General features: G+C 36.9%; 2 protein-coding genes across 3 annotated transcripts in view; one reads left to right on the top strand and one right to left on the bottom strand.

Annotated features, from left to right (window-relative positions):
* CDC7 (cell division cycle 7) overlaps nt 1-15,856 on the bottom strand; it is a 16,813-nt gene extending 957 nt beyond the window's left edge. The window contains exons 1-12 of one of the 2 annotated variants that reach the window (XM_033067613.1): nt 15,805-15,856; nt 14,227-14,378; nt 11,877-11,963; nt 9,835-9,970; nt 9,119-9,212; nt 8,864-9,006; nt 6,986-7,235; nt 6,356-6,451; nt 5,427-5,605; nt 4,177-4,259; nt 1,172-1,321; nt 1-191 (exon numbers count right to left, since the gene is read on the bottom strand). The exon at nt 1-191 is cut by the window's left edge and continues 957 nt beyond it. In XM_033067613.1, coding sequence (XP_032923504.1) covers nt 1-191; nt 1,172-1,321; nt 4,177-4,259; nt 5,427-5,605; nt 6,356-6,451; nt 6,986-7,235; nt 8,864-9,006; nt 9,119-9,212; nt 9,835-9,970; nt 11,877-11,963; nt 14,227-14,320 — 1,503 coding nt within the window. In that variant the 5' untranslated portion in view covers nt 14,321-14,378; nt 15,805-15,856. The remainder of the gene's footprint in view (nt 192-1,171; nt 1,322-4,176; nt 4,260-5,426; nt 5,606-6,355; nt 6,452-6,985; nt 7,236-8,863; nt 9,007-9,118; nt 9,213-9,834; nt 9,971-11,876; nt 11,964-14,226; nt 14,379-15,804) is intronic. The other variant, XM_033067614.1, reaches the window with a different exon arrangement.
* A 24,884-nt stretch (nt 15,857-40,740) lies between these two features.
* Nucleotides 40,741-71,846, top strand: HFM1 (helicase for meiosis 1). Its single transcript, XM_033067641.1, has 38 exons — nt 40,741-40,811; nt 41,175-41,296; nt 42,751-43,051; nt 43,808-44,073; nt 45,587-45,634; nt 47,313-47,383; nt 47,857-47,989; nt 49,563-49,714; nt 50,071-50,148; nt 50,291-50,452; nt 50,877-51,077; nt 51,157-51,245; nt 51,901-51,944; nt 52,036-52,137; nt 53,511-53,656; nt 54,076-54,170; nt 54,894-55,027; nt 55,914-55,961; nt 57,991-58,071; nt 58,687-58,778; nt 59,593-59,699; nt 59,786-59,833; nt 60,052-60,149; nt 60,232-60,363; nt 63,188-63,273; nt 64,180-64,263; nt 65,236-65,393; nt 66,089-66,192; nt 67,605-67,760; nt 68,009-68,104; nt 68,515-68,633; nt 69,462-69,544; nt 69,636-69,745; nt 69,826-69,948; nt 70,386-70,476; nt 70,744-70,849; nt 71,225-71,382; nt 71,643-71,846. Exons 1-38 carry the CDS (start codon nt 40,741-40,743, stop codon nt 71,707-71,709), a joined length of 4,362 nt encoding a protein of 1,453 aa, XP_032923532.1. The 3' UTR covers nt 71,710-71,846.
* Nucleotides 71,847-72,089: the final 243 nt, after the last annotated feature.

The raw sequence follows: 72,089 nt of genomic DNA, 5'->3' as shown, positions 1-72,089 counted from the left end.
TTGAATTTGTTTTCCAAGTGTCTCAGGAGCACAGGGCTTGTCTGCTGCAACTGGCAAAGCTGCATTGTTTTCAGACCTGCTGGGCCCTTCCCCCTGAGATCTCTTACAGCTGCTATTTGTTCCTCTCAGTTTTTCACAGAGGTTTCGTAGGTTTTGAGTTGGGACAACTTGGGTACACACAACTGATTTTCCTAGGAAAAGAAGTTGTACAGGAAGCCACATTTTAATATATTTTCTATGCAACTGGAAATTGTGTTTCAGAGAAACTTCATGTCTCAAAGTATAACCAGCATGAAAGAAAAACGTCCCAAATCTATCAAAGAACCAAATCCATCCCCCCCACACCTCCACACCAGCCCTGCTGTTACAGCAGCAGCCCCTGAAAGTCAGGAGGGGTCATCTCAGTTCTGCTTAGAATAATGAGCATTGGGTTATGTGAAGTTATGTAGTGACAGGTTGTCAGCCACCCTGTACACCAACTTTTTGCATTTCACTGTCATTTTAACAGAACTGAAGACAATTAAATACCCTGGTTTTTACACCTCTGTCTGGAGAATGGAAATTGATGCTGGCAGTTACAGGTCCAGGTAGCAAGTGCTGCAGCATTTGGCCTGCAAGCAATTAGGGGAATGGTTGTTTGGATATTTTCTGTTTTGTGGTTATTGTCTTTTTAAACAGGCCAGCTGTTGGGTATTGGGTTTTTGGGTTTTCAGCTTGTTTGTGTGATTGTTTTACTAGGGCTTTTGGGGGAAGGGGCAGGAGAAATGCAAGGTTTACATCATCTAAATACTAAGTCATACTGACTTAAGCCTCCAGGCCAAATTTTGTAGGAATAGACACACTGTCTCAAGAATTCTAACCAAATGCCAGTAGGAAACATTTCGTTGGCATACTTCACCTCAAGTAGCCCTGACTTAGTGAAAGGCAGTAGACAGGTTAAGAAAACTGACAAAGTACCCCATACACACATTGTGAAAGACAGAAAAACACAAAACTGTCTTAAAATTCTGTCAATACAGACATGCAAAAAGTGTGATTTACTTCCAAAATTACTCACGAACCTAAAAATATATGAAACCTATTTATATACACACACCAAAAAAATAATTGATTGTAAATCACATCATTGAATAACATTTTTCCCCTTCCCCTATAATTAAGGTTTGCATACCAAAAGTTCTAGCAGCCTGAATGGTTTCTCTGGATCCACGAACTGTCATGATTTGTGCCAAAGCAGTTAAATCATCACTTGCTTTGAAAAATGGATACCGTCCACTGAGCAGAGAAAGGAATATGATTCCTGCAGACCACATGTCTATTGCTGCAAAGGAAAGCAAATTTATTAACAACTAAGCTCATGATTTCCTCATAAACAAAATCTCATCTTTCTTTAAAAAGAAATTATGATCTGCAAAGTTTCTATCTGCAAAAGTTATGCTGCAAAGTACTTCTTGACTTTGGTCACACAGATAATACTTCAGATGAGTGGAACTTACTTTCATTAGATTGAAGAGTAATTTCCTACTTTGATGCAGGGGGAGTGTTTTGCATATGAGTAATTCCATGAACTTGCTAAACTTAATATGGACCAAAACAATGTCTGAGGCTGTTTTACCCAGAAAGATGAGAGGGGGGCAAATGAAATGGCTGGTTTGATACATATTTAACTTTACTTCACATGAAGAAAACCTTATACAAGGGTGATGCATAAAAAACAACTCACAAATGTTTGTGAAAATAGTTTTTGGGGATTGAGGCTGGCATAGGTAGGTAGCACTAAGAAATGTATCTTATTATGAACTTTCTCTCTAATATGAACTCACTTGTCAAGATAGGCAGTTTAAAAACTGTAAGAGTTCAAAGTTATTAATCACTTTCATTGTGTTATGAAGAGTACACAGAGTACTCTCTCTGGGGATAGAGGCCAAAGCCTGATGGAAACTTCAGTACTGGAAGTTACAAGAATACCTGTCTGCCATAATTTTTTTGGCTCACTAAGGTGCACATTTTGAGAGATGGCAAAGTGAAGGAGAGAGTTTGAAGGATCTCGAACTCTGAAGAGAAAAATTAGCAGTTGGGAAATAGAGGCATATTCATCTTAATCCTATTCAAAAACTAAGTAGGAAAATAGGCAGTAATTAATTTGGACATTTTAATTAGAAACACTCTTAGCACAGGACTTTGATTTGAAAAAAAAGCATTAAGTTGACTTTAGTTGCAAAGCCAAATTTTATGTCTTTTATTAAGAAATAAAAATCCAAGTTAATAATTTGGCACAATTTAAAGTGGAAAGGTTTTCTGCCTTCTTCACAGTTCCTGTAAAAAAGTTTTAGTATTGTCTTTCCAGCAGTGATACAGTAATGCTATCTGTTTGAGGGGTCATGCATCCCCCTGAGGACGTGGTTGGGAAAGCTGGAGTAATCAAGGTCAAGACCTTTGAAAAGGTTTAATTATGTAACTCTTGCTGAAAATTGAAAGGCATTATACATCTGAGTGGGCAGTAAATCCTGGCCCCACAATTGTGGTAGAGCTGTGATCCTCAGCAGAGGGCAAGATCTTGTGGAATGACATCAGAATCATGACTCCTCCCTATGCTTTTGTCTAGTATTATGCTGCTAGTGAGGAAAGGGGAATAGAGGGGAAAAAAAGGGAAAGTGTAGCTGGACCTGTGTAGCCTCAACTTGGAAGTTTAGGTTGTACTCCCAGCACTGTGAACCTGGGTCAGATGTGCTGTAGTAGCTCTGGGTAGAGTCAGCTGGATTCAGCCAGTAACTTGGTCTCAGCACAGAGGCCAAAACTAGGAGTAAGACTGGCAGGAATACAAGGAGGTGACTCCAGCAGCCTCAAATGAAATTGGACAGTTATACTTGCTAGTTCAAATAAAACATGATAATATAAATATTAGTATTAGTCTACCCAGTTCTAATAGAGGCCTTTGTTGACATACTGCAGGAGCTCAGCACCACTGACTCAGTCCAGGGATGTCTGTGCCACACCCCAAGGTGTCCAGATTTACCCCTGCGTTTTGTAATCCTGCTCTTCCTTACCCTAGAGAACAGAGAACCATCTGAAAGAGTGTTTAACAGCAGCACATGTCCAAGATCTCATAGCTGTGTCTTCTTTCTGCCTCAATTCTGTCTAGACAGATTCAGAGATTGTCTAAACTTGTCCTAAGTTTCTGGATGACTGCTAGCCCATAAAGCTGGCTGTTACAAGCACAGGCACAAGAACTCCAAACAAGCTGCCATACCTTTGAAATCCCAGTCATACCACAGGACAGATGTTGTTTCAAACAGCAGTAGGCTATCTAGGCATAAGCTGATCAAATATATTGTTAACCTATTTTGAGTGTGTATACATACTTAACTGAAAATTGACAACTTTCTCAAAAGTTATTCAGAAAAAAATGGGTAAACCCTTATATTTTAAATCCAGTTTTTGAGGACATTTGTATTTATTTTTAAGTCAGAACACCAAATGTTTAATGGGTAACTTTGCTTCTATTGGTTCTCCATCCTGCAGGTAGGCACAACCTCCCCCATCTTGCTTGCACCAGCTAATGTATTAACCATCCCTCTGCCCTGCCCCAGTATTTACCCAAACCACTGAATCTTATTAATTTAATTTTCACACAGGAAAATTAAAATTTTAATTTAAAAAATTACGTCATTAACACACTAGCTATTTCAACCACTAGCAAAAAGTAAAAATCTGACGAAAAGTCATTAAATAATGCTTTCTAGAACACATCTCCAATTACACCATTAATTATGCCTGCTATGGCAGCACATGTTACAACCTGCCTAGAAAAGGCTAAACAATGTCCTCCCTCCCCAAAATTTATTCAAGATTTTTCTTAAGCAAATAAACCAAGAAACTTCATAAAAAGTTCTTTTTTTCTTTTAAAATGTATTGTACTCAACTCCTGCACCTGGCACTACCTCTCAAATGAATAAAGACACATTCAAGTTTCAAACACAGGAAAAATATTCCTGTCTTCCTCTGAATAATAAACTTTTAATTAAAATCAGGAAATACTTGAAAAGCATTAGAAGGGATGAAAAATTAATTTCACGAGTTAAAAAAATCCTCCCATAAAAAAGACAACTGAATATGCATAAATGAGAGGGATGGGAAGGTGAAAAAAGCCATTTCTTTGAGTCTGTTGGGCAGTACCTGTGGTCTGAGTAGGGCACTTTGTTAATACTTCTGGTGCTCTGAATCCAGGTGTTCCTGCCCTGGGAGCCACTTGCTGACGCCTTGTGATAAGAGAAATAGATTTAAAAAATGAAAGTTGGTAAGTTCCAGATCTAATAATACTTAATATTAATTTTAGAATACTCTTGTGTAAGATGTGTAAACAACCTAACCCTGCTTTATTCACAGAGGTTTAAAGCATCAAGCCTAGCATGAAGTCATAAGATACACATGTAATAGCCTTATTATCTGTTATATTGTATTTTAATTATATTACCTACCATAAGATAATACCAGAGAAATACATATCGCATACTTAATTCACACTGACCTTTTCTTAGTTTCATCTAAGTGTCATTTTTGTTAAAGGCTTGCTTTCATGGGAAACTTTGAAGTTGAGGCTAATTAACCCAAGGCAAAAAGCATGTGGTTCTTGAATGTGGATGCTATGTGTTAGTCCAGAGCAGACTAAAGGTTGCTCTGAGTGTTGCCAAGAATTTACTTTTTGCTGGATTAACTAAAAGGTGTGAAGTTATCATTATTTTAAAAATCATGTGTGGATAAAAGGCAACCGTAGATCATAATCAAAACCACCAGCAGAGGGATGGAATTTAACTGAGCTGCTAAGATTCTCCAACACGAGGCACTGGACCACGTTGCCCGCAGAAGCTGTGGATGCCCATTCCTGGCAGTGTTCAAGGCCAGGTAGGATGGGGCTTGGAGCAACCTGGTCTAGTGGGAGTTGCCCATGGCAGTGGGTTTGGATTAAGATGACCTTTAAGGTTCCTTCCTGTGATTCTATCAGTTTTTTAGATAAACAAATACAAAACAGTCATGCTTCTCTTTTATTCTACATTTCATCATTTCCAGAACCCCAGCTGCTGGTATAATTTAAGCCTATTAGGTAACTGCTAAATCACAGAATTTGGAACACTTTTCTAAGTGTTGTAATTAATTCAAGTGATTTTCTACAACACATATAGGTGAATAAATAAACACAACAACAAGAAGATAATTACCAGTGAATGTTTCTAGCTGCAGATAGCAGTGAACTAATCTATGAATTCTACAAACTATTCTTGTTTAAAAAGAGCATACTCAGTGTTTTAAGGGCTGCAGAGATCAAATGCTATCTTTCACTTACTAAATCAGCAGTCTAGTAAATCTAAGTTTGTGACTTGGCCTGACAGCAGACCAGACAATTTTACAACATTATCAAAGCAAATTACCTTGAAAGGCAAACACTGCAAACTCTATCCGTTGCATAACAGTCACAGAGCAGGTTTAGAGGGCAACCACTGGCAGCTTTCCTGGCTGCCCCATTGCTCACAGTTTTGGTAGAAATAATCTTCTTCTTTGTTACTAACTTCCTAGATGAAACATCTATCACCTTTGATTGTTTTATGAGCTGCAATGGAGATATTTTAGAGAAGGTGACATATGTAAGAAGTTTCACTTTACAAACAGATAGAACAGTTCCTGAAATACTGACTTAACAGGTGCTCATGAACAAGAAGAATTTTAGAACTGACAGCAAACCTCTTTAACAGTATCAAAACTACCATAAAACAGACACTGGAACTTTCTAAGTAGCCTGATTTCCTCCCCTTCCCCTTCAGAAGACATTTTCAGTGTTTACAAAAAAAAAAAATGTATATTAGATATTGTGAAGCTGCAAGACAAGTATTTTTCAAGTCAGTGTACTGTTTCAATATTTTTTTGGCTCAATGTGAGAATAAAAAAAGAATGTGAAATGCCATAGCAACATACAGACACTAACTCTAGTTCTACAGTAAAATACCATAAACCAAACCCTCTAATTTGGACTTGATGATCCTCATGCATCCCTTCCAACTCAGTTTATTTTGTGATTCTATGATTAGTTGCACAGATAGATGTACAGGAAAAAATATTAACTTAGCATCCAAACAAGATCAGCTAGGGAGACAGCTATAGAACTTGTCTGAGAGCTTCAAAAGTGACTGAAACACAAATGATAAATTTGTTGAGCCTTTCAGGAGAGACACATTTAATAGTCTACTCCAAGCCTTTTAGTTCCATAGCATTCTGGAGCAGTGTTCAGTCTTACAGAACAACCAATCCTATAATTTTTCAAATATGCAGCAGATTGATCCTACTGGTGGTCAATACTTCTTACTTTTGTGCTTGAGTTCTCCTGGTATGTGGAGCTGTAGACATTGAAATTCCTCTCTCCAAAGACAGAGCGCTGGACAGAATGGTGCACAGAGTCCTCCTGTGCAAAACAAACAAAAAGGACAATAAGGATCCTGTTTAACAGGCATCTGGACACTGACAGTTCAAAAAAGTGTCATAAAACAAGAACAGTTGCATGTAAGTCATTTTCAGGCATCACTTGACTGTGGATGAAGAAACACGGTCCAGACAGAACAGCAAACAAGTTTACAAAATTTATCACACCTCTGAAGTGCCCCAAGACAATCTCAGTGCAGTCTGTACTGCATTTGTTATGCAACTAGTAACTAAACATAGGTGAATATTGGCTTGGGGAGGGGTTTCACCATCCATGTCTCTAAAAAGGATTTAAGGCTGTCTAAATAGTAACTCACACTAGGGTTTTATACAGTTTTCAGCACTATTACATCTAACAGATAATGATGAAGGTAATAGTTATGTAGAAGCAGCTCTTTAGATATGAACACTGTGACACTGTGCAGGCTCAGCTTCTGTGCAAGTACTGCATCTCCCCCTGTTGGATGAAGGAACACATTAAACATACACAACAGCATTAATGAAAGAGACTGAGAACCTTTCCTCCTCTTCCTTGTTTCATCTGTGCTTTTGAAAGTGAGCTGGACCTTCTGTCAGCTGCTTTTGAGGCTGACTGTTGCTCTATCTGTTTAGGTGCTGTGACACTGACAGAAACCCCATTTCCCAAGGCTACAGCGGGATTAGTTTGCAAGCAACTTCCCTGTTGGTCTTCAGAGTGGGCAGTTTTAAGCAGCTCAATTTTTGTATCAGGGGTTCCTTGTGCCAAGCCAAAATCTACCAAGGCATACCTGAAAAGACACAAATTCAGAATCAGGAGTCACAAAGTAACTATTAACCATTCACTTTACTATTCATTACTTATTTTTCTTTTGCATTTCATTCAGTGTTACTTATCTGCACTGTTGCCAGCATCACAGTTCCATTTTCTTCCTTCTCCTCCTCCTACTCCTTACCTATCCCCTCAATGTTTTTACCCTATACCAGTATTCATTGTTTGTCGTCCCAAATCTTCTCAAGTGCATCCTTCCTCCAAAAAAATATTTCCAGCAGCTCCTTTTTGAAGTTCTTCTAAACCTACCGCCCTGAATCTTCAGCCAGCAGTCATGCATGAGTGACTTGACTCTTGCAGGAATCCCACAGGCAGAGGGACAGACCAGACCAAGAGGGCTTAGAAGTTTTGCCAGGCTCCTGGCAAATACTACTGGAATTCACTTTAGTCTTCAAACAGGTAAGACTATATTAGTTCACACTTCAGATCTGTCTCTAAAAGAATTATTTTTTGCTACAAGCAGTACATAGACAATCCATCTGTCCCTGGGTCTCAAACTCAACTCCACACCTCTAAATGCAAAGTAGAGATTAAGGCTCAAACAAATGGTGGAAGAGCAAAGTGACGGTACATAGTCCTCTTGACAGATTTAAAAAAAAAAATTCAGCATTCCTCAAACTTTTAAGCTTTCCATTTGGCAAAATGCAATCAGATCTCCCCTACAAACTTTCAATGCAAACATTTAGGCTGGAAAAGACCTTTAAAATCAAGTCCAACTGTTAACCCCACTCTGCCAAGTCCCACAAAACCATGTTCCTAAATGCTAGACCTACAGGTTTTTAAAATTCCTCTAAGGGATGGTGACTCAACCACTTCCCTGGGCAGCCCATTCCAGTGCTTGATAAACCTCTTTCTAGTATTAAACCTAAACCTTCCCTGGTGGAACTTGAGATCATTTCCTGTCATCACTTTTTACTTGGGGATGTGCATCCTGCTACAACCTCCTCTCAGAGCTTTGCTTTGGACACACTCCAACAGCTCAGGGTCTCACCTGTACAAGCACAATGCTAACAAACACAGCCACAGGACTGGTAGCACTGGAGCATTCTGTCCATTTCAGCTCTTCACAAAGAAGCAGTACACCATTTACAATCTTTCAGTTTTTTAACTTGCAGGCAAAAGAGCCAACCCTACTAGTTACAAATGTTAATTCAATGTAAGGTGAAAATAGCCCAAGGCCAGCAATCTTATCTAGATCAGTTTTACCCTACCCACTGTTAAAAATGTACAAGGATCATTCTATGCATCACAAGTTACAATTAACTTTCTTATTAAAAAAAAAAAAACATATTTTATTCTTCTCATTCTTATTTGAAAATGTAGTACTTTTACTCAGTAGTAAAATCTTCATTTTATCAGGTATGTCACTCTATGAAGCAGATATTACATTAAGTAAATTTAAAAAAAAAAAAATCCTTCCTTTCTTAAGTCCCTTAACAGTGAAAGAAAAATCTGACAAATAAAATCCCACATTTTTAGCTTTATTATTTAAGCACATGTTATGCAGCTGGAAGGAAAGAAGCCTAATTGACTGTGTTCTGCCAAGGCACACATCCCCAGATGAGATCACAGTATGGCCAGACTCACTTTTTCAGCTGCCTGTTGTAGAGGAAGTTGCTGGGCTTGACGTCACGGTGAACAATACCGAAGTGATGAATGCGCCTCAGTGCTTTGAACAGATTAAACATGTATTCCCTCACTTCTTCAAAGGAAAGGGAATTCAAAATGTCCTGAAAAATTATTTGGATACTGTAATTTATAGAATCATAGAATGATTACAGAATAGTTATTCATCTGCTTTTAATTAAATGTTTTACTACATATCAAAAGTCTGAGACTCACCAAGAAGGATTCATGCTCCAGATATGGCATAACAATAACAACATGATCATTTTTCCTGAAGCAGTATTTAACTCCCATAACATTATCTTGTCCCCTAGAAGAAAAGTAATGTTACTGAACAAAGAGAAGAAGATGGATGCTTATTTTCTTTTATTTCTTAAAAACTTCAGTCAAGCTTTCTTTTATAATCCTAATTTATATTTGAGAGCAGTGTTATCAGCAATCAGTAGTTGTACTCTTGCTGCTCACTGATATGTTCCATTTGAACTCCATTTTATGCTCCATTCTGCAGTTTGGAATGAGAATTCTACGGGTTATCTGTGGGGCTGTGGTCTGTAGTTATCACTGCAATTAATATAGGCCCTAACTTTCATGATCCTACTACTTCAGGAAGGTGCTATTCAGCACACTCTGTCAACAAGTATTCACTCCTAAAACCACATTTTCTGATAAAGTGATTATTTTTTTCTGAGCATTTCAGAACTGGAACTTTGTTACCAGAGATATACAATGGAATTTCTCAGCTGGTAAATAGAGCACCCCCCAAACTGAGACTAACAGCAAAGGGCATCCATTACAGGTAAGACACTCCTTTTGTTATTTGCTCTCAATAGGAAGAATAGAGATGTGTGTGGTTAAAAACCAATTAAATAAATACAGAATGCTGAGAAAATGTTCAGCAGTTTAGTCATGACAATGATTTACTGGTTTTGTACCCTGCCACTGTGAGGCACTGAAGTTCAGCAGCTATTCGCAGAGGGTGGCTGGTTGGAATCAAGTGCTTCAGAGCCATTTTTTCCTCATAACCTGTTTGTAGCTGTGCTGTGGCCAAGTAAACAGAACTAAAAGTACCTGTAAACAAAGGAGAAAAACACTGTCTTCAACGTTTTTAATTAGGTCAATGCAGATTTTTACAGAAGTGATCTAACTCTTCACAATCCTGCAGTACACTTGATACTACATCAAAAGCAGATTCTAGAAGACAAAAATACAGCTCCTTTTTTCTACTACTGAATATACTGATCTTGTATACAAGTTTTTTATGTCAGTAAAAATGCAAATATAACACTGTCTAACTTGCCTGGGACACAGTGCTCTTTGAATGTAAATTTTCTATCTTTGATTTGCTTTCTTGTTTAGGTAGCTTACTTTCATCTGACATCTAACTCCTCTCCCTACAATGTAAGAGGACTATACAATGCTAATATGGAAAGCACTGCCAGTGCTATTCAAAGCACTTCTGAAATTGCTACATTTTCCTTAATTCTGTACCTTATCTATAAGGTAAGATTCCCATATAATGTGTAACTGCACTGTTTACTTGCCCAGAGCATTTTACCACATCCAGCATGACAGACTTGCTTGAGAAAGGGAGTATTGAGACTGTATGATAAGCTTAATCAGCCATTTAATTTTAAAGATATCCTAATAAACCTCTTAGGAATTAAATTTATCCTAATGATCTGAGATATCTGAAGATACAACCTGAAGTGTTGTTCCATATGAACAAAGAATAGAAATTACTTTTGATTATATTTTAAGTAATGTGTTTGCATCATGCTCATTCAAGAGTCTGAGTGCAAACATACATCAAAATGCCAGCAAAACCTAAATACTTCCTGCAAACATTAAAAAAAAATCCCAAACAACCTAGAGACCCATACCTTCAACAGAATTGATTGCAGCAACAAGGATTACCAAATTTGACTTAAGACATTATTTTTGGTGGTGGTAACTCCTAAAATGAAAGTGATTCCGAAGTGGAATCCTAAGTTGAAGCTTGTTTTCTCATAATGCTGTTGAACTGCAAATAGCATTTTTAAAAAACATTGTTTGCTCCCAGGACTCAAAACAGAGTACTATTCATAACCAGAAATTTTTTTTAATTACACTATCTTTTTTATGATAGGTAAAAGTCTATTTTTCATTATTATTTTTGAAATTTTAGATTCCTGTGAGGAATGGAGCTGGGGGTTTTTAAGTAGTTTGTTGAGTTTTGAAATAAGAACTCTAAGGCATCTAACCTGCTGCACATAAATTCCATCACAAAACAGATGCAAAGCAATCCAGCTTCCCATCCCCATCTTTTGTTTTAAAAGTGTGGAGTGTCACAGAGCATTTCAGAGATTAAATGGGTAAAGTTTCAAAAAGTGCTGAAATCCCACTGTCAAAGTACCTGAATCTGTTTATAGTCATGTCTGACACTAACTTGAGGTATTTTCAAAACTGTCTTGTTGCAGGCAAGGTGAAGGCAAGTATTCTAAAATTTGAGACTGAATGTCTTAAAAAATAAAAAAGTTGTTTATTTTTTAAGTAAAGCAGCTCCAATCTTTCAATTTCCTCATCCACTTCTGCCCAAGACATTTTAGTGAAAACAAAGCTAAATTAAGGACCACCAATTAAGTATGTCCAAACACAGCTACATATAGGTAGATTTCTCATATAAAGGAGAAAAAGAATGGATTTTTAAGATTATTTACTTGAATCTACCTCAAAAATTTGTAATTGCCAAAAATGGAATGCTGTTTTTTTAAGAAGGTTTTAATATACCAGATTTTCAAGAAAATATATTGAAAATGTTACTAATTAATAAATCTATGTGCTCAGCAACATATTAGAATTCCTACAGAGACGATGTAGTAAGTCAAAAAAAGGCATTTGGCTTAAATTGTGTATATTGGGAGCTTAGATTTATACTTTTTAAGTTAGAAATGCCAAAAGAAAACTCTAAGCAAGATAAAATGCAACATTTATTTACCTTCTCCAATTTTTTCCTTTATTTTGAACACATTTACAAGCTGTGGCACTGCTTCATAAAGTTTTTCAATATCTTTTTTTACTCCTGCTGTGGAAAGAATTGGGAGAATAAGTTGGGATTTTATTACTTGATTCATTATCTGATCTATTTGGAGATCACAAATTACACTTCACTTCATAGGAGTGTGGATTCACACACAGAGGAAAAAGCAGCACAAAGGCGTCCTATCCTGCTGACATTATCATGTGGATACTTGATATTGTTGTTCTTCATCACACTCCTTTCTAAACTGCAGCATTTAAGCAATCATTTTTTTCTTATCTGACACATAGCAGATTCTGAAAGGGCAAAAGCCTTCTGGTTCGTAGGACACCTACAGCTCATCACTAAATGTTTACACGAGATTTGCAACAGCAATTTGACAAAAGACAAAACTGTTGTTTCTGTAAGCACAGGTGCAAATCCATCAGATGCAAATCATGAATGCAGAAAAATATTTTTTAGATTTTTTTGAGATCAGTAATGCAATCTTTCCCAGTTACTTAAAACAGTTGGCACCACAGCCCATGTTTGCTCCACATTTAGGCTGCTGCACTTCAGGCTGCAATCACTAGATGGCACAGCAAGGATGCTGTTCTGTATTATTTCCAAAAAATCACGTAGTTTTCCATTCAGTTTACAAATCCTTGTTGTTCAAGCCTTTTCTATACTCCACATAAGAACTCACTTTTTTTGAAGCTATTAATTATGTAGAAGCTGTGACTAATTTCTGTGGAGCAGGAGTAAAGAATATTTTAGTATACAGAACTAAGAACAAACTGATATTTGAAAAGTCAATCTAATGAAATAATATGTATACAATTTTCATCCCAAAAATAAGAAATTAAATTTAGCAAAACGAGATAAATATTAATGTATTGTATAAGTAAAAATGGAGAATCTTTCACCAGGGCACTAAGTCATAAGTAATAAGAATTTTTAAAAGAATATCACAGATATGCTAGAATCAAAGTATGGCTTAGCATGCATCCCTAGCCTTCCTACATAGCTTACTTTAAACAATAAAAACTGCCTGAAAAACCCTTTCTTTCTGATAAAAACCCCAATAAATCAGCTAGTAATTCAAGTTATAGTTAACTTTCAATTTTAACTTTTTTTCATTTCAAATTTTTATAAAAAACCAACATACTAAGAATGCTTCTGAGAAGTGAAATCTGCTGCTTCACTATCCCTTTACTTTCCTTGATTTTTTTCCTTTAAGTTGTTCTCTCTGCTTCTTCAAACAGTTTTAATAAATTTTGGAAAATATTTCAGGAATTAAAAAGTACTAAGGTATATACTAACAGTCAGGGAAAACCATTTCAACAACTGCTATAGAATCTGCCAGGTATTCTAACAGTGAATCCAGATTCTTCCCTGGAGAAAGGTAAAGCTCTCAGACCACTTCAAGCAGGGTGGCAGAGGCTGCAGTGCCTACCCAAGGCACTGACAGCATTCTGGAACTCAGTACAGCTGCTTGTGTGAAAGAGAGAAGTGCTGGGAGAAGTCAGTGACTGTCCTTGTTCAAAGACAGCAGTATAAACATCACCTGGTCTGTTCTGGGGGCCTGAATCCTCTGTTGGGTACAGAGAACACATTGTGCCATCAGGATAATACTGATAATATTAGTCAGCATTTTCTGTGAGCAGCTTTTAAAGTGATTTCTTCTCATATTTGCACAGCAACACAAACATTATTCAGCATCAATCTGGGCATGGATGTGCAGGAGCCTGAGAGAGAACTATGTATTTTTTTAAAAATCAGAATCCATTATATCTATAAACTGGCTGACCATCAGGGATTCCTGAGCAAATGCTGCACAGAAAGTACAGACTCGAGTACACAAAGAGACTCAAACAACAAAACCTCTATGAGAACACTTGTTCTTAGTTCAGCTACTACAAAGAAAAACTTTTTATGGACATAAACACACCTAAAGATATTGAAACATAAGGCTGGTGACTATAGGTTAAAAGGCAAAATACTGGGTTTGTGCACTTGTCTAGTCAGTTTTGTTCTCAAGGGCTGGCTTTTTTTCATTCTGATATCCTTACAATAACATCTTATATAATATATAAATAATAGCTTTAGCAAATTGTGACAAACTGCTGTTGGGGAAGTTTTGTAATGCACAAGCAGCAGGAATAAACTTAAAATCAAAAGCCATCTCAAATGTTTTCATTTCATTGATTATTTATACACAAGGATCACCTACAGATAAGCTTATAATGGATACTGACATTTCTCTAAGTGATGAAATAGCATGTCCATAACAAAATGTAATGCTCACAATCCCTATTTCAGCACATACCTGAAAGCTTGCTGTTCTGCTCAAGATTCCCGTGCAAGTCTTCAGCCTGCTGAGGGTGCTGTTCATCACAGGGAGACTTCAACACCGTCTCCATCACAAAACAAGTCTCAAGTGAAAGAGAATCCAAGACTTCGAGGGCCACTTCTGGACACCTGGGGGAGCAAGCATACCTGGTAAGACATTTCTTAGCACTCAGTTCCTGAGATGAGATTTAGGGAGGCTGAGGAGTTTCTTTGTGCTACCTAAAACAAAGTGTCACCCACCATCCCAGTGAAACAGTAAACCAGTAAAGCCACGAGCATAGAGGGGGGAACGGAAAGAAGACTGCAGGATAATGTTAAATACAACTGATTTTCATCTCTCATGTTTCCCCATTCACATTAAAGCATTGTCTTTTCCCGGAGGTTTGCTTTGAAAGGCAAGGAACTGCACTGTACACTGCAAAAGCTATAGAAAGCCAGACTGAAAGAAATTGTAAGAGAAAAAAATACCTTCTCAATACGAGAGATCTCTCCCTCCTAGGTGAATTTAACAAAAGGCTTAATTATTCATTGCCCTCCCACCACAACATAAAAAAGTATGTTTATGTTGAAATGCTCCTTCCCAAATCTTGGAACAACTACATAAAACCATAAAGTCCACTAATATTGTACAATCAAAAAAAAGCCCTTATCATCTCATTTCAGGAGCAATAGAGTGGCATCCCAGGGCAGAACAACCAGTCGTAAGTGAGCTTGGAAGCAACGCCTAGTTACTAAAAACTGGTTCCATTCAAAAACCTTCCTTCCTTGTTACTTTGCCAAACATTCAAAGATCTGGGTGAACTTTTCCACACGGGGGAAACATTCTGAAAAACTCGTGATGAAAGGATTCATCTCCTTCAGCTATGGAGCTAGAAATACATCTTGTCCCCAGGGATTTTGAGCTACCTTTACTCTGTCATCCTAGTGTAACAGGGACAAGAGGCAGGGGCCGTCTCTTTGGAGACGTTTTTTGCGGGAGCTTTGGTGGAGAGGGGCTTGGAATCTACTGAAACACAACTGGAGATGGTTCTAGTCTCGTACAGGTAGGCACTCCCTCTGCTAGTGTTGAGTAGGCAGATTGGCCTGTGCCAAACGTGCACCAGCGCGGCCTCAGCAGCAGCACGGGCTGCAAGCTCACACACACCGACACGGAACATCCATCTGCTCCAGCAGGAGCTGTCACACACCCGGACCCCCGTGCGCGCCGGCCATGTCCCCAGCGCCACACAAAGCGGCGACAGCCGCAGCCCGGCACTGCTTTACGGGACAGTTCCCGCCACCGCGGCCCCGGGCCCGGCGCACACCGCGGGTTCCCCCATCGGCCCCGGGGCTCACGGGCGGCCGCAGCGGGGTCAGACAGGCCCAGCCATCGCTCGGCGGCACTCCGGCCGGGCAGGGGAGCGGCGCCCCGGGGATCGCGGGCGCTGAAGGGCGGAGGGTGCGCGGAGCGGCGCCCCCCAGGCGAGCGGGTCGGGTGGGCCCGGGGCACGAGCGGGGTGAGGGAGGGGGAAGGAGCGGGCGGGGGGGGGCAGTGGGCGCGCGGACGGGCACTCACGCGGACACCGGCGCGCGCCGGGGTTTTGCTGCTGCCGCCTTTCGCCGCCCGCGCGCCGCCGCCAATCCCGGCCCTCGGCGGAAGCCGCGGCCCCGGCCAATGGCGGCGGCGGGCGGGGAAGGGCGCGCTGCCATTGGCCGGCGGGAGGGGCGGGGCCCGGCCGGAGCGGCGCGCGCGGGGCGGGGCGGGGCCCGGCGCGGGGAGCGGCCTGTGCCCTCAGAGCCCGGCCCGGGTCGGGTTGGACGGGAGCTGCCCGCCGTGAGCGGGGGCTCCGCAACGGTATTTGTCCCTTAGAGTTCCTTTTGTGCGTGTGGTTGTTGCGAAACAATCCAACCCCACGTCCCTCATCAGTTCTTTTGCTCATTAGCGCCGCTATAAATTCAGTCAAATGGCCCAGAGGCCAAGGAACGGCCCCACCTACACCATTAATTGTAACGGGGAGCAGCTTGGCCTGCAGCTGCGCCTTGCTGCCTGGTTACACAACAGAAAGGACCGCACAGAATGCAAAATTAAACTTGCATCTTGCCTCTGGTCTGGGCTGTAACTGCTGACAAGCAATGAGTAGGACTAGGAGATTTTGTGGAACTATTGGAACTATTCACTGAAGTGTTTGGTGATATTTAGAGTAGTTGGATTTTATTGAAACCAATGCAGTTGGTATGCTTGTAAATAAAAGAATTTAGCACTTCTTGTCTATTACCCATTTTTGGTCAATATTTCTTTTTTTAAAGATAAAAGAATACCTGTTGTTGAAGAGTAGCTCCACTGCGCTTGATAATGCATAGATCTCTGGTTCACTAGATGTGAACTGAAATACTCTTATTTATTGCACAGTTCAGGTAAAGATGTGTAAGTGCTGCCCTTGGTAAATAACAACCAAGCCTGGGGCTGCCAGAGTTCCCCAGGCACTGTTCTAGCTTGGCTATACCTTATAACAAGCTGTACTTAGGTTATCAAATTGTTAAATGCAGAAGCAGGTTACAACACTTTTGTTAAGTTCGGCTTCCTGTTACACATTTTAGAAGGAGGGTGCAGAAATGAGTTGCTGAGCTGCTTTGTTGATTTTAGCAGGTTTTGGTTTGATATCTGGGTTCTTCTTTTCCAACAGTTGTTTTCACTTGCACATTCTGTTTGAGGCTTTAAGAAGTCAGTGCAGCAGCCTGAGACTTAGTGAAGTTAAGTATGCAAGCTCAGTAACTTCAGCTAAGTGTAACTGTATTTAAAAGCAGATTATACCAAACATTCATTAAATGAGGTATAATGACAAAATAATGCAGGCCAAATTCTGTTCTTTTTTTTATCCATGTAATTTTCCAGAAGTTCAAAGGGCACCATAAGCATTCATGAGTGCAGGTTTGTCCTAGTGCTAATGACAAGCAGCATCATTCTAAATTAACCTCTTGGGACAATCTTACCTACAGCCATTTCTGAATACTGTTGAATATTTGCCAGTTAATTCTTGAAAAATAGCTGCTGATTGTTTACAGGTTGCATACTTAGCTGTGCTGCCTCCTGGCCAGGTCAGAGTTTCATTCAAGTTCCTTGGCCTCCCTGCCTTGGAGTTGTCCTCATGTGAAATACCAAATCACCACCATTTCTATACAGCTCCCGTTACTGGCACTTCTCTGTCAGTCATAGCCATACTAACTTCCTCCTCATCACTTCAGTTGCACTTTCACACAGCAAGAAATCTGCTTTCTTTGTATTGTCTTAACAAGGCCCTGTCTAGCTGTGTTTTCTTTTCCTGCAATGTCTCAATTTATCTTGGTTCCAACACCTAAAATTATTTTTATTTAGACCCAGGCCATTTATCTAGTTTAGCTTCTCTCAGTTTCCTCCTTTCCTATTGATCCAAATATGTTGTGCTCTCTCATGCCATCCTTCCATTGATTCTGGTTCTCTATCATGTCAAATTTATATTTTTTTGTTCTCACGAACATAACTGACCTTGTAGTATAATCTCATATTGTTTCTTAATTTATTGCCCTACTCTTTTTAGCCTGCCAGAAATGCCAGCCTTGATGTTTGCCTTCACTTATGTCTTGAATTTATTACTTTTTACCTTCTTGTTTCTCCTCTGTTTAAGGAGGAAGTTAAGTCAAATTGGATATGACTCTTCTCATATCTTCTCAACAGTCACCTCTTCATTGATGTTTTTCTCCATGTACCTCTTTCCAGGAGAGAGACAGATTATATGGTGGATTATATGTAGCACTTCTACTCTATTTCCTCAGTACTTGTTAAAGTACCTTTAGCTTATTTTTGCTCTATTTTGAATGAATGTAGAAAAAGTAAAGGTACAGCTTCTGCTTCGCATCTGCACAGCTTCTGTGTCTTTGCTGTAGCATGAGGCACTCCTCCTTTGCTGTGGGTTTGGATATGCAAAAACTCCTTCTTCACTCGTGGGGCAGAGAAAGCTCCACCTTCCCATTCAACACTGAGTGTCCAGTTCCAGCCATGCACCATGGTAGGAACTTCTCAGAAGGAAAGAGAAGAAATTGCATCAACTAAAAATGACAAACAAAGCAGAACAGCTAATGCTCTGTTTGTCAAACTGCTGCACTGTCTTCTCTTGTGGCTTTATCTCTAGGTTGGATATGAAGGATGAGAAGCCCAAATGACAATCCAGGCTCATGCAGAATGTTCCCTATGGCTGACAAGCAATCACCAAAACCCACATCTGGGAGCTGGCCAAGAGAGGATCCAAATATTGCTGTGTGATTGCATCCACTGCTGCCAGAACCTGCAGCTGAATCAAACTGTTTGTATCTGCTGACAGGCGAAGAGAATCTGTGCTGACACTAGAGCACATCTATTAACCACTTCCTAGGTCAATTAAACTAGAAGCCTCCCTTTGTTTGTACTCCCTGTGTTTTCTCCAGCCTTAGAAAAACGATAAGCAAGATCCAGGAAGGTAATTGATTGATTGTTTCCAGCATAAACAGAGGCAGGAGATCCTCAACATCCCCTTGCTGCCAAGAACATCTATTCATAAATTAGAAACTTAGAAGTCAGAAACTACTTAGAAATGAGCAAATAAAAGCAGTTGTTGCCCTGTCAGTATTAGAACTATACATATTTACATATAGACAAAATTAAATTTTAATGACAGTAGAGACTGTTAAATGTACTATTCAGTTTTCATTGGCCTAAATGACACATGTTTTCCTACTTCTAATTACTCTTTTTGTTAGCAATATGATTGTATGGCAAAAGTTTGCTCTCTTTGGCACTAGGTTGAGACAAATCTCTTCACACTATTGCCCTTTAGGAATACTGTCACATTCAATCATTCAGGACTCATGAGTCTTGCACTAACATGAAGAGATTGATTTGAAAACCATGGACTAAAGTCCTTTTTTTCTGCTTTTTCATTTTCCATTTCCATTTCTTAACCAGGAAAACTGAGATTGCCAGCTTTGCTCTCACATGCAGATGAGTGCAGCCCTAGAATAACGCACTCAGATGTGTCACTGACTGTCTCTGCCAGCATTTTCTGATCATCTGTATCTGAAATACCAAGAATTGTTGTGGTGTCAGAAAACATACCACAATAAGTCTCTACAACCAGTTAAAGGCAGTTAAAAATAGATATAAAAATTACTTCAGGCAAAGATACAGAGGAATTCTCAACCTTTTATAAACTGTGTCTCATTCAAACAAAGTGTGTTTTAATAAAATCTGTTGATATATACCTAAGAAAGAATGTAGGCTCTCCTAGACAATGGAAAAGTTTAAAAAGGCCAAACTGAGTAAGCTGATGAGTTTGCTGTAGCAGAAAGGGTTTGTGCAAACCTTGACTTACAGACAGAGCACAGCTGTTAATGGTAACAGTTTTTACCTGTGTGTGCAAAGTTCTGAGGGTGGCTGGGCTGTGGTGTGCATGATTCTGATGCTCACATTGCAAGATGGATACTGAAAAAATGGAGTATAGAGAAGAGGTACAGAATGATCAGGATTCAGAGAAAATGCTATGTAACTGAAGAACTAAAAACTAACTTAGCCACTGAATCAAAGAGATTGAAAGGTCAGTTGACAACTGTATACACACATGCACAAAAAGAATGTTGAATATAAGGGACATTTGAATCTACCAGACTGAAATAAGAAGGAATAATGTCTAGCAGCTGGAATCAGGCAAAATAAAATAATTTTCAGTACTTAGTTCAATAGAGATAATAATTATTCCTTGGAATAATTAAGGGCCATCATTGATTACTTGAATTTGGGTGTCTTGATTAAGACCCAGTGTCTCCCTGGAAAACACAGGCTAGCCAAACACAGGATATGCTGTGTTTGAGTACGGCAGGCTTTGTTCAGGGTTGAATACACTTGCCTGTAATTTACAGACCGAACTATATACTCCCATAGTCTCCTTTAGACTTTATATATAAATTTATATACTTTGTAAACTCTCCAAAAATCTAGAAATAATTCTTTTCTTCCTACCACCCCAAGCTTACCTTTACTTTCCATGTGTGCTTCATCTGTATTTGACTATTTTGTCCGACTCCCACAGCACTGTGATTGAAAAAATATCACTGACAGATTATGGAGGCACCCACTACTTGTCTCAGCTGCTGACAGTGCACAACACCTCTCTGAGAAGTTTCTTAAGTAGTGTCATGGCCCTCATTTTTATTTGACCTCTAGGTCAGCTTCAGCTTCATCTAGTTCAGCTCTCTCTATAGCTGGTGTGGGTTGTGCTTCAGAGATTTTTCAGCCTTTCAAAGAAAACGGATAAAAACAAAGCTTTCCTCAGCAGCAACAGTCCATTTGAAGTCTTACAGGTGTTCTTATAATTGCAGCAGCTTTTGTGACTGCTTACACCTAACAGGAATGTTAGGCTTGTGTAACTTAGGGCAAATCTGACATCTTAAGTGTATTAGCTGTGTGTTTTTTATTTCCTCATGTTGTCTTATGTCTTCCTGTCCTCATGTATATTGTCTCTTTAAATGCAGAGCTACAGTTTTCTTTGTTGTTCTTTATATTTTATCAACACAAGATTTTCCTCATGGTTAAATAAGAGATTCTGGTCTCCTAGCAGATATGTAGATAACACTGTTTTTGCTCCAGTAGCTGACATAGGGCTGAATGTGGTAACTTCACTTACTGAATGTTTATGTTGTCATTGGGAATACTCACACATGTAAAATGAGTAGGACTTGGCCCTTTGGTCATATTTTTGTAATAAAAGATAAAATGAGATTTTTTAGGAAACTGCAACTTATGACCATAATATTTATGAGGCTGTCAGGACTGCACTGTAAAAATTCATATTATTTAATTCTTCACTCTGACACTAAAGCATCATTTCATTTATATGCAAATAGGAATATGCTGTTTCTTCACTGAAGAAGCTGCTTGAATTATTCAGATTTGATTAATAAAACTTCATAAATAAGTATTTTTTCTACTCAATTGGTGGTGGCCAGGGGAGAGAATCTATTTATCAGACTTCATTATTATGAGCTTCATAACAAAATATGAAGATTTATGGAGTACATAATTAGACATTATGTGATGCTAATGGAAACATTGGGTTATCCAGATGAAATACTGTTTTCTTTATGCATTTCTCCTTGGCAGAGGCACTTTCTGGAAAATGGACAAAACCTGTCCCCACCACTAAGTTCCAAGAAATGCTTATGAAAGGCAGAGAAATTTAATGCCTTTTTTAATCATACTAACTGAAACAAATTTGAATAAAAGAAGATGCCTAAGGAATGCCAGGGAGAAGCAGGAAGGGGAAATGCCTCCTCTGGGCAGAGGTGCTGGTGTGCAGACCAAGGGTTAACCCTGTTTGTGGCAGCGCAGACCAGCCTGAAACCACCTTGTCTTTAAACCATCATTTATGTGACCAGCAGTTCATGTTCCCTTCAGGTACCCATCCTAGTGAGAGTCCAGGTGTGGAATACCTGCTGAACATTACAGAGCAGCCCACAGGGATTTATTACTGTATGCTATAACCCAAGCACAGTTTTAATGTCATCCACAGAACCTCTGAAATCCACCACAACAAAACTACTGTAAATGATTAGTAGAGGAGAACATCCAGGCTGCAGGGCTGGTGCAGAGACCTGAAGATGTTTTGCAGGAAAAGTTGCTGGCTTGAATTTTGACATTGCTGATTGGGTATGGACTGAATTTCCTGAAGTTAGTACTGCTCTGGGAGCACATCTTGCAGAAATCTCTCAGCATCTCAAACTTATCAAGACTAAGAAATGAGCCTGTAACTGTATACATGACTGTTCTTGAACCAATTTTTTTGCATGTGAAATAAGGGTCTGTGAGCCACTATGCTGGGCTTCATGCAACTAAGCACTTAAGTGTACACATTAGTTTAAACACAGTGTAACCTTGAAGGCAGTGATCTGGGATGTGTACTGCTGTTAGCAGCATGTGCCAGGTAGGTAGGTGTGTTTGTGAGTGTGTGTAAATGGGCAGGCAGCTACCTGAAGGATCCTGGTTTGAATAACCCAACCACAGAGGCAAAGGATGTTATGAAAATTTTAAACTCTGCGTAGTCATTGTGGACCTAATTCTGGTCAGAGTAAAACTTAACCATGTACATTAATTCCTGCCCCTTTAACACATGATCAGGTATTTTGAATGAGAAAATTGCTAACAAAACCACCCACTTTTCGTGCTAGCTTGTATAACCACTTATTTAATTTTATTTTATTTCTATAACATTGAAAATACGGCACCTAAAGTATTCATTGCAATAATTTTTGAAGATGAATGAATACTGTAACCCCATAACTTTAATTTCTGGTGTTTAATTAAAAAGAAAAAAGTCACTACAGTAATGATGGGCCTGGTCATCCCCACCTGGGGCCTCTCTCCACCCTGCCCACCTCCCTATTTCAGCCCAGCCTGGGCTCAGTGATTTGGGTTTTGGTGGTGTTGTAACAGTGCTGTTCTCTTGTTCCCCCCAGTCCTGTGTTGCTGTGGGCTGATGCCCTGGGCTGTCCCTGTGCCCAGGGAGGTGGCAGAGGAGTGTGGGGTTTGTCCTCCCTGCCCTGCGCGGGTTCTGGCTGCTGAGGTCCTGCCCACACTGGAGGTCCCTCCCAGCACTCCAAGATTATATGATGCATGGATTATTATAGGTAAATTTTACTGAGGAAGAAATGCCACATTCATCTCAGTTCTCCTTCACTTCTCTCCTCTGGTGCCAAGATGTACAGCAGAGACTCTCCCTGGAAGCCTTCCAGACCAGGGAGGTTTTTGACCCAGGTGTTTCCAGCCTGGCAGGTCTCTTTGCACATATCTGTATGTGCTCCTGGTTCAGGTTCTCAGATTTTTGGCCAAAGGAAGTAAATACAGAAATTTGAATTGGGCATCACATATCCTAGTCTGGGCAACTAAGTAACCTAATTTTTAGACTCTCACAGCCCAGCAGTAAATTGGAAGAACTCCTTGCTTTGGACTTGTAACTTTCTCCTGTTGCCGCTTCAATTTTTCTTTGGGGGAAAAACAGTAAAATCTGAGAAAAAATGATTTAATTTCTTGCAATCTCTCATACTGAAAGTAGTTATATTTCCAAGCCAGCTGCCTCCAATGCTACTGCAGTGCTTGCCAGCTACTGTAGGAATAACAGTACTGAATTTGAATATAGAGCCTATTTTTCTCGTTTTTTGCTTAGGGTTTTTTTCCCTTTCACTGAGAGGATAACAGGCTTTATTTAAAGTCTGTACTGGTACACTGCAGAGCTTGTTCTCTATTAAATTCAAAAGATGAATTCTCTTGGGAGTTGTTTGCTGTGACTTGACTGTTTCATTTATTTTTAAAGACAATTGTCTGGGGTTTTTTATTTTTCCTGGGTTTTTTGTTACTCTGAGCTACAGGTGATGAAATCAAAACTAGCCTCATTGTTAATGGTTATTATATGAAAAACTACAGTAAGGTGGCTTTCCTAATGCCAGAATGAGGTGGCAACTTCTTTGTGCTGGCAGAGGAGCATGTTGATGTTTACTGTGGCTTTGGCCCCATGTGGCAGGCACAGCTCTGTGTCAGGATACAGCAGAAGGGTTTTCTCAAGCTGTGGCACAGGGAAGGCAGGGATGTGATCATGTGGAAAGGCAGTTCTGCTTCTCCTCCTGCCTGCACGGAACAGCCTGCCATGTTTCTAGTCTGCTGTGATCTCTGGCAAATAAGTAGAAGCCATGTTCTCCTTGTTATCAAGGTACATGTTCAGGTGTCTCAGACAAACCCTCTCCAGACACGTGAGGCAATGGACCAAATAGCACATATGGCTGCACCTGAGATAGACAGGACACTCACTTAAAAATGAACTTTTTTGAGCCCTCAAGTGCCTCAATCTTCTAGCATTCCTCTAAGCACATAAACTCACCTAGAATATTTTAATATGTGACAGTGGCTTGCCTATATCTGGTTGCTTGCTTTCTGCTGCACTGTCTTTTTTTGTGGGGAGGCATATAGGACATTAGTTGTTCCAAAATTCCTCCTACACAACACCATTTCTGGAGTTTGTGGATCCCTCTTAAATCCTCACTGAGGAAATATTTTAGTGCTGTCATTTGATGTGAGCATGCTCCAAGTAGTGGGTTTTGCTGCACATGAGCTTTCCAGAGAGATTTTTGGTGGCTACATTCTGATTTTAGTTCTATTCTTCACTCTGTGGTGTGCAAGCCACAGGACCATATGGTACAGCCACAGAAATATGTGTGCTCATTATGAAACTGCTTCCTATTACAGCTACAAAATATGGAAATGATGAGTTAAATTGATCAAAAGTTATGTGACTATTCAGGAAAGCAGCAAGCCCAAAACACTTACCTGTGAAAATGGAAATGCTGTTGTAGTAAGCATTTCTAAAATAGCTAACATTAAGAAGAAAACTGAAAATTAGTTTAATTCACAAGTAGCACAGGGAGTACTCTAGGTATTTTGCTTATCTGAAAGTAGATTCCCTGAAAAGGGGCATGAGGGATGCAATGGTTACTGTTCATATTTTGTCCATAGGAGTTGTCAGCTACCTACTAATGTATTCAACAAACATGAGATGTTGAAATGTCCTTAGTTTTGATACAAATGTGGTAGCAAACTGACATTTATGCAAGTCCATGGCATTGCTCTCTGTCACAGAAATATCTCAGTCTCTCTTTTGACCCTCTGTTAACTGAAATTCATATCAAAGTACAAAGAGTCACTCAGAAACAGGTATTATCATATGAATTTTGAAAAAAGATGGGAAAGCAATAGGATTGGATGGAAGGACTGAGAAAAGGATTTTTTTTTTAATAGATAGCAGAAGCAGTTTTGTAAACAATGCTGGTAAAATTAACAAAGGACAGAACAGATTGGAGACAGTGGTGTTAATAGGGGGCTGGGAACTCACAGGAATACTACAGTGCTCATTTGGAGTGGCTGGGGAGAGCTGAAGTCTTCATGTTTGTTCTTCTAGCAAGGACCATGAAGCTGTTGTGGAAACATACAACTTAGCAGGGTGTCTCCCTTCAGGGATTTGGGTAAGGGAAAGGAAATAAGGCAACTGTAATGCCTTCCTCCACTATGAACACTGCCTTTCATGCCAGAAGAAAGGCATAGCCTCTCAGCCTTTCTGATCCCTATTATATTCAATATTCTTATAGCCACAGGCTTTGTGTCTTAACCATTCCCTATCAACTTGGAGAACTCTTGTTTTTTATCCAAAATACATCCTTTGGACACAGTTAGGGGTATTCTGTGTTGTAGATGGTCTGTTTATCCCAGTGCACTCTTGCATAGCACTGACCAATGGAACCTTATTCTCTGCTGACTTTACCTGCATTTGCATTTATACAATGCAAACATAGCTGTGTATAGCAGTTTTACTTGACAGCACTTGGTATCCACACAGCTCTGATGAAAGTTACTTCCTAAGGAGAGGTGGAATGAAAAGTCCAGCCTTAGATGAAAAGGTAGTCTGGAGAAAATCCATGGAGAAAAACAAGGAGAGACATTTTTTAACTGATCTTGCAATCAATGAAGAGCTGGTAGCAATAGCTTAAGATGAAAACTGACATAATTTTACATTAAAATTGGCCTTTAGAGGATTAATTTTAATGTTTCTGCAGGGTGCTTATACTGAGAAGCATTAAGGTCAAAATACAAGTATTTCAAATTTGGAAAGCAAACAGCTTCAATGATAGCTTGAAATAATCAGATTTCTTAATGGGAGACTTCAGTGAGGATGAAATTACGGTAAAAAACAGATTGGTAAGGCAATGAGAGCAGTAATGTGCAGCCACAGGAGAATGGGGGTGTGGAAGAAAGCCAGGGTCAAGGACGAAGTCAGCATCCCAGCCAGCAGGGACAGCCCACAGGTCAGACTGGAGCAAAACAAGACAGTGAGCAGCACATGTATAATAAATGTGATAGGCAGGGCCAAATCCTGCCCGGGCTTACAGCACTGCAACTTCAATGGCTGAAACCTCTTAACACAATGTCACTTCCAATATGATCTAACAACATACTTGTAGGTTTTTATTTAAATCAGTGCACAGGGCTAGATTTTCCACTCCCCTATGCTATTTCTAGGCAACTGTAACCTCATTGTTTCACTGCTATTACTATTGGGGTCTTAGATACTGCTGAATATCTTTTATGAGTAAAAATTCACCTCTTCTTACTGGATTTCTGTTTTAACAAGACTAACTTCTTGAAGTTAAAAGATCATTTTAGGAAAGCATGATATTGTACACTATTTCTTTAACAGTATACTATTTTATTCACATTTTAAAACTGAATTTTGCGCATTCTACCCATTGATCCTAATTTTTTAAAAATTTAGAGGTTGTTTTTTTTCTTCTGTTTTTGCTACGCTTCTAGTATTCATGCTTTCCGTATTTTGGCGTCAGTGGTTTAAAAAGGGGTGATAAAGAGGAGAGTCATCTCCCAGAATTAATAAGCTGGAAAACTGACTCTTTGAAACACCTTTCTTGGCATATCTTTTATACTTGTAGCATTTATATTATTGGTATTATTTTGAAGTTGTCACTGATGTGCGAACAGTTATTTTAATCTAACACTTAGCTTTCCATACAAGTAAAACTGTGCCCACTTAGCTGCAAGTATGCATGCACACAAGGATTTACTGCTCTAATCCCACAAGAAGCTACAGGTATTTATGATTGTGAACTTAGCTTTTAAAACTCTGGTTCTTTTATTCTTGTTGTTTGGCATAAAAAGAAACAAACCCCTATGGGTGATGCTACAAATAAAAATCAAAAAATTGCAAATCTCTAAAAGCCGCCACATCCCTGCTCCAAAACTCTAGGCTTTAGTTTCTCTTTTATGTATACTTTCTCTTAGATTAGCATTATAGAGAAGAGTATTTCCTCCCTGTTTACATCAGTATAACAGAGGTAGTTAACCCTCAGCTCACCAGGGCAGAGCAGCACTGGGACTGTCGGGGTTTCCCTGTGCCTGCCACACTTTTGTCCGAAGAGCTGCCAGCACAGGAGCAGAGAGGCACAGTTCCCAAGAGAAACATTCCATAGCTGCATGCAGAAAAAGGTGGGAATACCCACAGGAAAAGCTGTGCAGTGCCCAGCTGGCAGCATCCCTGGTGGAGCTGTGCCCTCCTGGTGGGCACAGGGAGCCTCAGCAGATGGTGGCACGGGGCCCTCACACCAAAGCAGTCTGTCAGAGAGAGCCTTTAGACTGAAAGGACAGGAATACATATATCACCTAAGGCATCTAGCTTAAAATATTAAAAAGGAGGACAGAACTATGGTAAGGAGAGTTCTTTTAGAAAATTGCCTGTGGACTGTATTTTAATGTTCTGAAGCTGTTCCCTCCAGCTATTTTACACAATACCCAGTTTTCTTGAGTTTCAGAAGTACTAATGATTCAATGGATGCAGAATCAGAGAAAGCTCCTCAACTCATCTTATACTCTGCTCCACTGCCTTGAAGTCCTATTTTCAGCTAGTGGTTCAGAACTATAGAGCATTGAAAAGGGGCAAAAAACTCTGTGGTGTTAACTGATACTTTCTTTGAAAAAAATTAAACCAGAGAAATTGAATGTATATGAATGAAATTTTATTTCTTTTTCCTGAGAACTGGTAGATTTCTAACCTGGATGCTTGGTTTAACACAATTATAGTAATGAAATGCACCATTGTTTTTTGTGTTTAGTATCAGGTTTATTTTTTCCCTCTTTTTCCAATATTTCTGTAGATATTTCTTGAGGGTTCTTATGTTTAAAATAGAAATTTCTTCAAACTCTGTAAATATGAATAAAAATTGGGTAAGTAGCAAGCCCCTGTCCTCAATTTAATATGAGGATAGTGCTTTTTTTACTTCTTTCCAAACATATGGCAAACAGTTCCTTGCATAATGTCAAAATATAGCCTAGAAATACCATTTTAGGCAAATTTCAGTTTTATAGGACTTAAGATATCTGCTGCATACTGTCTAGCTATATAAATCATCATGGGAAAGTTGGCTTGTTTTTATGACAATAGCAAATAAAGTTGCTGAGATTTTTTCACTATTAAAGTAGAACTAGGAAAAATTTAGATCATGCAAAAGTATAATTGAAATTTTAAAAAAATCCTGCACCTAAAAAATCTCATTTTAATGCCTTTTTCTACAAGACTGTTGAATGAATGAATTAGAAATTACTGAATTACGAAGCCATGATCTGCTGAATTTTCACCATAATAAGAATATTTTACTTGAAGATACCAACTTGGCCCAGGGTTTTTCTGGAAGTCTTAAAACAACTGGATATTTTAAAACAGAAGAAGTCTTACTAGGATTTTACCAGGATGAAAACTCTATTTTTCAACCCACCTTAGGTAGAAATGTGCTGTTTTAATTCCTGTGTCATTTTAAATTCACTAGCTTTTATTACCTGTCCTGTCAGCAATGAAAAATGGTCTTGGTCTGGAGAACAGACTTCACTCTATCCTGTTTCACCATATTGTTTGAAATAGTCTTCAGCAGAAAAAAGGCAGTTTTAACAAATTAAAGCACAAACCCCTCAAACATCAGCTTGAATCTGTACCAAATTGTCCAAATATAAGGACAAAGCCAACCCCACTGCCAAACATTAGTATCACATATAGTAAAACCTTACACTGTGATTACGGTGCCAGTGGGCTTCCCATAAATCAACAAAAGAATCACTAGTTATAACCATTAAATTAAAGCTATGCTTTACGACAAGTGAGGCAGCAGTAACGGGGAAATCAGTCTGAGTCCTTGAAGTCCCTTGTTTTTCAGTGACACATTGTAAAACTGTTTAATTGGCAGGAAAGGAATAATGGTTAAAATGCTTATTTCAGGCTGAGTGTACAGCAGTGGTAGTTTCAAAGGGGAAATTGTGCTGCTGTCTTGTTCCCAAAGATAATTATGGTAGATTAGTTTATGCTCTTAGAATGATATGTGCTAGCACATGTGTGTGCTTATGTTTCTGGGCTTCCCATGTATGGGGGGTCTCTATTCAGAGGCATGTTTCATGCCAGATAAAAAGGACCAGGTAACACCCAAGCTGTGTTCCATCCCTGAAATAGACACAATGCACACCTATGAGCTAATGACAAAGCATAAAGACTGGGAAAGGCAAATTCCCTTCAGTCGTTGAGAAACAGATGACAAGAAGCACTAGTAATGGCCTTGATCAAAAGCTTGGAACATATTTTGGGAAATAGGAATTTACTTTTGAAACATGAAATACATGTAAGTAAATGTAACCAGATCTTTCTTTGGGAGCTAATCTAGGCAGGTGCTACAGAAGCCGGGACTTCAGGGTCTAGATGCCCCTCCCAGGAGCCCCAGCCACTTTTGGAGCCCTTTCTTATGTGGTGTTTTCTTGTTCTGTGTTTTGTTTTTTTGTCTTGGTTTGGGTTTTTGTGTGTGTGTGTGTGTGTGTTTGTTTTTGTTTGTTTGGTTTGGGGTTTTTTGTTTTGTTTTTTTTGTTGTTTTGTTTTGTTTTTTGAGTAAACTTCCTCTGCTCTTCTGATACCTCCTATTTTATTACAGATTTGTTACTGTGGTGATAGATCTCAGCTCCATCAGGGTAAGTGCCTTGTGCCTCTGCTCTCCTCTGCCATCTGGAAAGCAGTGGTTGGAGCTGCCTTGCAGAACTCTCGACTCTGACTGGCTGTATGATAAATATGTGCTCTAAAACGGCATGGTTGCTGGGCTTTGCCTTGACATTTTAGTGCATTTCTCTTGCTCACATTCCAATTTTTAATTACTATTATTTGTATCAAATACTGTGAGTGCTAGTGAATTCTGAAGTTCTATACATCTATATTCTGTACCTTGTGCACAGGTGATTAAGATTCTTCCCATATATATAGAATAGCTATGAGGAATACCTTGGCACTGTGGTTTTTTGTGATTTTTTTTTTCTCTTTTTTTGTTAAGAGGAGATTTATCCTAACACTTTGTTTTCCTTGGTACTCCTGCTGTTACCACTTCTGTTGCCCAAGGAAATGTTCCTACCTCAAATCCCTCTGCTTCCACAGTCTATGCACAGACTGTGAATATAGGCCACAGGTCATACTGGAGAAAACAGGAGGGTGGAGGGAAAAGGAAAAGTTACAGGTCTCAAAAAGGGGGTGACTTAGTGAACTTTAGTGGCTCTGTACATGAAGCAACTCAGGTTGGGAATTCTTACAGCCTCCTTGGTCATACCATTCTGCCTCTGTAGAGGTAAAGCCAGAAGAAAGAACTAAAACAAGGAGACAGGATTTTTTGTATATATATTAATTATAATACTGTCTGAATATTATGAGACTTCTATCTATCAGCAACTTCTCAACAAAGAAAATAAGGCTTTTCGTGAAAAAAATATTTTCACATTGGGTATTTAGTAGTCAGCTAGATCAAATGTTAAAGGTATTTGCCTAGATGTTGCAAATCTAGCTTGTTTAGCAGGAAAGCATGACACATATAAGAACAAAGAATAAAGAATGGCTACTAAACACTTGAAATTCACACTTTAACATTTAGCAATGCTACAGCAACAGTTTAGGTTAGGCTGATATTTTTTGTAAGATAGGTATGACTTGCAGAAACCTTCTGTTAAGGCAGGAGTTTCTAATCTTTAGTTTCTTTCATACTAAACTGAACAGTTTTAAGATCTATATAAAATCTGCTCCTGCAATTCAATGTTAATAGCACGTGAACAATTTTTCACTTTTAAATAGTGATTTGGCTTTTTGGCTTTTCTTACAAATGTGGTCCAAACAACACTGATGTCACTAAAAATACTTTGCTTACTTATAGTATTTGGTTCCCAAATATAGTGGGTTTAATTCCTTTGCATTAATTAAATATTTGGACAAGAGCACACATGATTGTATTTTCTTGTAGCCTAGGGGAATGCAGTGATTTGGTTGGGGGGTGGTCTCACAAGTCTAAGGTGATTTTCCTGAGTCAAACAGTGGTATTGGCACATATGTGCTCTTTCTACATAGGTTTAATTATTCCATACAACTTGAAATGGTTTCACCCTCAAAAAGTTGGTACAGGCTTGGATCACAAAACCCAGTAATGGAGTAACTGGAGCTTTCACTCTTGAGATGGGAAACATAGACTGAAATCACTTCACAGAAAGGGAAGGGATCTTGATTGAATACTCTAATGCTGTTTGGTAAAATGAGAAGGGAGAACCCTACCACACTTTATAGTGATGGGCTAGACTTAATAAATTCCCAAGTACCCTTTAGAAATACATAGGAAGCCAGGGCTTTCAATTTTTCTACAGAATGTTTCAGCAGAAAATACATACTACCTTCCAAAATAAGACTCACAAAACTGTCAGACCATTTTGTCGCCCTGAATTCTTCTGTAGACAAAGTCCAGTGATCATTCCATCTTTTCTTTGTGTATTTAAATGTATATGTCCTCTTCTGAACATCTTAACCCAAAATTTACCAGTATGTCTGTATGGTCTGAATTAATACATGAAAGGGTTGATTAGTGAATAGCTGGACTAAATATGCAAATTACAAAGTTTTCTTTGAGGCTTTATATGAGAAGATGTTTTAGAAACTTTATCAATGTCAACATGTCAGCCTGCATTTCTCTGTGAAATCTTGAAACTGTTCTTTCATCTATGTTGTAAACACATCAACAAGTATGTAGAATGTCTTGACTTTGAAATGCTGTCACCTACTTTCTGTATCATTGTCAGTAGTCAGCTTGTTATAAAAGTGTTTCATATCTAACTCTTTCTTTTGGTAGTGTGTCGACATACTGCATTTTTCAGCTGTGCTCCTTGCTGCCTCTTCCATTTTTATCAAAAATTCTGTGTGACAGAAGTTTTTTTCTCTTTTTTCACAACATGTTGATATCTCAGGTTTTCCACTGTCACCAAAGCAGTTGTGCTACTTTGAGGATAAATTGAGTCTGTGTAAACCATCTTCAGTGTTTTGTGGCAAAGTGCAGTGGGATCTTGTGCTCAAATGTTTTTGTGATAATGAGAAGTCCCCAAGCTTCAGTCATTGTTCTTACTACTTAGTTTGGAAGTTTCCCAGAATGTGTTCTATTTAGTACTGTGCCTACTCCTGAGATGCTCGGCAGTTTGGAGTCTACAGTTTGCTTGGAACAAACCCATCTGGTGATGGACAATTTCTTAAATGTGAGTGTCCTCAGACATTCTATTCTGCTGTTTCTCAGGTAATTTTTTTGTTTTGTTTTGGGCTTTGTTTTCAGAACATATCAGGAACTGGTACAATTGCCTCAAGTGCCTCAGTTGGAATCTGAATATCTGTATTTAGTTACTGCATTCCAAAATGTAAGATACTTGCTACTTTAAAGTTTTGAATTGTACTGTTTCACAAGGATTTTCAGTTCCAAAAGTACAATACTGCTGGAGTTTACAGTGGTACAAATTTGGTTGAGTCGGAAAAAAATATTCTGTTCAAATGCCTTTGAGGCTTGTGCAATGGAATTGCATAGATTTGTACATGAAGGGCAGTGAACCCATGGACTATGATGAAGTACTGAACAGAGAGCTTAACCACAGAATCCTTTAGCTCGGAAAAGACTTAATTTCATCAAGTCCAACTGTGAACTCAGCACTGCCAAGTCCACCACTAAGCTATGTCCCTAAAAACCACACTTGCAGACATTTTAAATCCTCCCACAATTGGTGTCACCCCACCAATTCCCTGGGCAGCCTGTTCCAGTGCCTGCTCCCATGAAGAATATCCAGTCTAGATCCTGTCTGGTACAACCTCTTATCCCGATACCAGATACTTGTATCATTCTTGTGTGTTGCATCTTACTGCATCTACAAGAGTACAGTTTCAAAGGCCAAGCCATGTTGAGTTCCTACATCAATATGGTTCCAGTGCTGTAAAACACAATTTCCTGGTATCTGAGTCAGGAGGGTAGGCTTGCATCCATTCCATCATCTGCAAGGATGCACAACACTTCTGCACTTGTACTTTCTGTTGTGTGTTACTTGCACTGCAGTAATATCCCAATGCTCTCCTCAGGACTACACCACAATTTGTTACCTGTGTACAAGACACGCAGTTTTGCACTTAATCTTTTTATGATGTATCAGGAAATATATTATCAAGCATTGAATTAGTAAATTTAAAACCATAAGGTTTAAGGCAATGATCATAAAAGTTGAAACAGGGAGAAAACATAAACTTTGAAGAATGTGTGCTTTCTACGTTAATGCAAGGAGAATAAACTTCACTTTTAAAGAAAGATCAGTGCATGAACTTGTTTCCCCCTCTATCAGTATAGATCACATTCCTGATAACTAACATATCATAAGGAAACATTTTCTAGTTATGGTATGTTTCAAAACCAGGTTGACATGAACCAGAGATCAAACAAAATCTGTATACACGGACCTACTTTGAAAAAGCTAAGGATCTGTAGGGTGTTCAGATCATATAGTCTGCAGAAATTTAATTGGCATATTGTTGCTGTTAAACTTAAAATGCACAGCATAGCTACAGTAGGGAAGATTATTAGAAATAACTGAGTAAGTAGGCTGTCATCCTAGGAAAGACAGTTTCAAATTAACAGAATTATCTTTGGAATACATGTGTGTCTTAGCCCTGCCTACATCAAGCCATTAATCATATTGGCTGGACCCCCCACACTTTGCATATGGATCACACTGCTCTTTAAACATGTGATTATTTTATTCCACCTTTAATCAGTATAAATATAATAATTAGGATGTGACCAGGGAAAGTGAAGATTTCTAGAAATATTTGGATGAGCATTTCAAAGAGAACAGTACCTAAAATATTTGGCTTTGGGGTTTTGTTCGAAAAAAATGGAGTGTACACAAAGCCAAGAAAATAAATTCCCTTGAGGAGGAATGAGACACATAGTTGGTAAGTGGCCATAGTGTCATGGTTTCCTCAAATCACTGTTTGCCAAAATAATAAACCACATTTGAAAAGATACAAACTGTCTTCTAAAGAAAATGCTCAGTATAAAACAAAATGTATTCCAAAAATTTATCATGTATCAGACCTGTATTTTTAAAACTCAGATTTTCTTCTGCTCCTTGACTATGGAAAAATAGTTTTTAAATGAAAAAGTTATTCTAGGAAAATCTATAGATTTCCTAGTACACTTAACTATTTAAAGGAAGAGCTCTTTAAAAAAGTTAATTTTGGGAGTTCTGAATATTTATTTATAAATTATAAAATTATAATTTCCAATCCAAAGCAAGAGATATTGCTGACAGGAAACATTTTCAAAGGGCATGAACCATCAAGAGATCTGGAATCCAGATGTTAGCTGTATAGCTGTAAACAGAATTGATTCATAATAATTTAAAACAAATAGCTAATAAAATAAGAACATTTGTTGTACTTCTGTTGAGAACTGACTTCAACAAAATTACTCTAGCTTTAAAAAATCCATTCTGTCCCTACCTTTAAAAAAGTACATTATTGGAATTGACAAGAGGAAAATAGCCAGATATTTTCCAAAACAGTGGTTGCAGATATAACTTTCAGGTTTGTCATCTGTACAAAAGCAGACTCCATGGACACTTTTCAATGAGACATTTTTTGTTTCATTTTTAAGGGAAGCAGCAATGACTTGGCTCCTAGGAGGTACATTTCAAAAGAGCAAATACCACTTCTGCATTAATCACATTTTCTTTCCTTCTGTGTATGTCTTATTTTATCAGCTGAGCATTTGATTCAGGTATATACAGGAGCTGTAAAGTATCAGCTATGTGAACTATAAAGTCTCATATCTCCTTTGTCTATGTGCAAAATTGCTAATGTCTCTATAGGACATAAAATAGATGCTTATACATGACAATATTTGTTCAGGGTGGAGTTATAAATGTGGAATATGCTTGTTTTGTTAATTTGAAGCATGAGACTAATACTATACATAATGGAAATAGTTCTAGGTTAGGCTATACCTGAGGGATTCATCTCTTAGAAGTGTTAAAAAAAGCAACAAAACCAAAAAATGTATATGGGTAAGAAACTGAAAAAGAGAACAAAGGTAAAAAAGTACACCACCTCACCATAAAAAAAAACCAATAGCGCTAAAAATATTTTAGTTTAGCCACCAGAAACCCAAAGTTCAGGAGCTAAACTTGCGGAGCAGCATGTGTTGGGGCACGGCAGGAGCAGGCTGCAGGCTGTGCCCTGGGGAGCAGCGCCTGGGGCGGACACGCAGAGCACAGCAGCACTGCCACGGCCCCGGGGAAACGCGTTTAGCTCTCGGAAGAGCCAAGCTTGCAAACACTTACACACGTGAGTAACTTCAGCTGCCACAAATCAACTTATTCACCTGCTTTCAGTTCTTGCAGGGGTGCTGCATTTTATCCTAGCCAACATGGTAAAATGGAAGAAACTCCCCTTTTCCTCACCTAGGTAACTTCCAGGTAACTAGTTACTTCCTAAGTGACTGCGTTTTTGCTGTATTTTTATTTGTATTTTATTTTACTGGAAAAAGTTGCAGGTGTAAACTTTTAAAAAATTATTGCGTTTTACAATTTCTTTAATAAATTAAGAATTGCAACCGCCTCAAGCGCTGATAAAAATCATGCAGTTCAGGAGTTGTGATTTCATGCTTTCTGGCATTTCTCAGTGATTTCTACCATGAGGAAGGATGCTTTTTAGAGACCAATGATTTTTCATGTCTCTGAAATTGTGGATAAAGCTCAACAAAGGAAACTGAGATAAGTCAACACTGATTGTGAGCTCGCTTATATCCTTCCTACTTTTCTACACTCAATGTGTCTCTGATTTGTTCAGTTTGTAAGTTCTGGAGAAAATGGAATGTTCTAACAGCTTTGTATTTAGCAAGTATGAGAATTCTTCTGTTATCATATGGATCACTGACCAATGTCTGATGTTCATGATTTTCTAGTTGTGTTGCTTTGGAACATGCAAGTTTATGACTTAGTATGTGATCTCCATGAGCTGGAAAGACTCAAAACATATGGCAGATCAGATGTTAGGCTTGGGGAAAATCAAAAATTAAACTGTCTCAGAGCAGTTGAGAGACTGCTTTGCTATATATTTTATGTGATTTGTGTGTGTGTTGAGGGAGATGTCACCTAGGGAAAGGAATTGAAGAAAAAAATAGCTTTAAAAAATGAACTGTTTGTATTATGGCTTTAAACATTAAAGTCTGGTCAGCTAAAAGCAGATGTTGTGAACTAAGATGGAAACTTGCCTGAGGCCAGAATCAAAGAAGGCATTCACTAATAGTAAGAAGGAAAAATGCTTTCTGGTTTCAGAATTTATTGTAAGCAAAAATGAATGCTTACTGCATGCTTATAAGCACAAACATTTTCCCGCTTTTATTCAGATTACTGAATAAGATTGATGGCTTTGGAATCTAATTTCAGACAATGGGTTCATTACCAATCCTGATTGTATTCTAAGTTCCTTATGAAATCTTTTGTTGTTCAATGCTGGCCAAGGTCCTGTCATGTTGGAAGTAGGAATGAACAGCTTCTCACCTTTGCCTGTCTGCCCAGTAATTAGATGGGGAGGTGAGTTAAAGCATCTAAATGTGTAGTATAAAATTTGGAATATTGTAACACAACACAATTCTGATGCAAGTCTTTTAAAGGGAAGATTAACTAAAGGAAAGACCTGAATATACACTGGATAGTAAAAATGGACACAGTATTTCCTGCATTGAATTCTTAATTGACCTGGGCTTGCACAACTTGAGTGAACGCACTTTATATATACATACACAATGTCTAAGAATTTGAAATGGAAAGTTAAAAATTAATCAATATTTTCCAGAAAGAAAAACAAAAAAGTAGATTAAATAAAAATTATTTATGTTAAAATCAATATTTGAGAAAATATTCTCCTTTTCATCTATTTATGTATGAGGAAATACATATTTACAGTAGCTGCCTCTATAGTATTTGTTGAATGTCATGAAGCTTTGAACCAGTTTAAAATTTAGACTTTCTTAGACAGTTGTGCCATTTATTTAAAATTTGCTAGTTCAAAAGCTATGCTCTAATGGCAAGTCCAGAATTTCAAGTTGCAGTATTTCAGAGGGGAGAGGGGTAAGCGACCTAATTCTGCATTTTACAAATACTTTGTGATATTGTTTTAATTCATATAATTTGAAGAATTTTGTTGCACCACTTGAGCAGCAAGTAAAAAAACCTCTTTATTCTGAAAAATCCACTAAAAGGATCAGTATTTTTGGTATCTATTTTTTCCTGCAGGAATAATTTGCCTGAGGCTTATGGCTGAGGAATCGGCTGCCTTTTCTAATTTACATCAGGGTCCAAGTGAGTAAGGACTTTTTAAGAGTGATTCCCAATAAACCCATGGGTGGACAAGCTGTAAATCCAGCAGCAGTGGAGAGTCTCCACATTGCTCTCCGGCAGTTTTGATGGGGACTTTAGGCCCATCCTTTCGCGTTACAGGATTTCCGAGCGGGCGGTTTGTCAGGTGCCGCGGCCAGGCCGCCCCTCTCAGGGAGGGCGGCGGGTGTGAGGCCGGGGTGAGGCGGCTCCGCGCCCTCCATTCCGTGCCGGGCCCTGAGGGAGCGCCGGGCGCGCACAGTGCGGGCCAGGCCGGGCCGCCATCACCCTTCTTCCCGCGGCCCCGCTGAGGCGGCTCCCCCGCCGCCATTTTGCGCGGTAGGGGCGGCGGGAGGCGCTATCGGTGAGGCGGCAGCCGCAGGGTTCTCCCTGCTCGGTGGAGGGAGCGGGAGCCTGGCTGTGAGGGGCCGCAGGGCCTCGCAGGGCCCGGGGGTGCGCTCTGCGCCTCGGCGGCACCGGGCGGTTCGGTTTGTTCGGGTCGGCATCCCTGAAGGTTGTGACCTTCACTTTGGACCCCCGAAGAGAGCACTGTGATGAAATACGTAGACTGAGGAGAGGATTAGTTCTAGGAGGAAGGTGAAAAGTAAAGTGGCTTCAAAACTGAGTAAAATTCCCTCGTGGTCTGCAGTGTTTGCAGTAAGGTGTTTGTTAAAGCAGATACATGAGAGAGGTCTTTGCTCTCAGGATTTGGCAAACACCTCTCAGTAAATGTGAATCACTGGTCTGTGCTGCTCCTGCAAGCACCTAGTCTCACATTCTGCTATCTGGGATACGCATTTTCCCTGTGGAATCTAACAGCATTGAGCCTGTGAAAAAGATGGTTTGTTTCCTGGCCATCTTGGAAACGTTCTGGGCTCCTCCCCAGCACACCGACCCCTGCCTTTTTTGCTTCTTTTCCTTGTAAAGTCTGAGAGACTTTTCACTGTTTCCCAGCTGGCGCAGGTGGGTGAATGCAGAGCTCTATAAAGGAGTGTGTTTCTTTTAGATTTCCAGTCTCATAGAATGACCATTACATCTCTTAATATTTTTATTTGCATCACCAAGCAATTAGGATTAATAGAGCTGTCAAGGAAAAAAATGACACATAGACAGCGGAGCAGGGGCCTGGGAGATCAAACATTGTGTATAACAAAGGCTGCTCAAGAATGGGAATTATAAATCCAAACTATTTAAATGGAACTTGCATAACCATATATTGATGATTCCCCACCTGAGGTAGGAAAACCATTTCATACTGGTGTGCAGTATTGGCACCTCCTTGAAGCTGGTGGAGCAGTGGTTATTCACTTGGATAGGCACTAATACTAATACTAGATTACTGCTACTTCAATAAAAACTTGATTAGTGCTCCTCACAAATAGTTTCTGCCGCCACTGTTGATACCAAGCCTGAAAGCTCCTGCTTTAGATTAATGACACTAAAAGCATGGGGGCAAGATGAAACACCTTTGTCAGATTTATCAGTGTGATTTCTAAATTCTAGACTTAATAATGTGAAGGGGAAAGTGGCAAAACCTGGCAGGGAGGGAGTGGTAGAAATTGCCAAAAGTGCTACTGCAGATTTCCTGTGTGTAAAAGGGGCATTGACAGATTTTTTGTTTGAAGTTCTTCAGTGTGTTCACAGATAGTTTGATTACACACTCTATATTCTGGTATTGTGAAATGCTTTCTTTCTGAAATTTGAAACCACTCTCTGGAATATTTGAACATTTACAGATTCTGTGAAAGAAATTTTTTAAAAAAATTTTTATTCACAGCTGATAGTCTACAGTAATTAAGTAAACCTGAAGCCTATTTGGAAAGCACTCTTAAAGATCCTTTTCCTATGTTACTAATGAGATGCTGGAATACAAAAGAAGTGTCACCTTTAGTTTTGTCTCTGTAGATAAAGAAGAAAGCTTTGCTTTGTTATTTTACCTCCAGAGTTGGCCTTTATTGAACTTCATTTGTATTTTACTATTTGTCTCAGTGACTCTGAGATTTTTGACTCATGAAATCATCTCTGTGATATTCTTTTAGTAAGATCTTTGCCTTTTAAAGTTGTCCTCAAGCAACGTTATTAGCTGTAAAACTTCTCAGCAGAAACTCTTAAAGAAGCATTTCTAATGCCTACAGATGGTGCTAAATGAAAAACATTGAAATTAACTGGAGTATATTTAATTCTTATTTATGCAATAAACAATTTAGAAATAATCTCTGGTCCTCATGTTTCAGAACAAACCTGTTAACAACTTTAAGGTGTTGGGCCCATACTCCAATTATCCACGTAAACAAGTTGCATGTATATTTTAAAAAGTTGGGGTAACAGCATAATTTAAATTTTTTAGATAACAGTATAATTTTGTTTTGCAAAAATTTGACAGGTCGTAATCATAACAAAACAATTGGAGAAAGACTGTTGGCTGCAGTTGTGTAAAATAATCACAGAATGTGCTGAGTTGGAAGGGACTCAAGGATCATCGAGTCCAACTGCTGGCTCTGCACAGGACCATGCCCAAGAGTCACACCCTGTGCCTGAGAGCACTGTTCAAATACTTCTTGAACTCTGCCAGGCTGGTGCTGTGACCACTGCCCTGGGGAGCTGTTCCAGTGCCCAAACACCCTCTGGGGGAAGAGCCATTTCCTGATATCCAACATAAGCCTCCCCTGACACACCTTCAGGCTGCTCTCTTGGGTCCTGTCACTGATCACCACAGAGAAGAGATCAGTGCCTGCTCCTCTTCTTCCCCTCATGAGGAAGAATGTGATGTGTCCCCTCGGTTCCTCTCCAGGCTGAATCTTAGCACTGTGCTTAGAATTTAAATACTTAAACATAAACTTCATCTGGATCTGCACTCCTACTCACTTTTTCTTCCCAGATATGTCGTGGTAGTAAAGGTTGCTTCAAGTTCTGCCCTACAGGGCTTTTTTTTAGCAGAAGTAATAGGAACCATATTTTATCAGGAGAGAGATTCTCTATTAAGGAGAAGAATTATTAAGAAGGATTAAGAATGCAGTCAAGTGCTATAAAAGAAAACAACATAGAAATTAAATATTGGCACTTACAACTAATAAACTTCGTATTGCTTTAGACAGGTTCAAGTCTAGTAATTTCAGTTTTACATTTTCTTGTGCTGCTCTTTGCAGACTAAGGGACTTCACATTTGGTCTAAAAATGTTCAACTCTGCAGACATGGTCTTTTCACTGGATAATTTATTTTATGAAAAACCAGATATGAGACAAAGGTAAGTCTTTATTATTAGCCATATATCATTGTTTTACAAATGGAATCATTTTACAGCAGTGTTTATTCTTTTGACTCGTTTTTTTGTCTACTGATAGAAATGTGGGGCTAGAAATTTCTAGGTCCATAACTCATACTTTGAAATGATTCTCCAAGGACATTGAACAATGCTGGTGTATCTTAGGGCTATAAGAAATAAAGGTTAGCAGAAGTTTTGCTTCTGTAATTTTATGTTATTAGAAGTCATATTAATATGTTTTAGCAGGAGAAACAATAGGTTATTTATGCCTAGTGATTTTGAGCTAGTTGTTTTGGAGGGTGCTTAAACAATGCTTTTTACCTCACATTTGTGTATTAAAAATAGGTGTCTGGAAAATGAAGAGCATAAGACTTGGTTCATTGCACCTGCTCCAGCTATTGCTGAAATTCCACCTGCAGAGGAGTTACAGAGGGAACTGGAAAAAAACTCAGCCAACACTCATATGGGTAAAGTGTCACAGAATAGAATCTCAGAATCATTGGAATGGTTGGAAAAGACTTTTAGGATGATCAAGGTCCACCCATAAACTTAACACTGCAAAGTCCAAATAGACAGCAATATTTGACATTGATATTAAATTACTCAACAAATAAGAGTGTGACAGTTCATTCTTCTTTTGCTGTGAAATATGAAATATTGTAGGTATGCAGGTAGAGACAAAGAATGTATTTGAGTTGAGAATGATGGTGTTAGAGGTGGCAGGAGCATAGCAGTCCTCTTTAGGAATATACATGCCACAAGTTTTCTGTGCAGAAGTGGGCAAGGAAAGATGTATAATCAAAATTTCAGTTACTGCACATTGTTTCACGGAGCCTTGTAACACAGTGGGAAGTGGCTGTGAGAGCATAATGTTGTCACATGGATCTGATGGCCTGTCTCCCACCCAAGGAACAGAGAGTTTATATGAAACTCACTTTAACTCACTTTTTTCTTTCCTTTTTGGGGCTTTAATCAAATTGCTCAAGCAGCCAAATTTGAACCTGGTCATTAATTGCTGATAAGTGGCATATTCCTAGACATTCAGGATTATCTTAAAGAAATTTATTTTAAAGGATTTCATTGCTTTATCTCTGTCAACTAGATTTGTGCACTTTTCAGCTACTGTGCTGATTTATGATATTTTCTATTTAGGAATTATACTAAAACAGAAGGTGGGTTTTTTCTACTTTATGCAAGAATAACTCCATTAAGAGCTACTTATTCAAATAAGCTTTTTGATGTTTGTAGAATTAGAACTCTTGGTGCTGTGTCACAAACAGGGCATTGTAATTTTGAGTTTCTAGATGGATAATACTAAAATTAAGACAGCAAAATAGAGCTGTTTGGTTATCTTGTTGCATTTCGTTGTTTATTTCTGTTCCTGCCTTTGCCTTCCTGTTGCAAACAGCAATGCTTGCTGATATGGTCAGCCAGATCAGGACACTAATTCTAATGAGAATTAACCCTGCAGAATGTGATAATTAACCAAGAAGGTTATGAAACCACCCTGTCATCAACATCAGGACCAATTCTAACTCTTGAAATTGCAGTGTTTTATCTCACCTGTTTGTAGCAGAACTTCAAGCTTGGTTGTTGTGTCCTTTTTTTAAAAGATCATCTTCATTCTGGGACAGGGTGAAGAGTTCTGTCATACAAACTATTTTTTAGTTCTGAAGAATAGTTTTTATCCTTTACTTTGCATAGGAAGGAAAGAAAGGGACTTTCTTTTATAACTTTTTAATTGACAATGCGTCCGTTACATTCATTAGCATAAGTCATAAAATATACACTAAAGTTCTTGCAATAAGATAGAAATACCAGTTTGTGTAATAGATGTGAATTTGGCTAATTCTGTGTGAAAGGTACTTGATTAAATTAGTATGAAAAAGAATAGGAATATTAATAAAATAACAAATTTTAGTTTTTGCAGGAGGGAGAAAGCATGAGAAGTTTATACAACAATGTAAGAGTAAGACAGAGGAAGTAGAAGATAAATCATCAGCACCTGTTCATTTTGGCATAGCCCCTGAAAAAGAAGTCCTACAATTAAGTCTAGGAGAAAGAGAGAAAATTAGTTTTGAGCATGAACCTCTGAAAGTGGTTTCGTCTTTTCTCTCCTTTAATGAAAATAAAAGAGTAATAGATTTTTCTCAGCAACTGCAAAATAAAGCATTAAGTGAAAACAGTGATGATGAGAGTGCCTATTCAACATTAAGAAAAAGGTATGTGTCTAGTCAACTCAGATAATTTATCAGTGTCAGAATCATTATTTTACATAAATCTGTTGAACACAAAGTTTGGGATCCTTCAACTGAAGGTGCTTTAGTAGGCTCCAGATGGTAATTCTTTCAGTATAATGAAAAAAAAACATTTCTTTTTGGCAATATTTTAGTTCTTTAATTAAATGTGTCTTGAGCTCAGCCTCATTCATGAGAAAAGTAAGCATCGAGTTTATTGCTTAAATTTTAAAGAAATTTTTAGGTATCAAAGCTTTTGGAAAATACTGCTCTGAATTCTTTATCTGCATGTTGACAAAGGAAGAAGGCTGAGATCGTTTGCTTTGCCAAGCAGAGCTCAGGCAGTCAGGAATACCTTGAGCAGTTCTCAGTGAGATTGGTGCTGAGTGCTGCCTGGGAGGAGAGGTTTTATCCATAAACTGCTCTCCTGTGTCCAGCTCCTCCCATTCCTCAGAACCTGCATGTCTCTATTGGTTTTAATGATGCAGAAATTGAGTTAACCTGCTGTTAGGAGTCAGAGCCCATCTGGACAGGCAATTTATTCTTTTATGTTCTTTCTGTAATGAAAGTAAAATGTATCTTGAAAGGAGTCTTCAGATCAGATTACATAAAAGTTAGATAAAATTTTATTATTTATCTTACTAGTTCTGCTGCTAATACAAATATATATGTAAGATTTTTCAAATGTTAGATAAACTGTAACATTCTAACAAGCTAACGAAAATTCTGGATCTTTTGCAGCTTATTTAAAAAGTCTGACAACATGCATAAAAATACAGAATTTAAAGCTGGTTCTGTTGATGTGAAAGAAATTGGTACTTACATGAATACAAGTGAAAACATGAAAGAAATGACAAAAGAAGGTTTTTTGAGAAATAATCATCATGCTCCAATAACTAAAGACTCAGATTTTACTTTGCATAGGGTAAATAATGAGGAGATTGTGTCTGAAAATGGAATTAAAATTCAATCATTTTCTAATGCTTCAGAGATTCTGGATATGACAGGTAATTATTTTTACTCTATTTCAAGAGAAATAGTCCATTGTCTGTCTTTGGTATATAATAATAAAAGGTATCCAAGATCTGAGGTAGAATGAAGAACGTTTTCCCACCAGCTCAAGGTGAGATAATTAGCTAAAATTGATAGTTTGTATTGCAGTCCTGCAGAACTTAATTGTGTTGCTGTTTAACATGAACTGGCTAAACAGTTTATGAAGATGATTCACATTTTCAGAAGTGATAAGTTGTGTAAACCTATTTGAAAATGTCACTTCACATCCCCTCAGCAATTTGAAAAAAACCAGCCTTGTCCCTTTGTAAAGAATTTCATCTTCATTTGAAACCAGAAATTGAATATGAAATGTTTATTTTTGGTGTGGCTCCTATTTGTATCTTTGTAGAAAGAGATTTTAAGTAGGAGATAATCTAGAAAATTGAGAGAAGTGGTGAGATTTTTAGGAAATTATAAAATACTTGGTTTGGAAGTTTAGAATGGTTTGGAAATTATATTTTTATTTTAATAGTTTTTAACTAAGTGCAGTTTATTTCTAGATTTTAAACATTTTGGGACATGACACATCTGAGGAATGTACCTTGTGTGCCTGACTAACTACTACAGAAATATGGAGTAGAAAATTAGTTCTAGCAGAAAAATGTAGGGCAGAGTAGTGGCTTAGGATGGGACTTGGAAACAGGTCAGGAATGAAAAGTGTGATTCTTATCTGACTGCCTTATCAACAGTGGTGATTGATTCCATTTGTGGGTGAGGGGACAGCGGTGGATATCATTCACTTTGCCTTCTGCAAGGGTTTTTTCACTGCATGGTTGAGAAACACCATCTTCCTCAACATTCTGGTACCCCCGGGAGGGCACTGGGTGTGGATCAGTAACTGCCTGGTATAAAAATGGTTGTCTGTGCTCAGAGGGTGTGGTGAACAGCTGCAAGGGGAGTACTGCAGGGGTCTGCGCTACAGGAGGGGGCTGACACTGATCTCATGAAATTCAGCAGGAGCAAATCCCCAGTCGTGCCCCAGGGAAAGAGAAGAACCCCTAGGGTTCCTCTGGCATGGTTTGACTGAGGGCAGCTCGTGGAGAAGTGCCTGGGGTCTGGCGAGCAGCTTGCTGAACTTGAGTGAGCAACGTTAGTGTCCCAGCACTAACAAAGGCCAACAGCATCTGTGCTTTGTTAACAAAGCTAGGAAGTTCAGAGGAGTGATTATCCCTTTCTTGGCACTTTTGAGACCACAACTAGATACTGCATCAAGTTTCAAGTCTCTGGTACATGCAAGACATCCTTAAACCAGAGTGAGTTCATCAAAGGGCCACCGCGATGACCTTTTCAAATGATGAGCTAGTGACCTCCCTGTCCTATCCCATCATCTCCTTTCTATCACCTGGACCTTGTTGCAGCCTTGAAGCTCCTTACAGAACACACAGCTTGGGGTCAGGAAGATATTTGTCATGGTTATTGGTTGAAAATGACTCTGATTTTATAAATGTACTATTTTTACTTCTTTAGGAACTACAGGAAGAAAATTGGAAATTTTGAGGTCTGTTACAGAAATACGTATCCTTGTACTTGCTGGTGTGATTTTCCTGATTTTTTTTTTTTACAGTGCTTTAATATTTGCAAAAGTATAGTGTTTAATTTGTAGTCATAGAAATTAATGCATTACATTGTAATAGTTTCAATTTTTAGCATAATACTGGGAATCAAATGTTCAATAGGTGTTTATCCTTTTGACTTCCAAAGCTAGAATGAAAAAAACACAACTTAGATCATTCATTGCTAAGAAAACTTATTCTTATTTCAAACAATCAAGTTTTATCCTCAAAACTTTATTTTTAAAATATAAAATGTGAAATTTTAATTTGCATAATACATATTTCAGCCATTTTCTATACAAACATATATATCTCCATACACTTTAAATGAAGTAAAAATGAATTATTATTTAGGCTTATTAGGAAAACTGAATCTTACTTTCTGTCCCATTTTCTTAGAAGAAAATTAACTCCATCTATTCCTTGTTGGTCTGTACCTATGTTGTACTGTGCCTATACTATACTATATATGTATTTCCATTCTTTAAGCAGATTTTACCATAATTTTCTTTCTTCTTGGCCCTGCCTTGATCTTTAAATAAAATCGAGCATTCATCTATATCTCTCAAACTTCTGTGTTTTTTACACACTCTTCAGTATTTTGTTTCTAGGAAGCTGTCAAATGGTAGGTTAAATATCAGGAAGAGGAAATGTCTAAATTTGGGCACCTTGAATTCATGTACATAGCTTTAAAAGTCACAATTTCCAAAATGAGTAAGGATTCCATTATTGTGAATTTACCAGTTAAGGATCATTAATTGCTTTGCAGTTTGAAAACAAATCAATTACTTAGAGCAAGGATTTTAAATAAGTATTTTTCCAAAAAATCCTTATTTTCTTTAGACTAATGTTATTTGCTTATCTTTACCCATTTTCAACTGCTTTTATTTCTTGCTTTACTGCTATATCTTTTCCTCTGTAGTTGTTTAATACAACATGGATCTGAGGCCTTTGCAGTTCATTGTTCCTGTTGCTGTGGGTGTCATACTTGGCTGTGATGAGATGGTCACAGTCAGGCTCCTCGTGTCGCTGCTTTGCAGCTCCAGACAAGGATCAGCTCACTCATCTGGAGCTGTAACCTAACAATGCTCTCTTTTCATGTTCTGCATATTTTAGATAAGAATGGTGCCTGAAGAACATTGTTGGCAACTGAAAAATATCTTTAAAATCACAGCACTAAGTGATCATAGGTGATTTTTTTTGCTACTGTTAAGTCTGGACATACAGTATTATGCTAAATAATTTGTGTCATATTAAAAATATGATGTGACCACTGACAGCTTAGATAGGCTAACAGCAGTGTTCTGCATGTTTTGGTATCTGGTTTGTCCCTTGCAGCTTCACATTCCATAACTGTGTGCTGTTCCATGCAGCCAGGAAGGAGGTTCTTGATTATTGGTATAATCCTGAGACCTCTCAAATAGGTTATGGTTTTTTCAGTGATGCGGAATATATGGCACACCAAGAATCTAAAACTACTGAATCATTTAATAGGTTGCTTTTGCATAACTTTTTACAAACCTGTGAAATATTGTGGTATGTTTTAAGTTTGCATTTAGATTGCAGTAACAGGATGCATTAACATTCCTACAATTTTATAATTTATGCTCCAGTGTTTTAAATTCCTTAATGCTCTCAAGCAACCCAATTTAGAAGTATTTTTAAGGAGTTCCCATATTTTAACTATGCACAGTCAAAAGCTTTGGACGATGTAAGTATGGAACACAAACTGCAGCTGCAAGGGGTACTTTGTAGATAAATTTAAGTGGTACTTTGGTATTCAGAGCATAAAAGGGATTGGAAAACTATAATATATCTAGAATCCCTTCCTGGAATAGCTTATCAGGGTTGTGCTTATCTGGGAGAAGAGACCAGAAGAACTTTAAAAAGTGTTTTTCTCATAAAATACATTTGTGTGAAGATGATAATTATATTTACATTTATGCATACAGATTAGTAATATATTTGCATGGAAGGAAGGGGGAGTGAGTGACATGGGTGAGTGGCACTGCAGAAGAGGAAAGAGGGAAGAATCAGTCTTGCCAGAGGAAAATGAGGGGGCCTGACATGGACATAACTGGCTTCTAAGATGGTGGAGGATAAAATGTGTGGGGAGGAAGCACAGTCATGCAAACCTTTCATTTGTCATTGAGAACTTATCAGGACTTGGCAATTCTTTCCTAGCTTTTATATACAGATAGGAACTTTGTGATCTGTGCTCCAACTGGCTCTGGAAAGACTGTAATGTTCGAACTAGCTATTACCAGATTACTCATGGAAGCCCCACTGCCTTGGTTAAATATTAAAGTTGTTTACAGTAAGTATTATGCAGCTTTAAACATTTTGTGACAAAGCAGAAAATGCAGAGATCTCTGGGAATGCAGAGATTTGGAGTGAGTCCAGGAATAATACTGGGATTAAATGCATTAAGATATTGCAACCTACTTCATTCTTTAAAAAGTTGGTTTAGTGTTTATTTGTGATACCATTGTAACGATTTTTAGTATTTAACAGCAATGTGTAATTGTAGTGCTCACCATTGCCTGTACAAATAAAAATTAGAAAATCCTGGTGCAGTTTGTCCTCCAAGAAGGCAGGATGTACACAAAAAGGTAAGGAGAAAGCAAAGAAATGTTGGAACAGAGGTGGTGATCAGAATATGTCCTGCTGGTGTGAGTGCTGGTGCCTGGTTCATCAATGGCCCCATGTGTGTGAATTAGCTGGCAGTAGTTCTGTACAGTTGTTTGCCAGTAGCTTTGCATCAAAAGACTGGTGACTAGTTCCAGGACCCATCACTTGCTTCTTGCATTCTTGCAATACTAAAGATCATTAGTTTTGTGATTTTTGTGAATTACTTGCTAGTAACGTAATCAGTTTTCTGGAGCTAATTATTTCTCTGATACTCTTACAAGATTTTACACTTCTTTCTGAAGCAGAGGCTGGTTCTTTAAATATCTTAATTTTAGGGATGATTCGTGAGAAAATATGTAGAAATCATTCATATTCCAGTGCCTCTGACTAATCTAGAATGTAATCACTGCAAGATCTATTATACTAGGGCTGTTTTCAGGTCATGTATGGATTATTGCCTCTTTCACTTAAATCAGTGCATTTTCCATATTGATTAATCATCCAGTATAACCTTACATGTGTTGTTAATAGCAGTCCTTATTGAGAATTACATCTGATTTCTGGAAAACAAAAGTCTGCAAAAGTACAGTGTGTATCCTTGGAGGAGAAAAAAAAAAAGAGTAGATTGTTTTAGGGCTCTATTCATGAGAACCAGCATGAGGACTGCTACCTGCTGTGTTAGCTGCTTTGGATGACCCTACATTTATCTATACATTTGGTTTTGATAGAATACCAGAAGATTTGAAAGTCTGTCTCTTGCTCTTGGATGGTTTCTCACTTATAATCGCTTTTCTCTCTGAATGCATAGTACTCAAATCATTCTTAACTGGGAAAAGGTTGGTATTTGTATGATCTTCCATTAGAAAAGATGTATTTCTTGTGGTTTCTTCCATCTGTGAGAAAACCTTTGATAGCTGAATGATTGTTTCCATGTGGTACTGCAAAGAAAATCAAACCCAACAGGATAAAGGATTAAGAGAAAGCATAAATAATCTTAATTAAAGGGTTCTGTTTCTGCTTGCTGATGGGAAGAACTAGGGCTCAAAGCTTAACTCTACTCTATTGATTGCGCACATAGAATAGGATAATAAGGACAGTGATGCCAGTTACAGATTTTATGGTTCTGGAAGCAAAGCTGAAAATCAGGGAAATTAAATTCAAGAAGGCATCTTGCTAGAGAAACTAAATGCATGCATTTCTAATACAGTTGAAGATTTGGTTTTCCTGATTTAATTCTCATTATTTTGTGTTGTTTTTAGTGGCTCCAATAAAAGCTCTATGCAGTCAGCGTTTTGATGATTGGAAAGAAAAATTTGGACCTATAGGACTTACCTGCAAGGAACTGACAGGAGATACACTGATGGATGATTTATTTGAAATACATCATGCTGACATTATTATCACTACACCTGTAGGTTTCATTCCCAGTTTTTACAAGAACTTAGAATAAACAGACATTAGCAGTCTTCTAATTATATGCTGCAAGGACTGCTCCTTTTTTTTTTTTTTAATACACAGTACTTTTATGATTCTTTTGTTTGCACACTGCTGTGCATGTTCTCAGTTCATATAAACAAAAGTTAGTAATATAATAATGTGCCAGATGAAACATAGTTGGCATTAGGTTAAATTAATTTAATTGTTTCTGTTTAAATATTTATTGAAGTTTAGGCATGTCTCCATGTACTATAGTTGTGGCATATGTTGGCATTTAAAACATCTTTCAGCTTCTGTTGTTGTTTTGATGTATTGGTGTTTTCCTCCAAGGAAAAGTGGGATAGCATGACTAGAAGGTGGAGAGACAACTCTATAGTCCAGCTTGTGCGACTGTTTCTCATTGATGAGGTAAGAAAATGAATGAGGATTTATGCACTGCTTTTGTATCTTTTGCGAAGATAAAAGGAAGCTTAGTAAATATTGCATCTATTTAGCACACATCCAGATTGTAACTGGAAAATATTAACACGTGTTTTGAAATTGCTGATAGGTACACGTTATAAAGGATGAAAGCCGCGGCGCAACTTTGGAAGTTGTAGTCAGTCGGATGAAAACTATTCAGTCTTCTCTTTGCCGTCTCTCGGAGAAGCACGATACTGTTCCTCCCTTGAGATTTGTAGCTGTTTCTGCAACAATCCCAAATACTCAAGATGTAAGAGTTACATTTTAACTGTATTTTGATGAAAGTAGTTGTGTTTTAAAATTGATCTGGAATTACAATTTTCGATTGGCACCAAAGTAGTAATTTTTTGTCATCTGAAGTCAGCTATGAGGCTGCTGCTAATGTAAGATTGCCTTCAACCATATGGAAATATCAGCCATGTATAGACATGCTTCAGTTTTAGATTTCCGCTTGTTAGTTCTGCCTCTTACAAATCACAACAGACTTGAGATTTCAGTCCAAATTATATTGGTCCTGCAAAAAGCAGAACCTCACCTGTGATTTTAAATGATTAAAAAAAGTGATAATAGTTTACACATGACAAAAGCTAAATTAATTATTCTGTGATGGTATTAGAGCAGGAGAATGATTAAAAGAAGAAATTTATCTTTTCTGTTCTGCTTCTTTTTTAAAGATTGCGGAATGGCTTTCAGATAGCAAGATGCCTGCTGTATGCCTGAAAATAGATGAGGATCAGCGACCAGTGAAGCTACGCAAAATTGTTCTTGGTTTTCCTTGCAGTGACAATCAGACAGAATTCAAATTTGACTTAACTCTTAACTACAAGATAGCTAGCATTATACAAACATACTCGGAGCAAAAACCAGCACTTGTGGTACAACAGCTTTTTTATCATGTTTGAAATGGTTTCTTTCTTGAAAGTGTTGATTCCAAAAAATATCTTTTATTTATAGTTTTGTGCCACAAGAAAAGGAGTACAGCAGGCTGCTTCTGTTCTTGCAAAAGATGCTAAATTTCTACTGAGTATAGAACAGAAACAAAGGTATTTTTCTATTTAAATTGGAAATAAGTGTTTGTACATTTTAGTAAACCTGTAATATCTGTGAAGAAAGCTGTTGAGCTAATACAGTTTTTAGCAGAAGGGTGTGCAACATAATCATCATCACAGTTGACATTATTTTTGGTAAATTGGCACTCTTCTTGCGAAGTTTTATTTGCTTCTCAGAGTTTTAGAATACCTTTCAGAAACATTAAGTTGTTTCTCAAAGCTGCTTTCTATCATAACACTAATTCATATGGCACTCTGAGACCTTATAATGCAAAGATTAAGCATCTTAATAGTTGAATTAGATGTGATTTTATTGGTGTTTTAAGTTAAGCCATAAGATGTCTTTTCTTTATGAGAGACTGTTAATAAATACAGCAATATTAACTATTATTTACTTCAGGGTTGCCTAGTCATGGCAGCTGCAGAAGCTACCTGCTAACTTTGGACCTCAAATATTGTCTGATTTGCCTTATGTGAACAACACATAAGGATTGTAGATTGTCACTTGGAAAGATGACCAGGCTCAAAAAGTTACACTAAATTCCCTGGAGAGTCAGTCTGTTCCCTCTGTGAAGATGGGAAAGGTGGTGGTTGAAAATAAGAATGTATGTTTTTTAATTTGGCTTTTTTGTTTGTGTGTGTTGCATAGATTACAGGGATTTGCAAATTCATTGAAAGACTCCAAACTGAGAGGTAATTATATCCTACTAATTCTCTGCTCTGTGATTGAATATTTTCTTGAGAAAACTCAGTTAAATGATGTATATAATAATTTCATTATCAGACCTTTTAACGTATGGTGTGGCTTACCATCATGCGGGTATGGAGGTATCGGACAGAAAAACAATTGAAGGAGCTTTTACTGTTGGAGACTTGCCAGTACTTTGTAAGTACATTTAACTTTGAAAGCCAAGCTGTCATTTATGTATCCTGAGAAGATTGCAGTTTGGAAGTGGTAATATTTTATGGTTCTATAGTTCGCATAACCTTTGGAAGTTGTGAAGTCCAGGTAAAGGTGTTTTTGTGTTTCACATGCACTTTTACCCTGTAAGCCTGCATATGCACTGTTACTAAAGACCATAGAACTTCTTTTCACCACATATGGAGATCATCCCCCTCCTATGTCCATATAGGTCTGTCCATTTCCCTCTCCATTTCCTTTTCCTACCATTGAACCTTCCCATTGAGGGTTCTGTGCTAGTGAATCTTTCCTCTGAGTTTCCAAGATGTTTTCTTTGTCTGGGTCCTTTGCAAATGTGGCTTCCCTGAAGGGAATCATCTATATTTTTGCATCTTAGGTGGGCAGGGTACTATTTTTGAGCTGCCTGCAAGGTTTTGTGATTGATGGGGAGGTCCCTAAGAAATGTTCCATCTGTTACTTAAAATGAGAAGGGATCTGAGGTGTGGTTGTCTCATCTCATCTGGGCTTTCTTTTCCTGTAAAAAAACATTCAGACCCTATGGGGAATAGTTTGTCTGGTTTATGTACAACACTAAAAGATTCGTGGATCTTTTTTCTTTCCTGTTACAATGATCATAAGAAAAAGTAATTTTTAATTTTATTTTTATTTAATTTGAAGAATTGGAAATTTCATTAATCCTTTGTTTTCCTACCAGAATCGTAATATCAATTGGCCCATATGACTGGCTTTCTGTGTTAGATTCTTGCCACCCCATATATTCTTTAGAGAAAGTGAATTAGAAAACATGCGTATAAGATTACTTGCCACACACTTGATTGATGTTTTCTGTGTGAGTGTGTGTATTGGTAAAGTGTTGTGATAGTATTAGTAGTGATTGTGGTTTGGTACCATAGATATAAAGGATGGTAATGACTGATGACTTAAAAAAAACATATCTTGGAGATATTGAGCACTACTAAGCAAGATGAAGTCATGGTTGTATTCAAATACCCTTGAAGAAATACGATTAATGTTTCTTCATTATGTGTCTGTTATATTGAAGGTGGGTCATATTCTGGATTATCTCCAAATATAAAGGAATGTTTAAATAAAAGTATCTGGGATTTAATTTGTCAAAGAATTTGTAAACAAATGAATGCTGATGATCAGATACAGAGAAATTGTTTTGCAAGTACCTGTCTATAATATCTACATCAAATTCTTTGTGGTGCAGAATGTCCACTGATTCCACTAGACACTAAGAACTCTTAGGCATTAGGAGTTGTGTCACCTATTTGCTGCTTGTTTAGTGTCTGCCAGACATTTTGATGGTGTTCATATACTTTGATCTGACCTAGTTACTACTAGCACCTTAGCTATGGGAGTCAATCTACCTGCACATCTGGTGGTTATAAAATCCACAATGCATTATGTTGGAGGAGTGTTCCAAGAGTACAGTGAAACTGATATTCTGCAAATGATTGGGAGAGCTGGAAGGCCTCAGGTAAGTTAATGTTTCATTGTATTGATGATGTCTGTAGGCAGATTAGTAGAAGCTATTCTTGTCAAAGGAAGTACAATGCCAGGAATTTTACTGTGACATTTTGTTTTTAAAGGGTTATTAATACTTAAATTACTCATAGGTAATTTTTTGTTGAGAAAGAAATCTGTTTGCTTTTGTATTGTCCATCAAAAATTACTGCTTCACCTTGCAGTGGAAAAAGATTTGAAGATTACATTTGGGTTACATAGTGAATGGGGATTAGAGAAAAAGTAGGAAGCTGGCATACAGTAGCCATTTCAGACAGGATTTTAAGAGAAGAGTTTTAGTGGATTCAGCAGGTATGTGATACATATTCAAGTGTTTTGGTTTTTTTTTCTAAGAACTTGAGAGCAGCGTTTATTTGGGTTTTATTCTTTCAGTTTGACACTACAGCTACAGCAGTTATTATGACTCGTTGCAGTACCAGGGAGAGATACATACAGATGTTAAATGGTGCTGATATAATAGAGAGCAGGTAACTAAGTATTTTTTAAATAAGACTCTAGATAGTAGCAAAGCTTCATAGTTTCTACAGTATGTGTTTTTCTTCACATGACTTTTGGGGTATTTCTTTGGGCTGTTTAGAAGAAATCAAGAGAGAATTAAGGAAAATAAAAGCAAGATTTTCAGGAGTTAATGGTCTCTTGTTTTATCCAACAGAAGAATCTTTAGAACATCTTAAGCTCAAAAAAATAGTTTAAGATTCCTGCTGGAAAACAGGGAAAGCTGAAAGAGTACTTATTGCAAAGACTAAAAGCGGGAATTGAAAGCAGACCATGTCTCTGAATTTCTAGATGATAGAGTCTGGAAAATACTAGACCTATATTATTACGAGAAATATGTAGGAAAATGAACACATTAAAAGAAAAAATGGGAAATTAATTTTTCAAATATATTTAGAATATCAATAGCACAGAATGTGTGTGCTTCAATTTTTAAATGTATGTAACTGTTTTCTAATAAATGTGAACTTCACCGTTGACAATTTATTTTTGCTTGCTGGACGTTATGCCATAATAAATTACATTGTTGATTACATACATAATCTTTACTGTGTTCTGTCACTTTCACTGATTACAGTGAACAGTTGTGGTTTGGGGGAGGGGTTTGTTTGGTTTTGTTTCTTAAAAAAATTAGTTTTAGCATGTTTAATATTGCCCATTGGTAAATGTCCTTATCTCTTGTTTTTTTGCACTAGCTTGCACAAGCACCTTGTTGAACACTTAAATGCAGAAATAGTGCTGCATACTGTCACAGATGTCAGTGTAGCTTTGGAATGGATACGATCAACATTCTTGTACATTAGAGCCTTAAAAAATCCAACTTATTATGGTTTGTTTTGTTTTATATTTTTAATTCATATAATTATGACACTAGGATATTTTATGTCCATATTGCTTGTTTCTGTCATTTCCTTATGGGCCGTTATTTCATAATGTGATGAAAACAAGATGTGCAATGTGGCCTGTAACATTTTGTTCATTAAAATAAGTAGTGAGAACTTCAGCATGGTGTAACATTTAAAAACCATGAAGAAGCCATTTACAGATTCATAATCTATTTCTTTGGATCTCAGTATGCTGGACTATGCAGCATCAAGTCATAATGTATTTTTCACTGCTGAATATGTAATCTGTGAAGAAAAAGAATAGTATTTCAGTTTTTTCTAGAATAAAATTCCAATTATCTGAATTCTGGTGTCTTCAATTTGTCTTGTGCAGAACATTATCCCAGTCCCCAGCCCTCACCATGTCTTTGTTCCTGCCCATTTGCTCTACACCTGATTTTGAAGTCATTGGGTAATTGCTGGAGACAATTTTTTAGAAGGATTTAGAACTAGGACTGGAACATAGTACATCTAGGACTTGAATGATTGTTACAGCTGAGATTGCTTCCTATATTCTAAAATAGGAGAACTGTGCCTGGAAATTGCTACTGATGTTTCTGAAACTTTTAGGACTCTGGTATTTTACATGGGAAAATGTCTGCAGTATTTACCTTTGCACATCTATTCTGACAGCCTATTACTGATATTTAGATAGTTATACCCTATAAGACTTGTGACTTGTTTCCAGTCTGATAAATATTTCCACATTTTTCACTTTGGGGTATTTGTCTGGCTCCTAAAAATCAGCATATCAGTTTTGATGGGTAGTGATATTGAAAAGGAAGTGTATAATAGTATTAGGTTAAAACAACTTCTGTCTTTTCCATAAAGGTTTTTCATCTGGATTAGATAAAGTTGGAATTGAAGCAAAATTACAAGGTAAGTGGCTTTTTAGCTTATTTTTCAATAAAACATTACTATTTAGGGCAGGTTCACCCATGTTTATTATCTACATCCATTAATTTCAATAGATCTATTTGCAGAACAAGTGTAATTTACTCTGATGTGTAATTGATTTTATTTCATTATTAATACTTTTGAAATATTATCAGTACAATGTAACTGGTAGAAAAGCTTTTCTTGTATAGAGGAAAATCATCAAATGCCTTTACCTACCTCATCTCCATATACACGCTCAGAAATATGAAGCAGAATGCTTTAATTTTGAAATTTTGATTGTCATTCTTCTTAATTTTCCTTCGATTAATCTCACTTGCTTTAATTTCTGTTACTATACTTTTTGAAAAGTCCTTTTCAGAAATTGTCAATCTTCTGTTCAAAATTTAGCCTTGAAAACAAAAGATACAAAATGTAAACACCTTTGCATTGTCCAGAAGCAATTTAAAATTGCATTATTTTTACAGACTTTTTTTTTTACTAAAAAAATTAAATAAATTTTAAAAATAAAACCCAGTTATTGACTTTTTAAAAGTACTGCATTTTAGCGATGTGCAATTCCATTAGAAAACATATAGCTGACAGAATAGTTTGGGAATTGGTGCTTCTCAACTTTAAATACAGAAATAGCATACAACTCTTCAGATGGTTTTGTTTTGTTTATTTTTTATACTGTAAGTTTTCTGGTACTTTAAACGTTAGTATATTTATAAAAGAGTACTTGCTATCAGGTTCTGCTAATTTACAAATACAGTTTTCTCTCTTCAATTAAAGTTCTCATGTCCATCATAACCAGAGCATTGGAGGAGGGTCTGGTACACAAAAATATGGACAGATATGTGCCCAGAAATTTGTAGAGCTTGCACAGGAACTCCACTTAGACATTTTTTTACATAACTGTGTAGGAAAAACTTGTGATTGATTTTGGGCTTAGTGGAATGATGCTGAGGCTGTTCATTGTGTGAGGGTTTCAAGGCCTGTTTTCAGGAACACAGTATATTTGCTGCCACTTGATGTCTCCAAATGTGAGAGAGGTTGACTCTGACTTGCAGACAGTGAAAAGAGCAGTACGTAGCAAGAAAATTTGTTTCTTTCAGTGGTTTTCTATCTTTTCATACCTTTTACCTCAGGACTTTTCTATTCTTGCCATGTAGGTTAAAAGGAATAGAGGGAATGAAGCATGATACTACCTAAATAAGCCTTTATGAGAGAAGGAATGGTTTAAAATCATCTGTAAAGATAGTGCTAGAAGAATGCAATTCATGCTTTTTCAGTGTGGATTATATTTCCTTGAAGCTCTGATGTTAAAAACTACCTCTTTTAAAGAGTTCTTGCAGGAAGCAGCTCCTCTTCCCTGCAACTTCCCTGCAAATATTTTGTAGTAATGTATATAGTGTTTTCATGTATTTCATGTGTAAAGTGAATAATTTCTGGTTGCTAAGGGAACTATCTCTTTGAGTGCTGTTCTAACTGACTTTTAAATTCTGAATATTCCCTTGGTCTTGAAAAAAAAAGAACAAAGGTACTTTGGTCATTCTTATGCAGATATGTGACACAATAGGTTTAGTGGAATAAATACAAATGCACATGATACAGTATGAAAATTTCTAATGAAGGATTCATGAATACTTGTGGGTATTTGAAATTCGAACCATTTAGGTGTTAATTCTAGCAGAAATCTTTTGTGTAAGTGCTGTGAGCTCTCTGATCTGTCATTTAAAATTGAATATGGCAACTTACATTCTAGCATCTAGTTTCTTTTCCTTTGCAACTTTTGCCTTACTGAAAAAGAGTTGGCTTGTCCTGTATCAATTATCTTTGAGTGAGTTTTCCCAAGCAGAAGTTAACCCCTACCTTTAATAGAAGTAGGATCATATTCCAAAACCTTTACTTGAGTTCAGTGGAATTGCTTGGGTATGCATTCATTGAAATTTGATGATGATGTTTCTGGTTTCTACATAGATAAGGTATTTTTAGTACACAAAGAAAACATTTTTCAAATTTTTGACAGAACTGTGTCTGAAGAACTTAAATGATTTATCATCTTTTGATTTGATCAGGATGGATGAAGCAAATTATTTCAAACCAACAGGTAACATTTGTTTCAAATACAGTAATTTTCAGAAGTGATGTAGAGATGGTAGTGCACTATAAAGGGTCTCAACTACCCTTGTCACCCATCAATGAGTACACAAAAGTAGTAGAGAGTAGAATCTGAGGGACTGTTTGAGTAGAATATATGGACAAGTTTCTTGACCAAGTCATGGATGTTCATTCTCTTATCTTGTTTCATGAATAGATATTCTCTTGTTGTTGCAGAAATTTTGTTGCAGATTAGGAGAAGACTGCAGAACAGGATAATTGGTTGTGGCACAGTGCAATGAAGGACAGGTTTTATCAATAGCTACTCTTCTCTACAGTCCTCTGCTAGAGGTAGTTGGCTTTTAGCAGCCACAGTTCGCTGCCTGGTGTGTTAGTGCGACTTCGTCTCCATTGGAGAGACCTGCCACTGGCACATGCTTCTTCCTGCCACTCCATGATTGGGTCAGCAATGCCAATCAGACAGCTGGGGGCAATGACATACTGAGTTGTGGGGGTAAATCTCACAGAGGCCTGTAAGAAGAAAATTAATTTAATTTAAAAATCTCCAAGCCACTACAATACACTTGGCATGTTTATTTTTTAAAGGTATATTCTTCTTTTACAGAGACTGGAAGATTAATGGCATGGTATTACATTGCATTTGATACAGTGAAGCAGTTTTTCACAATTAAGGGAACTGAGACTTTAAATGAATTGGTAATTTGACTTTTTTAATACATGTGTTCATTTGTTTTTAAACAGTCTAAGAAAAGAAGTGTAAGGTGTTGTTTATTTTAAAGACCTCAGGCTTTGTTTTTATAAAGTTTTAGATAATACATCTAATTAAATTCTATATGGAGTGGTTTTGAGGCTTTGTACTTTGAGATCTTTTGATTTCTTTCTCCCCTCACTAACCTTGCTTATGAAGATGCAAAGTTGCTGAAGCTGTTCTGTTCATGTGTTAAACACTTACTGTTTTGTGGTTTAGTAGTCTTTTTTGTTGCAAAACCCAGTTGCATCAAAAGGAGGTTTTACTTTTAAGGGAAGTGTCCTCTATTTTAAGCAACTTTCCTCTTTCAGATTACAAGTTGTTATCAGAATCACAAGACATTTTGTTTTCAGGCAAATACTATGGTAAAACAGATTTGCCATGAAAAAATGGAACACTTGTTTTCCTGTGACTATCTTTGTTGTTACAGTGTGAAGAAAGCAAGGTGAAATAGCTAACAGCAAAAGTTGTTTGTATTTGCCTTGTATAAAGTGTTAGCAATGTGTATGGTTGATTTGAGATGACCTCAACTGAAATAGGAATCAAAAAGCTGAACGAAAAATTTCTCCTTTCATTAATAGCCTTTATAGGAAGAGGAAAGAAAGTTGGCCAGTATTAAAAAGAACTGATGGATTATGTCTTCATGGTCATACTGTTGAGACAATTTTATTTTTTAAGTGTTCTTTTCTAAAAAAAGTTAGAAGAAGTGATAGAAAAAAAGGGCAAATTAAAACAATTACTAAAAAACTTTAATTATTACAGATTACAATGATCTCCAACTGTGCAGAATTTGTGGATGTGAAGTTAAGAATAAATGAAAAGAAAATATTGAACACTTTGAATAAAGACAAAGACAAAATAACTATCAGGTATTAAAAAATTTATTGAAAATCAAAAGTACATATTTAACAATAAAACAAGGAACTGTAGAAAATATGTATATTTCCATGCATAGGTTTCCAATGGAGGGGAAGATAAAAACAAGAGAAATGAAAGTAAACTGGTAAATATTATATTGCCTTTTAATTTTTTAATAAAAAACTGTCAATTTATGGCTGTTGAAGTTGAAGTCCCTGACAAATATTTTGTCATTTTGCAGAGGACTGGATTTTGTATTTTGTTGTTTCTATTCTGAATTTCCTTTTTTTTTCCCTATTTAAAACTTTTATGTTGTTCTTTGTGTACAGTATAGCTTATATATCAAACCCATTCTTTTTCCAGTCTCATTCAGGCTCAGCTGGGATGTATTCCTATTCAAGACTTTACTTTGACACAAGATACTGGCAGAATATTTAGAAATGGCTTGAGAGTTACTAGATGTATGGTAAAATTTAATCCATTTTTGGTACATATCCTAATAAGCCACATTTTGGTTTATTAACATAAAATCTTCTTTTACAGGGTTAGCTGACTTTCTGGCATCATCTAAGAACAACTTCTCTGCTTTATTAAACTCTTTGATTTTAGCAAAGTGTTTCAGGTGCAGACTTTGGGAAAATTCACTTCATGTGTCTAAACAATTGGAAAAAATTGGTAGGTAGTAGTTAAAAATCATAAAAATATAATCTTGACAGAGAATCAAAACTCATAATTAGCCTGCTAATTTCTGTGGTGTCTGCTTACATAACTGAATTAGTCTCCTAATTAATTATTTGTCACAATTGAGTACCACAGTTGTCAGAAGAATCTGCCATAACAAAAGTAAGCTGTTTAGTAATTTTCTTCAGATTTTCTAAGTATTTCAAAATTGTTCTTATTCCTTAATGTTCCTCTCATCATCCCAGGCATATTCCACATTGATGTGATTGCGTGTCCCTGACTGGGCTATGCTTTCCTTTCTAAGCAGCTGTTGCTGTAGGTCCTCTTACATGTTTGCATAAAAACCTTTTAATTCACATTGAAAAGGGTAGGAATCATGAAATAGAAATCAGTTTATTGTGCAGGAGTTTCTTATACACATGATGATCAAAAGTTTCTAATGATCTTCTTCCTTTCACTGTATCCTGTTACTGAATGAACTTCTGGTTGGAAGTACAGGCTTGTCATAATTATTTGAAAAGGAGTTCAAAAATGTTTGAGTCCACTGTGTTATAAAAATGTAGTCATACTTGTTTGAGGTAGTAGTGTATCTTCCTGCTTTGATGTCTGGTCTTATCATACCTTCATGCTTTCAAAATTCACTGCAGTGTTCTCTGTATTTCTTCTTTATAGAGACAGATCAGCTCTGCACTGAGCAGTGTAGTACAGAGACCTGCAAATTAGGGAATGGCTAAACCTGGAGGTCCATGGGGTACAGTACCTTACAGCCCTGCCTGCTCAAGTGCAGAGGCTGTAATGCTTCATTCATGTGGATTCAAAGCAAGGGCAGGGCTTGTTAGCCAGTGCACAGCACAGTGCACAGTGCTGGGAACACATTTCCACTATCCCACATCTGTGCCAATGTCTACACAGTCATCTGAGGAATCTGCCTCATGTTCAGCATTTCTGTGGAGTTAGGATGAGTGGAATAAATATGGCACTTGCAATGTAGACAAATCCTTTCCTGTACACCATATTCAGTAGAATAAAGTCATGTTTAGTTTTTTAATAATATAAGTGGTGTATATACAGACATCTCTGTCCAATTTTGCTTTTTTTAGGTACTTTTTTCTTATGCTGTCATGGCTCTTGCAGTGTGTGTTACAAAGAACTGCTAACTTCCAAAGTGTCATTTGTTCCCCTCACAAACTTCTTTTGAACATTTTTCTCACAGTTCACTCTTTTCCTAAATCAAACACTGAATTGATGCCTGTAGTATGATGTGATTTTTAACCTCTGCATATGGCTGCTAATCTTATGCTGTTTCTTTCAGAAGTGAAATGAATTGTTTAAGTTCATAGAAATTTGCTGATACCATGTAGCATATTCAGACATCCTGAATTTTTTAACTCTTATCTCAGCATGCTATTTTAGAACCTTAAAAATGCCTTATTAATCAACATTTCCATTATAAGTGACTGTTCTTTGACTGACACTTTGCCTTACTAAGACTGATACTTCAGTTGAATTCTTCCTGCATTTTTACTATTCTTGTCCAATAATGATGCTCCCTCTTGTTGCTGAATGGTATGTTTGATTTCTGTTTGCTTGTTCTGACAGACAAGATAATGATCAGTTGTCATACAGGATTTGACGTTTACTATTTGTTCAATTTCATCTCTACCCCCTTTTTGCTCAGAAGTGCAGATGAAAATAAAAAGTCTTATTTATATCTGGTATTCTCTTCACTGGTGGAAATCCTTCTGCCATTTTAGGACTTAGGATAAAAGAGTTAATCTTCAGCTTCAGTAAAAAAGAAACAGGGCAACAGCTCTCGCAGCAGAAGTAACAGGTGAGAGTTTTCAGTCTCCAGACTGCAGAGCTTCTGCAAAAGAGCAGGGAGATGGAAAAAGATGTTTTCCCTAAGTCTGACCCAAAAGATGTTAAAATACACATAAAAAGACAAAAGGTCTTCTGTTTCTCTAAATTATTAAATTCTTGAGTTAAATCTTTTCTTATAAGATTACTGTAATGTCTTCCAAGAAGCAACCTAAAAGTATCTAAAGAGGTTTCCCACTTAATTTCAGATTTCTTACACTGTTTTGCAGAACTGTGTGAGAAGGCTCTAAATACTCATTCTAAGTATTTGGTTCTATTTTTTACCTACAATCATTGCAGTTATTATAATAGTCTGTAGTTCTGGGTCAGTTAAATGCCTTTTCATGTGCTGTGATAACTCTAAATCTCACTGGAAGTTCTGGGAATCACAAAGATAAACAGAAGTGTACGTGGAATTCTCTGCTTTTGTGGTTTATGTGCCATGGGAAAGTGTTTTGCTAAACCTGCAATGACTTGTAGAGGATTATAATAAATACTTCTTTTTCAGTGAATTTCATTATTAACTTGCTCAAAAACTTTGAGATCTTTATGGTTTTAACATAATTACATAATTTCTTGAATAGGGAAAACATTTTGAGGCAATTCTGTTTGGCATGCTTTTTTATCATATATATACAGAACACATTCCTTGAGTCTTGTAGAAAGTGATCTAAAATCTGTTTTACTGTAGAAAATGTGAAAGTTTTCATCATTGAAATATTGTATATTTTCATGTCTGGTTTGTATTGCATTTCTTTTTCTCTTTACTAACGGAGAAGTTAAATAATACTGAATAATACTGAAACACTTAAACAAATTTAGGGATTTACTGGGCAGAAAGCTACATCAAATGTAAATTGTTTATGCTTTGGGTTTACCTGCTCTAATGTAGTTGTTAGAATAATTTGAGTTTTTTTATTGTCCTTTAACAGCATAAAACTTGTATACATGTTTTCCACAGGTGTATCACTGTCAAATGCTATGGTAAATGCTGGACTGACATCATTTAAAAAAATTGAAGACATAAATGCAAGGGAGCTTGAATTGGTAACTTACTATTTTGTACATAGATAAATATGATAGGGAAAATAATGAGGATCAATACTGTTACCAGAAAAGCAATATAGTTAATATTTGTTTGCTATATGATCATAGCAAAATTTAGATGATTAGGTGATTTATTAATTTTAACTAGTAGAATTTTTAAAATTGTGTAATTACTGCTAGTTTTCCTTGAAAATATGTCTGATGTTTTATTGTAACAAATTTAATGTGAATGATGATTTCACTGATATGTCTGACTGTGGAAAGCAGATACTTAAATATGTAGAATGTCATCATTAATATGGTTTGAAACAAAGGACAATATGTACTTCTCTAATAGGTGTTGGGAAAATATAAAAGGGAATATGTATTTACAGTTTCTCTTAGTGTAGGTTAATTATGAAAATCCCAAATTTCCATTATTGCAAGTTTGAGATAGGAGTACAATAAAAATCTAAATCATCTATAAAGCACTTCTTATTTTAAGAAAGGTAAATGTCGCCCTAGGTCTGGGGTTTTGGCTCTTGGCTTCTTTTCTGCAGAAACTGTTATTCCAGTGTTCTTGAAGCTGTAACAGACTTCTAAATCTTACTTGGCTTTTTCTGCTTTGACTTTGGAAGTTTGATTTCTCGTTTCTGGCTCCTTTTCTGTTTTTTCTTGTCATTTGTTCTGTTTTAGTTAAAGCTGGTGCAACATAAACATCTCATATAAAACCTGAGTAGTCATTAGTAGTTAATTGGTTCTTAACTGAACAGAAGCAGTAACAACATGAAAAATAGTTGGAATTTTCTTTTGGTAATGTTGCTGTTCTGGGCATCACTGACAGTAGAGAAACAAGGGTGAAAGGGGCTTTTGTTACTAACATAATTACTCAGGTGACTTTGATTCCTTGGATTTACATCTTTGCAGATTTTAAACAGACATCCTCCTTTTGGAAACCAGATAAAAGAGTCTGTTTTGCACCTTCCAAAATATGAACTTGAAATTGAACAGGTACATTCTTTTATATTTATGGTTTTATGCTGGTATTATTAAATGAAAAAGTGAATGCTGACTTAAAGAAATTTTCATGGATAGAAGCTCATACTATATTGTGATCTCCTTCCATCTTAGTAGGTAGAATGAAACTCCTAAATCTCAAAGGAGAGCCTTGGAACAGACATTCCCCATAATATATTGGCCTCTCTCATTGATAGCATTTCATGTTACAGATGTAAACCAGTATATCCACATTCTACCACTGTATGTGAGTCTGAGAGGCCTCTTCTGTCTTGAATTCAAACAAACCCTAGAGACAGCAAAACACCCAAATAAAGCTTACTGAAATGGTGTTAGCTCATGTTTATTTTTTACAGCACACTTAGGAATCTAGAGAAATAGTAAATTACTACATTAACCTAGCTGGTGCCCTTTCAAAGGAAGGGTACAATTCTATGTGTAATCAAGAGCTCTGAGGTTCTGATAAGCATTTTGGATCACAAAGACACTCTAGTTTCTAAAATGCAAAATTCGAGAAGTAACTTTAAGTTTGGTAGAAATGAAGACATTTGAAGTTAAAATGTGTGAAATACTATTGGTATAACAATCAGTTCTGGTTTACTTTTCATTTGGCATAATACTAGATGAGTAGCTCAATTCTCAGAACAAAGATTTAACAATTATAAATATCTTATAGAGAATGTTGGGATGCCAACATATAACTTCTATATAACAAGTGTTACTCTTGCATATTTCTCTTTGCATTTGTCTTTAATTCTCAGTACTGAATCAAACGTAGGATATTCAGCTATGGCTGAGTTAGTACTGAAAATCAGTGTCTCAGAACAACAGATAAAAACTGTACCACAAATTCAAATTGCTTGAGTCCTGCTTTTGTGCTTGTATCAACAGATAGAAATTGATGGAAGGGCATATATTTTACTTTGCATGTTTTAGCAGTTATATCATCTCTATCCTTTTCCTTAGCTTCCCAAATACAGTGACACATTGGCCGAAATCTTAGTAACCGTCAAATTAACAAACTATGAGCAGCTACAGACAAAGAGAACAGCACCAGACTTTCACTATGTTACATTGGTCATAGGAGATGATGACAACCAAGTCATTTTTAATCAGAAAATTATGTATGTATGATCAGGTTTTCTTGCCTCACATCGTTTTATGCTGTTGGCTTTTCATCTGTTTTGTGATTGGTAGTTTTTTTCAATACTTCCTACTGATGTCTAATAGTACAAAATTATTCTTTATCCTACAGCATTTTTTAGTCACTGTTGTCATTTAAAATGCTACACAAGATTCAGAAACCCCCAAAACATGCCAGCGTGCTTGTCAGTGCAGAAAGCATGTGTAAATATCAGTTCAACATCAATGTCATATTATGGAAAAGTCATAATAATTTTCTCATAAATATAAAACAAGTAAAATACCTATCAAAAAGACAGATAAACCAGTTGTTACTTATTCCTGTTAGCTATATTTCTTTAATTATATTTTAAAAATTGGGTTTTCCCCTCAGAGATGGAATGAAATTCTCCAGTTAGCTAAGAGATGGTTGGAGCAAATGGGAAAAGAGAAACAAAATCTTTTCCAACTGCTCTACCTTCATGAGAATTCTGACTAAAATCTGGCACTGAAACTCATCTGCAGGATCCCACCCCTCTTATGGCATAAATCACACATTAAGTTACTCTCAGGCCAGTTATCAAGCAAAACTAAAGAACTAGGACCAAATACAGGCCCTTTCACTTGGTTACAGATACTATAGTATGTAGTTGTGTTTTCATTGTCCATGTCTAACAACTTTGCTGATGCATTACAGGGATTCTGTGCTGCTGAAAACTGGAAACTGGATGAAGAAAATTGAAGTTAAAAGAGCTCTTAAATCAGAAGATATTAGTATAAATTTAATTAGTTCTGATTATGGTAGGTTAGGGTATTATTTGAATTAAAAACCAATATGCATAAGATTTTGGAACAAATTACTAGAACACTTTCTATTAAGCCAAAGTATAATAAAGTGAGCTTGTCTGGAAACAAACTTCTATTACATGTGTTTTAGTGGGTTGCATACTACCTCTCACAATTACTTATCTGTTTAATTTACTACCATATTAAGGAACCGGGAAGCATCAAAACTGTTACTAGGAGATAATATTTTGCTCTGTTGATACAAATTGGGATTTTCTTTTGTCCTTCTCCTTCAAGTGAGTTAACTTTCAGTAGGGATAACCAATCAGCCTGACAGGTTATGCTGAGCAGAGCTCTTTGGGAAGGGTTAGGTTTTGCATTTTAGTAAAGAAGTGTTGGATATGGATTAATCTCCACTTTAGTAACAAGAAATTCCTACAGCTGAAAACATTGTGCCTTACCATGTGCAGATTTAAACAAGGGTCCTCTCAGTGTCAATTTCCATACAATTGGAACTATAGCAGCAAACAAGGAGAGACCCTTACAACCTTGAAACACAGAACTTTGAAAAACAATTTTAAAATAGACTGGCTTTATTGAATTCTGTCATCATGCTCCACCAGTAAAGAAGATTGCTGTGTGCTAGATTAATTGACATTGAGATTATTACAATAATCAAGCCTGGAATAATCTATATTTCTTTAGCTAGGTCTGTGGCCCTGGAAAAAGAAGGATTTTCTAACCACACAGAAATTAAAATTGTTCCTTTATCTACATGTTGTATTGAGTTCAGTAAAACTCAGTACAACAGTTAATTTTTCTGAAACTGGCAACAGTGAAATTGGACTAAAACCAAGTGTTCCTAGTCTCTATTTATTTTGAAGTGTGTTCCTATTTCAGACTTGAAGGAAATCTCACCTTTTTTTAAAAGCCTGTCGGTTTTTTCAGCAAATTTTATTTCCCTAATAAAAGACAAAATTACTCTCTTTACAAAGGGTGTCTCTTGTGAATATTGGCACTCAACTTGAGAAGCATTATCAACATACTCATTTTATGCCTTTGCCAGTACAGAGCTGCTGATACTCCTTAACACAGACTGGAGTAGAGTTTAAAAGTTAAAATTTCATCAGCAGTGCAAAGCCATAGATAAATGTAGTTCTAACACAAGAAAATTTGGGTTAAAAGAACTAATTTTGTTTTTCTTCTAGTAATTATGTCTTTAATTCTAAAAAGTGTTTGGGGCTTTTAATCTCAATCTTAAAGAATCTGGTCATGCAAGAATATGCTTTAAGGGCAAATGATTTTTTAAAATTTCCATGATCTTTGAGTAACATGTACTTGCTTAAACACTTTACAAAACTGAAGATAATCAGTAGTATAGAAACAGTTTAAAACAGTTTTAATATTTTTGTCTTCTTTTTCCCAAGTTGGCCTTGATATACAGCGAGCATATACAGCCTTCTACTTAACACCAAAACCAGAGGGACGTAAGGTGCTTACAAATCAAAAATTGAAAGCTGGATCTACCCTTGATAGATGTTATGGCTCACCCCAAAGCCTACCAGCAGCAAAAGTAGATACAGGTAAATGGTCAGATCACAGTATCTGGCTAATACCAAAGTCAACAGCAAATTGGATTTTGCTTCCACTAGGGAACTAGATCTTTATTTATCCCTGCTGTTTCTTTCTCAAAGGTAATAAAAATACAACTCTGCTGCTTCTACTTGTCAAGTACTACACTGCAATTCTTTGATGATCTTGAAAGCAAGAAAAGTCATGGGTGTTTGGTATCCAATATTGCTGTTTGAATTTCTGTATTATATTTATTTAGGAGGCAGATCTAAACAGGAGTTTGATTACAAGAAATATGGAAACAGAGAATGCAACCACCGCTGTAAAAATAAAGATGTGTGTGGGCATGACTGCTGTGAGTTTCATTAAATTTACTATTTCTGATACTTTTAGCCAAATGCAATTTAGAACAGCTCCCATCATACCAATGCCTGCATTAACAGAAACAATACAAGCAAGAGAGTGGGGCCTGAGATATGATGGAGTCATAAAAGCAGCTATAAATAGCTTTGGCAATAGCACTTCTATAGGCACTGCAATGATTAATAATACTTTTTGTACTTAGCATATGATTTTTAAAAAATATCAAGCTTTTTACACTTTTATATAAATACTTTTAGATCTTGTAGTTAACATGTTAAATCTTTTAGAATCTTTTAAGAGCAGATACTAAGCTTAGTGGCCAAGTTTTTCAAAGTAATTTGAAAATAATTAGGATTTATCCCTTATAACTAATCTAAATATTATTCTGCTTCATTTTCTCAGGTAAAACTGGAGTACCTCCAAAGTCACAGATGAATGGAGACACAAAGTTTTCTTCGTACTTAGCTGATTTAAGGAGCAGGAACTCAGTTTCATCTATGCCCCCAGTAAAACGGCTAAAGGTTCACTTGAACGCACTCAGCTATTTCATAGGTTTATTTTAATCTGTTACATATTTGTAGGAATTGTTTGCAGAGAGAATTTTATCACTCAATATGAAAATTCAAGTTTGACTTTTCTGTGTGGAGAGCAAAAAGCAAACAAGTACAAAGGTCCAGGAATCTTTAAGAGATTCTACTGTTCTTTGGGACACTTCCACTGGGCCACTTTTGTGCATGTCCTCTATATTTTTTCTTTTACGGCGCTTGATAGGTTGTGGTTGGTGATGCTCAGAGGCATCACTGGAAAGTACTGCACTGTGACTTGGTTTGGCAAAATATGACCTGAATGAAACAAATTGTGGTATTTATTAGTCACGCTACTAAGAGCCCTTTTTTTCACTAGCAAGTAGATCCACTTGCTTATAAGATAACTATCCCTATTAGTTGTAAACTTCTGAAAGATTTATGGTTTGCACTTTATTCCTCTGAATGTAGTGTTAAACTAGGTCTTTCTGCAGCAAGAAAGACATTTGAGGTATTGGAGGGTTTTATTTGCACCTCACAGTTTTGTTTGCTTGTTTGTTTGCAATAGAGGATTATTTATCCTACAGCTAACACAGATGAGAGTCAACTAGTCTGGCTTTGCCGAGGTGCCTGGATACCTCCACTAGAAGCACATAATTGAAACTTTTTTAACTGAGTATATTAGATAAGCAGGCATCAGAAAGGTTTTATGACATTTGAATATTACAATAACTTACAATATTAATGATGTCATTAAGCTTGTTAAAAAATAACAGTTCTCAGTATGATTATATCTTAAACGTTAAAATATTTTGCTTTCTTCAGATGCAGATGTTAAATCAAGCTGAAAATGTGGATCTCAAACAATTTGTTTTTACACCTAAGTCTTTATTGCCAGCCTTGCCAAGGTATTGCTAAGAATTGTTTTGTGAATAAAATCATTTTGCAGCTTTCTGCAACTGTTTTATTGACATGTCACTGATTTATTTTTTTAAATAGGTCTAGCAATAAACTGTCATCTTTATCACCTTCAGTGCACCAGATAGGTAATACTAATGCCTTAGAAGTATCTCAGAAACCACTGCAATCCTGGAATTGTGGAAAGAGTAGTGAGTTATTGCTAATGTTTAAAATTACAATGTTCACTGTTTTGATTGTTAAATTAATGCTTCATATTTTTCTGCCACAGATAAAAGCAGATACTGTTTTTCAGATGCTTCGAATGTGGACTTTGACCTGAGAGATGATATTTGGGATGATATTGATGATGAGAAATTGGTATTTGCTAGTAATTTTGTCAGTAGAGAATTAGGTAAGTTTATTTCAACAAACTTTTTTCTTTCCTACATACAAATTATTCTACAGGATATTATTTGAGAATAAATTATTACAGTATACAATGAATAGAACCACCTGAAATTTTTGGTTATTTGAATTGACTGACAAGTGTATTATTCTACCTTAAATGTCACATATATTTTGAAATATCTAATGCAGAAGGGAGAGTTGAAAAAAATCACAATTAAAAAAATTTGATGATCTACAAATGCATAATTTTTGTTGCATAATTTATATTGACTGTATATCTCTGCTTATCTTTATACTAATCCAAAACCCACAGAAGAAATGTTTCAAGTAATGAGGCACTTTCTTAATTTTCAAAGTATTATTTATCATATCATGTGAAATATTTAGAAGGGGTTGTGGCTGCTGCTCAACTCTCTTTTAAAAACTTTAATTCTTTCACAGAACATGGAAATACCTGCCTTCAAATTCCAGATGAATGTCAACCTCTCTGCCAGTATACAACAAGCAAAGCCACACGTAACATTTCAAAAGAGTAAGACTTACATAATTTACTACTATTTTATTCAGTTTAAAATATTGTCTGAATTTCACATGTATCTGTGTAATTAAGTACACAGAAGATTGGCTCACTCATAAAAGTGAGTGAAATTTCAATGTTTAAAAGGTATGAGTTGTTGAATTATTTTAATTTGGTTTTTATTTAAGTGTGCAGGTAAATAAGTAGAAAATCCAGAACTGAAAAGCAAATATTTTTGCCCTTGTGTAATAATACTGAAATTATTCAACTTGGTGTTTTCAGTTCATACACAGTACAAGACAACACCAATATTCAGAACTTAGATGCTTCTGTGGTCAGTAGCACATCAAAAGTGAATTTACCTGTACAGAACAGAAATACAACTTTGGTGAGTAAAAATATATTTATAATAGAATTTTCTATTATTAGAGTATTTATTGTGTAAATGTATTTGCCATATCTGACTTATTAATCAATTAGGACATCTTGATTTTCTGAACCTCTCTGTGTTGTCCAAACCTGCATGCATCCTGTGTTCAGTGGGCTATTCCTGATATAGGATATGAATTTACTTTATATAGCATGATCTTGAAACTATTTACTCAATTTGATCATTTTTCTGTGCAGTATAGAGTTAGATTCATCACATGCTTGGTCCTTGTCAAATACCATAATATCAATTAAATACCAGTTCTGCTTTCTACTGTAATCTGGGAGTTTCTGTTGGTTTAACCATATATCCTTTTTCACTTTTATGTTGCAGTTGAGTTTTCAGGAAAAAGAACATTCAAGTCTTTCTCAACAGCAAAAAAATGTACAGTGTTCTTCCATCCCAGAAATAATCTCAGCTTCTTCTAAATTCAGTAGGAAAGAAGATTTTTTCATCTTCACAAAAGAACAGGAAAAAGAAGTAGATCCTAGGTAATAGCAACATATATATGTTTTTCTGTTTCCTCAGTGTTCCAGCACTTAGTTCTTTCTGGAACACAGAACTTTAGGCAATGTGTTAGTTTCTAATATTCATAGTTAAAAAGCTTAATTTTCACAATAATAGTAACAATTAACTTTTCTTAAGTTAAAATTATTTTGCTTATCTTGGTTTCTCTTGACTTTGTATAGTGTTCCTGATTCCATAGATTTTGTTGTGCTATACCTAATTTATTTGTTTGCTTAATCTTTAGATATCTTCTTGATGATGAATCCAATGATGTCAAGCCCTTTCTTGGAATATTTGATGGTATTTTGTAAAACGTGTAAGCAAAATACATTGTAAGTGTTGGGGAAAGAACTTAGTCAATTTTATAGTGAAGGCTTCAGTTAAGAGAATTTGATTTCTGTTGTATACTATTTATCAATAGTTGGATTGCTGCACGGAGTATATAATAACAAAACTGATGGCTTATTTATAGAATATAAGAAATAATATCTTGTTTTGCTAAGTACTTAAGTATTTTTGTTGACCTGTTTTCAAGATTATAAAGAAAACTATTGAAATATGTCAAAGAAGTATAATTCACAAATTGAGGGTGCTATTACAAATATCAGAAAATCCCATTAGAGAAAGTAAGGGATTTGTAGTAATGTGTTTGCAGTAACATATCCTGCTTCTCATGTAATCTTTAAGTGAA

The sequence above is a fragment of the Catharus ustulatus genome, chromosome 9, assembly GCF_009819885.2.
Source record: "Catharus ustulatus isolate bCatUst1 chromosome 9, bCatUst1.pri.v2, whole genome shotgun sequence".
NCBI classification, from domain to species: Eukaryota; Metazoa; Chordata; class Aves; order Passeriformes; family Turdidae; genus Catharus; species Catharus ustulatus.
The sequence above is the reverse complement of the archived record's forward strand: the minus strand, read 5'-3'. Positions and strand labels throughout refer to the sequence as shown.

Excerpts from the sequence above, each read along its gene's own strand:
- HFM1 (XM_033067641.1), top strand. The coding sequence starts at position 40,741 with ATGTTCAACTCTGCAGACATGGTCTTTTCACTGGATAATTTATTTTAT. Across the intron at positions 55,962-57,990 it reads AATTGAAGCAAAATTACAAG|AACTGTGTCTGAAGAACTTA; the intron begins GTAAGTGGCTTT and ends AATTTTTGACAG. Across the intron at positions 71,383-71,642 it reads GAAAAAGAAGTAGATCCTAG|ATATCTTCTTGATGATGAAT; the intron begins GTAATAGCAACA and ends CTTAATCTTTAG.